Source organism: Pelodiscus sinensis, chromosome 2, assembly GCF_049634645.1.
Source record: "Pelodiscus sinensis isolate JC-2024 chromosome 2, ASM4963464v1, whole genome shotgun sequence".
Classification (NCBI taxonomy): Eukaryota; Metazoa; Chordata; order Testudines; family Trionychidae; genus Pelodiscus; species Pelodiscus sinensis.
In genome coordinates this window covers 253,730,989-253,803,077 of record NC_134712.1, presented here as the reverse complement: position 1 = coordinate 253,803,077, position 72,089 = coordinate 253,730,989, and the positions used below count along the sequence as shown (strand labels likewise).

At 46.9% G+C, this 72,089-nt stretch overlaps 1 long non-coding RNA gene across 1 annotated transcript; it reads left to right on the top strand.

Annotated features, from left to right (window-relative positions):
* The first annotated feature begins 25,218 nt into the window (after positions 1 to 25,218).
* On the top strand, positions 25,219 to 33,270 carry LOC142826868 (uncharacterized). Its single transcript, XR_012901138.1, has 2 exons — positions 25,219 to 25,489; positions 32,886 to 33,270. It is a non-coding gene; the product is annotated as an uncharacterized LOC142826868 (long non-coding RNA).
* Positions 33,271 to 72,089: the final 38,819 nt, after the last annotated feature.

Genomic DNA, 72,089 nt, shown 5'->3' with positions numbered 1-72,089 from the left:
GACATTAGGAAAAAGTTCCTAACTGTCAGGGTGGTCAAACACTGGAATAAATTGCATAGGGAGGTTGTGGAATCTCCATCTCTGGAGATATTTAAGAGCAGGTTAGATAAATGTCTATCAGGGATGCTCTAGTTAGTACTTGGTCCTGCCATGAGGGCAGGGGACTGGACTCGATGACCTCTCGAGGTCCCTTCCAGTCCTAGTATTCTATGATTCTATTATTCTATGATCTTCTGCATAGCACAGGGTGAGAATGTCACCTAGGGCTTATCTATACCACGGAGAAGATAGAAGTTGCCACTGTCGATCTTTGGGGGTTAGAATTAGTGAGTCTAGTCTAATTGGAACTGAGAGGGGCTTCCCTTTGGTGCCAGTACTCTTGCTCCTCACGAGGAGTAAGGGAAATCGACAGGAACACGTGCTCCCATTGACCTTCCATTAGGTGTACAACGCCGAAACACAATTTAAGATACTTGGACTCCAGCTACATAATGAATGTAGTTGGAGTTGTGTATCTTAAGTCGACTTTCTTCTCTAGTGTAGACCTGGCCCTAGAGAATGACAGCCCTGGAGACTGAAAATTCTCAGCCCATCCTTAGTCTACCTCCTACACCAACAGACCTGAGTGCGGCCTGCTGACCAGTATCACCAAGGTACGAAACACATAGAATGATAGAATCCTAGGGCTGGAATTGACCTCAGGAATCATCGAGTCCAGCCCTCTGCCCAAAGCAGGACCAATCCCAACTCAATCATCCCAGCCAGGGCTTGGTCAAGCGGGGACTTCAAAACCTCTAGGGATGGAGATTCCACCCCCTCCCTAGGGAACCCATCCCAGTGCTTCCCCACCCTCCTCGGGACATAGTTTGTCCTAATATCCAACCTAGACCTCCCCCACTGCAACTTGAGACCATTAAGAGTGAGGGGGGATTCGGTAGCAGCTTTCAACTCCCTGAATGGGGGGTTCCAAAGAGGATGGGGAGAGGCTGTTCTCAGAGCTGGCAGATAACAGAATGAGGAACAATGGTCTCTAATTGCAGTGGGGGAGGTCTAGTTGGATATTAGGAAAAACGATTTCCCTCAGAGGAGGGTGAAGCTCTGGAACGGGTTTCCTAGGGAGGGGGTGGAATCTCCATCCCTAGAGGTTTTGAAGTCCTGGCTTGACAAAGCCCTGGCTGGGATGATTGACTTGGGGTTGGTCCTGTTTTGGGCATGGTACTGGACTTGGTGACTCTTACAGCCCTAGGGTTCTGTGATTCTATGAGGAGGAGAAGAAAAGATGTCTTAAACATTATTTTAAAAAAGGATCGTTTGAGAGGTTGCGGGAGGGACAGAGTCAGAGATGGAAATGGTCTTTGAAGCAATGAGAAGTGCAAGAATGGAAAAAAAAAAAGTTTGTGCCGAGAAGGGAATTCACGGGAGAGCAATTCATCAAGGGGGAAAGAAAAAAATAATGCCAGATAGGTGGAGGAGAGAGAAAAACCAGAAGAAAACACATGAAATGAGAAAGACAAATAGCCAAAAAAATGCTACAAATGAAACAAGACCTCTTACCACTGGCTTCAGATCCTTCCTCCTCTGCTTGTGCATGATGTCCCTCCCAGACCGTCGCTCCAGAATTCAATTTCTTTTCTTTCCTAGCAATTTTGGGCTGCAAAGCTGAAAGCAGGGAGGGGACACCTTAGCCATCTGAGTCATACCCAAACATGAGAACAGAGGCAGAAAGGAATTTCGTCTCTCATCATTTGGGGTGTGGGGGAAATCTCCCCATTGTCTCGTTTAAATAACATTGGCTAAAGAAAATAGAAGCCAGCAGTTTGTTGAATGTTCTAATAAGGGCCCCTCCTTGAGCAATTAACTGCCTGCGTAATGTTCTTCATACAGACTTCTGCGGCCACGTCCTAACCTATGAAGTGGCTCTGCTAATTCATAGATTGGGTTCAGTCAAGGGAAAGAAATTGAGATAGGTTCATAAATTAAAGAGCTAGTAGAAATAGGTAGCGGGTTTTAAACAAACAAAAGGAAGATTTTCTCCTCTCAATGCACAGTCAACTTGTGGAACTCCTTGCCAGGGGATGTTGTGAAGATCAGGACTTTAACGGGATTCAGAAAAGAGCTAGATACATTCATGGAGGATAGGTCCAGCAATGCTTATTAATGCTATTATTATTAGGAATGGTGTCCCTAGTTTGTGTTTGTCAAGGGCTGGAAATGGATGACAGGAGATTCCCTGTTCGGTTCACTCCCTCTGGGGCACCTGGCACTGGCCACTGTGGGGAGACAGGACACTGGGCGAGATGGACCTTTGGTTTGAACCAGTGTGGCTGTTCTGATGTTCAATCTCCACAGCCTGTTTTTAGAAAGGTTGCCTTTAACATTACAGTCCAGTCTTTGCCTGCTAGAGCTGGCAGAGTATTTCCATTGTCTGATAGCAGTAGTAAATGGCTGGATTTTCAAAATAGTTCCCTAGCCCAGACATGCCCTAACGAAACCCCGCAACAACCAAGCCCCTCTTCTCTCCTTTCAACTCCTCTCAGGGGGCTCTAGAAGCCCTTTTTGTCCTACCTGTAAGGAACACAGAAGAGGATTCCAGGCCAACAGCCTCTCTGCTTGCAGCCTGCCTGCTCTCCACTCAGCCAGCACTGAGACCCTGCTGGGAGCCGAGGAAACATGCTGGCAAGAACCAGGAAGTTCTCCCAACATGCTGCAGATACTTGCTCCCAGTGTGTCACCCCCAGGGCTGTTCCACACTGCCAAGAGAAGGGGAGCGGGACCTTGCCAGGCTCCTAGCTGTCAGGCTGAGTCTCTGAGCCCATCTCGGGATCTGTCCCTTTGCCGGGTGACACCGGGCCCCGCTCGGATGGAGACGCCTTCGGGGCAGCCTGGCGCGACACCCTCGCCGCCTGGGATGGACTGTGACTCCAAGCTTCATTGCTCAGGGGCGGGGGCGGGTTCGACAGCTCAGAGAGTTGTTGATAATGGTGCGAAATCCTGCTGGAAAGGGATAACAAGTGGAGTTCCGCAAGGGTCTGTTTTGGGACCCGTACTGTTCAATATCTTCATCAATGATGTAGATATTGGGATAGAGAGTACGCTTATTAAGTTTGCAGATGATACCAAACTGGGTGGGGTTGCGACTTCTTTGGAGGATAGGGACATAATTCAAAATGACCTTAGCAAGTTAGAGAAATGGTCAGAGGTAAACAGGATGAAGTTTAATAAAGAGAAATGCAAAGTGCTCCACTTAGGAAGGAACAATCAGTTCCATACATACAAGATGGGAAGCGACTGTCTAGGAAGGAGCATGGCGGAAAGGGATCTAGGGGTCATAGTGGACCACAAGTTGAATATGAGTCAACAGTGTGATGCTGTTGCAAAAAAAGCAAATATGATTCTGGGTTGTATCAACAGGTGTGTTGTAAGCAAAACTCGTGAAGTCATTCTGCCGCTCTACTCTGCACTAGTTAGGCCTCAGCTGGAGTACTGTGTCCAGTTCTGGGCGCCACATTTCAAGAAAGATGTGGAGAAATTGGAAAGGGTACAGAGAAGAGCGACAAGAATGATTAAAGGTTTAGAGAACATGACATATGAATCCAGGCTTCATGAACTGGGCTTGTTTAGTTTGGAAAAAAGAAGATTAAGGGGGGACATGATAGCGGTTTTCAAATATCTAAAAGGGTGTCACAAGGAGGAAGGCGAAAATTTGTTCCTCTTGGTTTCTGAGGACAGGACAAGGAGTAATGGGCTTAAAGTGCAGCAGGGGAGGTTTAGCTTGGACATTAGGAAAAAATTCCTAACTGTCAGGGTGGTCAAATATTGGAATAAATTGCCAAGGGAGGTGGTGGAATCTCCCTCTCTGGAGATATTTAAGAACAGGTTAGATAGACATCTGTCAGGGATGGTGTAGACGGAGCTTGATCCTGCCTTGAGGGCGGGGGGCTGGACACGATGACCTCTCGAGGTCCCTTCCAGTCCTATGATTCTATGATTCTATGAGGGGGCATGAGGCAGAGGATGATGTCAAGGACTGTGTTTTAGATGGACTTTTGGGGGATAACGTACATACCAGAGTAGCCAATGAGGAGCCGGCTTCAGATGGGAAGGTCTCAGAGCTTGGATTAAAGCCTCCACCATGTCAACGGAAAGAAAAACACAAGGTTCGTAAGGCTTATGGAGAAAGCAGCAGTAGGTTTGGGGCATGTGGGGGAAGTGAGAACAAGGCACTCAAGAGAGGGTACATCTAGACTACATTGCTATTTCAGGATACCAGAAGTATCCCGAAATAGCAAGGCCGCGTCTTCAAAAACGCCCATGATTCTGGCATGCCTGTAACCCTCATTCCATGAGTGTTAAGGGATTTGTTGGAATAGTGCCTTATTTTGAAATCTGGCGCTGTGTCTTATGGGCCAAATTTCAAAATAAGCTCTTTCGACTTAGACTCAGGATAAACTACACAACTTGCGTAGCATGAATTGTGTAGGTTATTCCGACAGAAGGATGCTGTCTAGATGCACCCTCAGTCACAGATCCATAAGACCAGGAGGGTGGAGGCGGGTGCTGTTGGGGAGAGGAGCGAATATAGGAGAGAAGGTAGGATGTTCCATGAATCCGAGTGAAGATGGAGGAGAAGATCTCCAAAGTGGTGTTGCCTGGCTAGTGCCAAGAGAGGAATGGGGCATAGCTGGTGTAAAGTTGGATTTGGTCACCTCCGTTCAAAACAAAAGATATCTCGGCATTGGAAAAGGTTCAGAAAAGGGCAACAAAAATGATGAGGGGTTTGGAACGGCTGCCATATGAAGAGAGATTAAAAAGACTGGGACTTTTCAGCTTAGAAAAGAGATGGCCAATGAGGGATAGGATAGAGGTCTATACAATCATGACAGATCTGGAGAAAGTGAAAGGGAAAAGTTATTGTTCCTATAAGAACTAGGGGTCACCAAATGAAATGCATAGGCAGCAGGTTTAAAACAAACAAAAGGAAGTTTTTTTTTTCTTTACACAGCGCACAGTCAACCTGTGGAACTCCTCGCCAGAGGATGTAAGGAAGACCAGGACTTTAACAGGGTACAAAAAAGAGCTAGATAAATTCATGGCGGTTAGGTCCATCCATGGCTATTAGCCAGGATGGGTAGGAATGGTGTCCCTAGACTCTGTTTGTCAGAAGCTGTGAACGGGTGTCAGGGTAAGGATCACGTGAGGATTACCTGTTCTGTTCCCTCCCTCTGGGGCACCTGGCATCGGCCACGGTCAGCAGACAGGGCATTGAGCTAGATGGACCTTTGGTCTGACCCAGTCTGGCTGCTCTAATGTTCTCATGACAAATGGTGCCAAGAGAAAGGTTGTGACATCTCTCCCTGTGAACCCTGCAGAGCAGCAGGGCCGCTGCGTGTGTGTGTGTTTTGACTCTCTCCCTGCCAGGCATTCCCCAGGCCAGTGTGAGGGCCGAGAGGGTTCCTGCTGAGTGATTCACAGGCAGCGCTCACAAGGCACTAGACTGAGGAGGAGAGGAAAAGTAAATACAAACAAGGCTCACATGGTTTGGAGCTGAGCTGGAAAAAGTGACCACCTGCTGGGCTGACATCACCCTGATATCACAGGCTCTCTGTGCCAACTAACACAAGCCTTCTTTTTCCCTTTTCCTTGCTAATCCCCACTCTTCATTAGTTCCCTCTGCCCTGCCTCCTTCTGCCTCCTTCAGCAAAGCATGCTGGGAGCATAAATATAGGGCCCAGGCCTGCATGAGGTTGGAGGGCAGAGGCATGGGTCTCTGGCTAGTCTTCGTGGGAGAACCGCAATGCACTAAAAGGAGGCCCAAAATTCCTGGAAGCGTCTTCCAGCATTCTAAACCAACGATCCCGGCCTCTTTCATTAGGCCCCTGTGGTAGCTGAAATGGTGTCCTCAGAGAAACAACAACCAATTCATTGCTCCCGGGGCTTCTTCAGAGTCGGACGGAGCATTGGCAGACAGGGACTGTTGCTCTTCGGACACTGCCGAGCCGAGAAGTAGCAAGAGAGGAGCCAATCTGTATTTTATTCAGCCTTGTCGCCAGAATCGCCAGCCATGTCTGTGGGCCCGAGAGCGTATTCAGGCTTCCAGAAGAACGCGTTGGGAAAACGTGACGGTGGAATATTTACCCGTCGGTGGGTCCATGCAGTCGCACGTCACTCAAAATGAGCGACACAATTTGAGCTACGCAAATTGTGTTGCTTATGTTGAGGTAGCCTGTTTCGAAAGGTGGCGCTGTCTACGCAGGGCCACATTTCGAAATAGCGTGCGGTCCCAGCGTCTTCCTTATTCCTCGTGCAACGAGGCTCACAGGAAGCCGGAAGAAGACGCCCGTTATTTTGAATGTATTTCGAAATAACGGGCTTCTTGTGTGGGCAGCGCGGGACGCGATTTCAGGATAACGCATTATTCTGACAAATGGCACTGTATATCCCTGCTCCAGCTTGGAAAGTACCAGGAATGGATATAAAGTGGCCCGCTATTTCGGCATCCCTGTAACCCTCACTCCATTTTGTCTTCAATTCTGCTAGGTTATGTCTACACTACCCCGCTATTTCGAAATAGCGGGGTAATGTAGGCATACCGCAATTGCAAATGAAGCCCGGGATTTGAATTTCCCGGGCTTCATTTGCATAAGCCGGGCGCCGCCATTTTTAAATCTCCGCTGGTTCGAACCCCGTGCAGCACGGCTACATGCGGCACGAACTAGGTAGTTCGAACTAGGCTTCCTAGTTCAAACTACCGTTACTCCTCGTGGAACTACCGTTACTCCTCGTTCTTCGTGGAGGAGCAACGGTAGTTCAAACTAGGAAGCCTAGTTCGAACTACCTTGTTCATGCCGCGTGTAGCTGCGCGGCACGGGGTTCGAACCAGCGGGGATTTAAAAATGGCGGCGCCCGGCTTATGCAAATGAAATTCAAATCCCGGGCTTCATTTGCAATTGCGGTATGCCTACATTACCCCGCTATTTCGAAATAGCGGGGTAGTGTAGACATACCCCTACTGATCCCAGATGCAGCCTTGCGAGGGACAGTGAGCCGGGAAGGATTGGTGGCCCATCCTGACATAGAATGTACACCAGAGACTTTTAAGATAGCAGTTTGTAACAGCTCCTAGCATCCAGCTAAATCAGGAATTAACCCAGCAAAGTCTTATGCTCTGTGTTAGATGAGAGGTCAGACTCCACGATCCTTTCTGATCTTGGAATCTAAATCTATTGAGGAGCAATTGATTCCCATTCCAATGGAGTCCAGTAGTATCTTCAGACTCACAGAGAGTGCTCGTGTTAGGTATCCCCTTAGCTCTCTTGTAGGCCCACAGATTTCAGTGGGGCCATACGTGTACAGAGGTGTCACTGAAAGTGAGCTAAGGGTGTTGCCCAACATTAAACAAAATTGGTAGGGAAATGTTACTATGTGTATCCCACAGACTTACGGTACGGTGTACTGCCCCATGGAGTGGCACTTAGCTCCCTTCTAGAGAGGTAGAGAATGAGTTTGCTCTACAGCCTTAATTGAGAGCCAGTTGGCTTTTAGCTCAACTGGTGGAGACTCGTTCACTAAGCTCCAGCGATCACAGGTTCAGTTCTGTCTATCGGTGCGATATATGTACAGCACCGAGCACAATCTGTCCCTGATCTCTCTATGAGCCAATTTTTCTATGCTAGCACCAGCATCTGTATAGACACAACGTCTGTGTCTAGATTGTACCCCTTTTCCGTAAAAGGGATGCAAATTAGACACAGCGCAATTGCAAATGAAGCGGGGATTTAAATCCTCTTAAAATCAGGAATAAGGGATCTTTCGGAAAAGGCTTTATTTATCTAGATTGGCGCTTTTTGCCGACAAAGCCCCGAGCCGGAAAAAAGCGGCAGCCATGTTTATGCTAATGAAGCGGGGAAGATTTAAATCCCTGCTTCATTTGCAATTGCGCTGTGTCTAATTTGCATCCCTTTTACGGAAAAAGGGTGCAATCTAGACACAGCCAACCTGAGTGAAGCTAAGTACTGACTGAAATACGGTAGCAATAAACGGCTTGATAGGTTACTTTTATTTTTCCACAGCCATTTGGACTCAGCTCAATATGACGGCTTTCTTGCTTTATTTCCCTGTCATTTTATTAACTCTCTTGCAGAAAAGAAAATAAGCACCGTGGCTAAAAATAAGGTCTGGGAATAACCGGATAAAATTGCTTTTCTAGCTGCCTGTGACTTAAGTCCTTGGAGAAGGGGGATAAACCTTGCTGGTGATAAATAGGAAAGAGCCACCTGTTTTTAGAAGCACAGCGATCTATTTTTTGGTCATGTTTCTATGCAAACAGTCTCCGCTGAAGGAGAACACGCCGTTCCCTCAGCAAAGTGGTTGAGAGGCCAACAGGGACCCGTGAAGGGACTAAACCCCCACACCATCACATTTCCCAGGCTCCTGCTTTGCTACTTAAACTTCAGGGCCTCCTCTGTCAAGCTGATCCAGCAAAAACTCATGTAACGGGAATACCTCGCATGTGTGCGCCGCTTTCCGGCTCAGCCGCTCCCAGACTCCCCAGCTCTGAAATGTAGCCACCTGTTAGGTGGGACGTAGCAGCTGTTCTACCACATGCAGCCTGGGACACCACGTGAGGGTGAATTGACTCCTGCAGGCCGCATGCAGGCACAACTTACCCTGAAGTTAATGGTGAGGAGATCTCTGCAAGCGGGTTGGTGGATTTACAGTTGCAACTGCAAGAACATCTTCTGCTACTGTAATCAGGCTGGGCGGTGTAGAGAGAATGCCTGTTCTTGGGAGGAGAAGACCTTCAGTCAGGAATTTGGTTTGATTTCTTATCTAAACCATGGTACCTTCAGAAGCACCATTTCCCTCCAACCCTTCTCGTCATGATGGTGGGGCAAAGGCCCAAAGGGAAGACTGGCTGTAATTGAAACTACAGCGATGTATTCAGCAGAATTTAAGTTGTCCTTGGAGGTCTGCTGCTGCCCAAGTCCTAGGGTATGTCTAGAGGGCGTTGCTCTTTCAGGATGACTGGAACTATCCCAAAATAGCAACACTGTGGCTGTGTCTAGACTGCATCCCTTTTCCGTAAAAGGGATGCAAATTAGACATATTGTAATTGCAAATGAAGCGGAGATATAAATCTCCCCTGCTTCATTAGCATAAAAATGGCTGCTTCTTTTTTCCGGCTCGGAGCTTTGCAGGAAAAAAGCGCCAGTCTAGATGCGGATCTTTCGGAAAATAAAGCCTTTTCCGAAAGATCCCTTATTCCTCTTAAAATAAGGAATAAGGGATCTTTCAGAAAGGGCTTTATTTTCTGAAAGATCCGTGTCTAGACTGGTGCTTTTTGCTGGCAAAGCTCCGAGCCGGAAAAAAGCGGCAGTCGTTTTAATGCAAATGAAGTGGGGGGGATTTAAATCCCCGCTTCATTTGCAATTACTATATGTCTAATTTGCATCCCTTTTATGGAAAAGGGATGCAGTCTAGACACAGCCCGTATCTTTAAAAGTGCCCGCTATTTTTTGAAATAGCAGATGTGCTATTCCGTTCCACAAGGGTTAAGGGATTTGTTGGAATAGTACATTATTTTGCAATTTGGCACTATGTAGACAGTGCCTAATTTCAAAATAAGCTCTTTCAATTTAGATTCGGAATAAGCGACAATTAGTATTGCACAAATTGTGTAGCTTATTCCGACAGAAGAATGCTGTCTAGACACAGCCCTAGACAGCTTCTACCATTTATTATGCCATCAGATCCCAGTCATGTGTGGTCATAAGAATGGCCAGACTGAGTCAGACCAACGGTCCATCTAGCCCAGTATCCTATCTGCCAACAGAGGCCAATACCAGGTGCCCCAGAGGGAGCGAACACAACAGGTAATCCTCACGTGATCCCTCCCCTGGCATCCATTTCTTTTTTTCTTACATAGGTTAGAACTGAACCTGGTACCTCTGGAGCCTAGTGCAGGAGCAAAAAGCCAGCTGGCCTGCAGCTAACCAAATGAAATTAATGGACAGTTTAAAACAAATAAAAGGAAGTTCTTCTACACACAGCGCACAGCCAACCTGTGGAACTCCTTGCCTCAGGAAGTTGTGAAGGCTGGGACTATAACAGGGTTTATAAAAGAGCTAGATAAATTAATGGAGGTTAAGTCCATTAATGGCTATTAGCCAGGATGGGTAAGGAAAGGTTTCCCTAGCCTCTGTTTGTCAGAGGATGGAGATGGATGGCAGGAGAGAGATCGCTTGATCATTACTTGTTCGGTTCACTCCCTCTGGGGCACCTGGCATTGGCCACTATCGGCAGACAGGATACTGGGCTGGATGGACCTATGGTCTCACCCAGTCTGGCCATTGTTATGTTCTTAACCTGTATGCGGTCTCCGTGTCTCTACATGGGACAAAACACCACACTCAGAAGGTGTTTGGCTTGGAGGGACTAGCAGAACCCCCCCATCCGGCCACGTAGCTGCAAACCTCAGAGACCATTTTGCTCACAGTTCCCTGCATGGACACAAGATCTTTGCAAGTGGAGTTAGTCTCCCGTCAAAGGCGTTGGTGTTGTTATGCAAGATACACTCTTGTGTTTAGTGCAAGTGTAACCCACACACCTAGGCTACGTCTAGACTACATCCCTTTTTTGTAAAAGTGATGTAAATTAGATGTATCACAATTGCTAATGAAGCGGGGATTTAAATCTCCCATGCTTCATTAGCATAAAAATGACTGCCGCTTTTTTTCCGCACGGAGCTTTGTCGGAAAAAAGCTCCAGTCTAGACACTGATCTTGCGGAAAATAAAGCCTTTTCTGGAAGATCCCTTATCCTTTATTTCTATGAGGCTTTATTTTCCGCAAGATCAGCGTCTAGACTGGCACTTTTTTCCGACAAAGCTCCGTGCGGAAAAAAAGCGGCAGCCATTTTTATGCTAATGAAGTGGGGGAGATTTGAATCCCCGCTTCATTAGCAATTGCGATACGTCTAATTGACATCCCTTTTACGAAAAAGGGATGCAGTCTAGACACAGCCTTAGTGTGGTTCACTGTCCCATGCAGCGGCACCTAGATCACAGCAACAACTAAGATCAAGAGACCTTTACAGCACGGGCTGGGAGCCAGCTCACTTTTAGCTCTGAGGGCAGAGGCTCCAATACTAAGCTCCAGAGATCCCAGGTTCAAATCCACCTGGTGGCAGTTACACAAGCATGTTCCCACCTCTGATTTAGCGCAGGCCTGGGTCTGACTGAGCGGAACCGTCCCTATGGCCATGACCACGTCATGTAAAACCATTTCCACCCCCTGCCAAGCAGCATTTTCTGGTTTTTTTATATAGATTTATATACTGTGGTTTTAAAAAACTGCTGTAAGCCGCCTCGAATATTTTAAATAGAGGGGCGGGGTAAAAATGGGCTAAATTCATAAATAAATAACAAGTCTTGTGCTGAGTGCCCGTCGGAGAGGGAAGTACGGATTGCACAAGACCATCCAGAGAAGGATGTAAAAAGTCAAAACCGGCCCAGCGTGGCACGTTTCACATGTCAGCACTAGGGCGGGAAGCAAACGGTGGGGAAGGGTTCAGCAGCTCCACAAGGCACACTCGCATTTTCAGGGCGCTGTCTGTGGTCTCCACCACTTCCACTGCCCCCCTCCCATGCAAAGCTGGGGTTCCACAGAGAGACCGGCTTCTCTTGGCCTTCCAGAGTAGTGCTCTCTCCCGGGAACCCTGTACTTTTGCTGTCAGTTCACTTTTCAGCTGCCCGAAAAAGAACAGGGCCGTTTCTCTGCCAGACAGGAAAGTATTAAAGCCAGTATTTCCATGAAGACTAAACAGGTGGGGACTAACCAAACGAGCGAGCAAGCGAGAGAGAGCGCGCTGAGGCTTCATAACGAATTCTGCTCTGTTCCTGCTCGCCCACAACTGTCTCGGCAGAGGGGTCTATGACAGAGGTCAGGCTTGAGTGGACGTGTTCATTCCCCGTCTGACTGGAAATGTAACGAAGGCTTGTGCGCATGACGAATATCATAATCATAAAAATAAAATTTGCAACCTGACAGCACCGAAGATTGATTCTGTTAATCTGCCGGGCCTGAGAGAAACGAGGTAGGTGAGGTAATACCTTTTATTGGAGCAACTTCTACTGGTGAAAGAGACACGCTTTTGAGCTACACAGAGACCTTCTTCAAGTCTGCCTCTGGGCGGGCAGCTCTCTTCCTGTTTGTCTTCAAGTCCACCCAGAATGCGTCCCTGTCTGTGTCTGTGTAGTTGGTTGTTTTTTTGTTTTTTTTTTACCCAGGCCTTCCTCCTTTGCACGCCACTTGAAATCAGGCGGGCAAGAAGGTTGGTGTTTCAAGCATCGCTTTTCTAACTTGTCCTCAAGAATAAGGACCCTCTTGTCTACCCAGGTGGCCAACCAATGGGGATGTAGCACCTCACAGTCTGCATGGTTCTCAGAAAACGTAGCTCCGACTATGCTGGTGGGGGGAATCCGAATCGAGGGTTGTTGTCCAGTTTCCAACCAAACTGAAGGCCAAATCAGGATCCTCTCCATCCTGGTGACAATGCATGGTGGGGGAGAGTAAGTGACGGAGGGAGGGGAGAATGGAGTGAACAGGGCGGAGTGCCCCCAGCCTGTGTGCCCCTGTGTTTAAACAGGTCTTATGGCTGAGCCAAATCCCTGTCCTCCATTTCTGTATGTTCTGGGGCACATCCAGTCTGGGAGGAGGCCCGGGGGACACAAGAAAGCAAAGATGGGCCCCGCCGCCATTCCCCGAAAGAACAGAAGAAGCGGAGATGCAAGGGAGGACCAGGGAAGGGCAGGAGGGGATGGGGTCGCCCCAAAGCAGGGCAGTCAGTCAATGGAGTGGGGGCAATGGGTAAGGAGAGGCTCCGTAACCAAGCAACTGCAAACCTCAGAGAATCTGATTTCAGGACAGGGGCAAAGTCAGATGTTAATTGAGCTGCAGCACTGCGGAGGCCTGTGTTGCTAGTGGGTAGCCCATTGCATTGACACTAAAGAATCCGGCTTCTATCTCAGCTCTGTCACATCTCTTCCACGGGACTCTGGGTGAGTCACCCTCCCTGTGTTCCCCTTCTTATTCATTGTCCCTTTGGGGCAGGGGCTGTCTTTCGCTAAGGGTATGTGCAGCATCTGGCTCTTGGGAGAGTCTCTAGTTATTACTGTAAGGCAAAAGGTTATTACTATAAAAAGACGGGGACTTTTCAGCTTAGAAAAGAGGAGACGAAGGGCGGATAGGATAGAGGTCTATAAAATCATGACAGATCTGGAGAAAGTGAATAAGGAAAAGTTATTGACTTGTTCCCGTAACCTAAGAACTAGGGGCCACCAAATGAAATGAACAGGTAGCAGGTTGAAAACAAACAAAAGGAAGTATTTCCTCACACAGTGCACAGTCAACCTGTGGAACTCCTCGCCAGAGGATTTTGTGAAGACCAGGACTTTAACAGGGTTAAAAAAAGAGCTGGATACATTTATGGAGGTTAGGTCCACCAGTACTTAATCACCAGGATGGGTCAAAATGGTGACCCTAGCCTCTGTTTGTCAGAAACTTGAAATGGGTGACAGGGGATGGGTCACTTGATGGTTCCCTGTTCTGTTCACTCCCTCTGGGACATCTGGCATTGGCCACTGTTGGAAGACAGGGCACTGGGCAAGATGGGCCTTTGGTCTGACCAAGTCTGGCCGTTCTTATGTTCTTAAATAACAGTCAGCTTCTCAGAATCGTTCTGGGCTTTCTTTCCCCCGGCATGAATCCTTCCTCCTAATCTTCAAGGTTCTCACCCTCTTGCAGGCGAAATGGGCATCCCAGCCACCTCTGACAACAAACTCCACTCCCTCTGGCCTGTCAGCTGCCTTCAACATGCCTAGCCTGGCACGACGAGCCATAGCACGAGAATCCAGAGGCTCCTCTTCCGCTCCTCAGCAGCCTGATCTTACATTGAACATTTGACTGGAAAGGCTTTGCTAGAGAAGACTAGTCAATCATGCCAGGTCTGCTAAGTGCTTATTTCATGACCCCCAGGCCTTCTCCCCTCACAATAATTTCAGGTTCTTTATTGCTTCAGTGGCTTGCAGGGACTCTCCGTCTGAAGGAAATTTCACCCCAGGATCCCCAGGTCCAGATGATTCGGCGGATGAACGTGCATGTCACAACCGCTGTCAGTTCATTGTGGACTTGGCTCCAGCGTCAGCTCTGGGTCTGATCCTGGTGCAGTGAAATGTGTGTCCCTCACGGCACTTCCTGTCCCAGAGTGTGAAACACCGGATATGGCAAGCGGCAGAGATCAAAGCGGCATTTCCCTGTGGAAATGGATATGGGGCTGAACCGCAGAGGGGCTTCCCCTGTAATGCTGTGCTGGATCATGACTTGGATTAAATGCCTGTTTAAGGGACCCCGGGGGAGTAAATCTCCCTTTTGTACCCCAGACCTGAATAGAGAGGGGTGCGTGGGTGGTACGGGATTGCTTCCTTCCTTCGTGAGAAGGAGTTGGATGGGGAGAGGCAAGGAATGGACAGAGTCTTGACTTTGCCTCTTCTGAAGCACCTAGTGAGTGCCGTTAAATCACAGCAGTGTCTTACGTTGCTGCTGGAATAGGTCTGCAGGCAATTATTTGCTAACATCCCGCCCTCTTCTTCTTACTTGCCATCAGTCCCTCAATAATTCTCCCAGGACTTCAAAACAACTTTAGAAGGAATCGTGGACAGGAAAAGGACCTGCCAACAGCAGGGGTTAAGGGGGAAATTGCCCTGGGACTCTGTGATTCAAAGGAGCTACTGCAGCAAGAGTGGGGACCCTTTAAATCGCTGCTGGAGTGCCGTGCACATCGTGCAGCTCTGAGAACGGTGGGGAGGTGCTAGACTCCGGACGGAGCTCTGGACTGGCTGCCCCAGCCCCACCCCTTCTACCGGGGGCCTTCCCCCTTCCTGGAGCCAGTTCCCCTATCCCACCCAGTCCATGGGGCCCATGTAGGCTGTTGGCTCCCCTAATAGGTATGTGCATGGTGATGTAGGTGAAATTCTTTGCCCTGCATTATGGAAAAAGTCCGATGAAAAGAGCCTAATGGTGCCTTCTGGGCTTGAAACCAATTAGTGTGAAATATTATGATTCGTTTGTATTGTTTATATTATCGTCACATCTAGGTTCCTGGCAGGGCTTAATTCAGAGGAGGACACTCTGTGGCCCATGAGGGTTGTGTGTGTGGCTGGTGAGCCATTTTGGATTTGCTGTCTTTCAACAGTGAAGTAAAGAAAAATCCAAAAAAAGTGCAGTGGCACACTACGCAAAGGGGTCACGAGATAAAATGAGTGACACCCAAGTTAAGTGAATCTCAGGCTCTGTCCAGTCTGCACTGTTAAATCGGGAAAAAGAAATGCAATTTGTGGTATGCTTATGTTTTTTCGATTTATTTTCGAAAGAGGCTCTTTCGAAATGTGGCGCATCGACACGGTGCCAAATTGCAAAAGAAAGGGCTCTTTCGAGCCCTCCCTTATTCCTCATAGAATGAGGTTTCCAGGGATGAGAGGCTACGTCTAGACAGCAAGCCTCTTTCAAAAAAAAGCGTCTAGACTACAACCAGTACTTTCGAAAAAGCAAGCCACTTTTTCAAAACAGAGCACCCAGGCAGTCTGGACGCTCTCTTTCGAAAAAGCACAGTTTGTATTCCATAGCGCCTTTTTTCGAAAGAGCGCTTTTGAAAAAAGGCGTTCTTCCTCGTAACACAAGGTTTTCTGCGGTCGAAAAAACTGCTGCATTCTTTCAATTTACTTTTGAAAGAACGTAGCAGCAGTCTAGATGCAGGGGAATTTTTTTTCCAAAAAAGGCCACTTTAAAAAAAAAAACCTGTAGTCTAGACACACCCGCAAAGAGTGCATCGGTTCTTTCGAAAAAAAATTAGAAAAAGCGGATATGTTCCTTGGATGCGGCATTGCTTATTCGGGATACCTGAACTCATTATTGTTACCTCATCTTCTTACCTTGACCCTCCCCTATGTGTCTGGTTTGGCCGCACCCTGCTTCTCGTCTGACACCGAGATTGTGCCTGGCCTCTTCATTATTTGTCTGTACACAGGGAGGCCCGGATCTTTGGATCTTCTAGGGCAGCTGTGGCCAACCTGCAGCTCGTGAGCCACCTGCAGCTCTTGCTCCCCAAAAGTGCAGAGCAGGGAAGGGCTTACAAGTAACCCAAAAGGGGCTGGAACCTGAGCCTGGAAGACGAACTGAGGAGAAGCCCAAAAGAGGCAGGGGAACAGCTCATCTGGAGTCCGACTGAGCATTTGCTACCCCAGAATCAGACCTGGCCGGAGGATAAGCAGTGGACCACAAGGGCCACTGGAGTAGAAGAACCCATCCAATTCCCCAGCCTGCCTGCAGGGGGCGCTCTGGTGGGGTGTGTCCTCCTGTTGGAAGTGGGTGGAACGTTTTCCATCGAACACTGTATTTGGATGGAAAATTAAGATTTTGACCAAGTTGAAAGTTTCATAGAAAGTGTCCGGTTTCCTTTTTTGTTTTTTTGGTTTTTTTTGGTCAGAAAACCAAAACCTCTCAATTTTTCATTTTTTTAACAAAAAAATGTTACATCCTCCAAGGGAAAAAAACTCTCTGTCTTACCAGTTCTGATTGTAGCAATCAGTGGTTTCCCTCACAAAATGAATGGGCTGATTTTTGTAAGACACACCTTTGAAAGGATCAGCTGATGCCCCAAATCAGCTCCTGGTCTTTAGGTTTTTTGGGGTGCTGGGGGGGGGGCAGCTTTTATCTGCCATCTCCAGGTTTTTATGTGAAGCCACGTTCTGTGATTCCAAACCACTGCACTGTGGTGCCCGCTCAGAGGATGGTATATTGAGTGATCTAAAACGTGGCCTGTTTTGTGAAGCTGTTTGGTGGCTTCAAAGTAAAAGCAGCAAAAAGTGGGAATAGAAGATTTTTGGAGGAGAAATCTGTCAGCTCCGACTGGTGTGAAAAGCATTTGATGTACACTCATTCAGTGGGTGGGAGGGGGGAATATCGGCGTGATAATAAGCAGTGTTTCTGAGCTAATGGGAACCATATTTCAGAGCTATGGCAAAAGTTTACACTGTGGTTTTTCCCAAGGCAGGGGAAAGGAGACAGCTTTTCTCGACATCTCAGTCTGACGCTTTTTCAGACTGTGGCAAAACTGCACTCTATGTCTGGGGTCTGCTTTCCAGATTTCAGGGCAGGACCTCTTCTGATGTGAATTGGCTTTGCTTTATTGAAGTCAGTGGGAGCAAGGCCAACATACACTAACTCCGAACTCTAGGACTTGATTTTGCCCTGAAATAGGGATGTGTTCTAGAAGAGTGGGAAATACATAACCAATAGGCCCCCTATATTCTACCCGGAGAGCACGACATGAATAGAAAGCATCACCAGGCATCCCCAACCCTGGGACTTCTTCACGCAGCACACAGTCAACCCGTGGAACTCCTTGCCAGAGGATGTTGTGAAGGCCAGGACAATAACAGGGTTCAAAAAAGAGCTTGATGGATTCATGGAGGTTAGGTCCATCAATGGCTATTAACCAGGATGGGTAGGGATGGTGTCGCTCACCTCTCTTAATCAGAAGCTGGGAATGGGTGACAGGGAAGGATCACTTGGTGACTCCCTGTTCTGTTCATTCCCTCGGGGGCAGTGGTACCCAAACTTTTTTATACAGGGGACCGGCAAACCCATTCACAAACTTTTGGCGGACTGGTAACAGTTTATTTGCGTATTCATTATACAAATAATGAATATGCAAATATGCAAATAGAATGTTACTAGTCCACCAAAATCCCTGTCCCCAGAGCTCCATAGTGCCACCACTAACCCCTAGAGCCCCTCACCCCTCCACTACTCCCCAGTGCCAGCTACTGACCCCAGATTCCACTGCTCCCAACCCCCCAGTGCCAGCCTCCCACCCTTAGAGTGCCCAATGCCAGTCCCTGCCCCTTAAAGTCCCCACCACCAGACCCCCAAGTGCCAGTCCTACCCCCATAATTCCCCCACTACTAGCACTGCCCCCAGCTCCCTACTCCGGATGCCCAATGCCTCACAGTGTCAGCCCCCCACCTCTTAGAACCTCCGACCCCCAAATCCCCCAGCACTATCCCCACCCCTGGAGCCCCAGAGCCCCCAGGGCCTACCTTGCCCCCTTCACCTAGGCCTGAGCTGTCTCCCAGTCGCAGCTGAGCACTGCTGCCCAGGTTGTGGCTGCTCTAAGGTTGCCATGCCGGGCTCCTCACAGCCCTCCCGCAGTGCAGCAAAGTGCTATTCTGGGTCTGGGAAGACACGCCGCCCCTGCTCGGTGCTGGTTGGCTGAGAGATGTGGCAGGACATGCCTCTCCCAACAGTTGTGGTGGGAGGGGAGGCACTGGGCAGTGTACTCCAGACACCACGGCCCAGCAGCCTGAGATCCGTGGCCCAGCAGCCTGAGATCCGTGGCCCAGCAGCTCGAGGTCCGTGGCCCGGCAGTTGGGAACCGTTGCTCTGGGGCATCCGGCATTGGCCACAGTGGAAAGACAGGATGCTGGGCTAGATGGACCTTTGGTCTGACCCACTATGGCTGTTCTAATGTTCTTATTGTGGGGGCAGCTGGCTGCTACAGACATGAAAGTATGCAGGGCCCGTTACGGGGAGAGTGTGGTTATGGAACACATTCAGAGCCCATCCCAAAGGACAACGGAGCCCAGGCAGGAGTCTAAAGTTATTTCCCTCTGTCTGATTTCAGTGGCAGTGACAGCAGTAAACCTTCCCTTTGAAGTTGAATCGCCATCAGGTCCAAAATCTGGACAGAGGGGTTTTAGTCTGGTAACCTGGCTGAGTTCTGAAGTGGAACCGCATGCCCAAACTCCAGCTGTCACTCCCCTTGCTTGAAGTGTTTATCCTTTCCTGTTCTTAACTGTTGTGCTAGTGTTGCCGTGCACGGTCAAGCTACTGCTGTGCTTCTCCCCAGCACTGGCTGCATTTCAGTGATGGATACAAGTGTTCCTGGGCTTGTAGTTTGTATACCAGTATACATTTTCAGAATGCTTTGTATAGAAAGGTGTTTCATGCCTGTGTTATTAAATGTGTTATTATTAAATCCAATCCTTCACAAAGGGCATGCATATCCTCTATTAGGAGCGAGAAGATCTTATTCAATTTTCCCTTTGCTTGACAGCTAGCTGCTTTGTTTCAATTCTTCCCCCTTTCCCCGCTTCCCACACCTTAGGTGATGTTATATGCAGAAAACTGCTTCTTTTTAAAGTAAGGGGAAACAGCATTCCCTAAGGTTGAGAGCAGTGCAATGGGAGCCATGTGATCCTGAATTCTAGTTTTGGCTCTGCCACAGATGTGAGCCCATTCCTTAATTGTGCGCTGCCTCAGTTTCCTCATCTGAAAAAAGTAAAATACAATTACATGGTATTTCAGGCTTAACTAGTTCACCAGATCACCTCCTCTGATTAAAAATGCAAAATCTTGGTTATTACACTTTTTAATTTTCTATGTAATCGGATGTAGTACTTTTACCTTTCACAATCCACCTGTGTGAAATCAAAGCTTCATGGCAACTCTGTAAAGAAGATAAGTTTTGTTTGTTTGTTTACCTGGTCAGAAACTGTTCATCTAACCTTTGCTTTCAAGGAATAGTGGATTTTTGACAAAATTTAAAAAAACATGAGAAAGTTACTGTTTTTCAAAAGCAGCGAGGAGTCCTGTGGCGCCTTATAGACTAACCGAAGTGTTGGAACATAAGCTTTCGTGGGTAAAGACCCACTTTGTCAGCTGCTTATGCTCTAATGCTTTGGTTAGTCTATAAGGTGCCACAGGACTCCTCGCCACTTTTGCAGATTTAGACTAACATGGCTACCCCTCTGTTTTTCAAAAAAAATTGTTCGGGTTTTCATTGAAAATGCACACTCTCAGGTTTTTGACCCCTACCCCTGCCCCACCTGTAAAATATACCACTGAATAGAAAAAGTAATTGTTGAAATATTGGCTAGAAACTAAAATACTTTTCTCAAACCTCTGTTATCCCTATAGCACAGATGGAAAAACTGAGGCTTAAAAGTGCTAAGTGATGTGACCACAAGAAGTCATAGAAGAGTAAGGACCTTCCCTCCCTCCTTCCCTCCTGTGGTATAATTAGGACTCCTGCATCCCAGGCAATCACCTTGTATCTAGTCACCTGCTCTGCAACCGTGTTCCTGTGTGACCTTGGGCAACTCTTTTAATTCATCTATGTAAAATTCTTCATCTGTAGAATGGGGATTAAAATTTTTCATGACCTCTCACTGATTTAGTTCATAAGCACATTGGGACAGGGACGGTCTGCTACTTTGTGTGTATGCAGCGGGGTCTTGATCTTAGTTGAAACCTCTTGATGCCAACTGTGACGGCGCGTTGGGGGTCCCCCGCGTCCTGCACCTCCGAAATGGCACGAACAGACTCCACCAGCCAGTAGAATAGAGGTGGTTTATTGCTTCTCCAGGATACAGCACAGCACAGATGTCATCAGGTTACAGGGCAGGCCTAGGATGGCTCAGCTCCCCTTGATATGGGGAAGGGAGTCTCGTCTTCTAAACACCCCAGCCTGTTGCTGAGGCTGCTTCCTCCATGCTCCCAGACAGAAACTAAACTAACTCTCCTCCAGCCCTGCCCCCCAGCCAGGGGCGTCATTCCACCTTCCTTTGTTTCTCCCCATGGGGGGTAGCTGGTCAGACAGGTTTGGAGCCGCCTTTGCATAATGACCAGACAGCAGAGTTTGCCACAGCCCTAGCAAGGCACCCCCACTACGTCACACCAACATAATTGAAATAACACCACAGAGCCTAGCATGTGGGTCTAATAATTTAGTCCAGTATCTTTATCACTAGAGAATCCTCACCTCCATGTTTCTTATCACAGTTTCCCAGTGGACCCACATAATAAACCAAGCGATCTTTGCAGACAAGCCGGACTGGGGACAGTTCTCCAGCCGATGGTAAAAGTTGTCACAGGAAAACACCATAGTTAAACCTTTTTAGGGGGTTAGAAAAAGCAAAAGGCATCCCCCATCCGAGTACCTATCATGTTTGAATTGCTTCTTGTGATTGCTCTTAAACCTGGAGGACATTTTGTCTTTTCCAGCAGCCATTTACGCAGTTAGCCTGAGCTCTCTCAAAGTTTTATCTAAGTTGCTATTTATTAGCCTTGCGGTCTTGCCTCCTCAATTTAAAAGAGGAAGGTGGGGGGAGGGGATGACAGTCTGTTTAAAGCTATAAAACAGTCAAGACTGCTTTTGAAACTTGATTTAAAGCAAGCCCAAGCTAAACCACATTGGGAGTTTGGCTCGGGACTGCTCATCTTTTCTTTTTTTTTCCTACTTCCTCATCCTTGTCCTTGAAATACCAACACTTTCCACTGAACTGAAAGCTGGAGTTGCTGATAGGCTGGCCTTTCAAAAGGAAATGCAATCAGAAAATTGCTCTTCTCTGTGCTATTTTGTTTCAAGAGGTCTTGGCATTGGAACAAGTTCAGAAAAGGGCAACAAAATGATGAGGGGTTTGGAACGGCTGCCATATGAAGAGAGATTAATAAGACTGGGATTTTTCAGCTTGGAAAAGAGACGACTAAGTGGAGGGACATCATAGGGGTCTATAAAATCATGACAGGTGTGGAAAAAAAGCAATGAAGATGTTAGTTACTCCTTCCCATCACACGGGAACTAGAGGTCAGCAAATGAAATTAATAGGTAGAAGATTTAAAACAAACACACACAATTAAAATAAAAAACAAACTAACAAAATGACAAAAATCTTCACACAATGCACAGTCAACTGGTGGAACTCCTTGCCAGAGGATATTGCCAGAGCCAGGACTATCACAGGGTTCAATAAAAGAGCTAGATAAATTCATGGAGAATAGGTTCATCAATGGATGTAAGCCAAGGTGGTCAGGAATGGTGTCCTTTGCCTCAGTTTGGTAGAAGCTGGAAGTGATGGAATGCATCACTTGATGATTCCCTGTTTTTTTCATTCCTTCTGGGGCACCTGGCATTGGCCACTGTTGGAAAAGAGGACACTGGGGCCGTGTCCAGACTCAGGGGTTTTTTCGGGAAAAGTAGCCTTTTCCCGAAAAAACTTCCCCTGCGTCCAAACTCAAGCCGCATTCTTTCGAAATTATTTCGAAAGAACGCGGCTTTTCTTTCGATGGCGGTAAACCTCATTTCACGAGGAAGAACGCCTTCTTTCGAAAGTTCCTCTTTTGAAAGAAGGCGTTCTTCAATGTAAAGAGGCCGTCTTCGAAAGAGAGCATCCAGACTCGCTGGGTGCTCTCTTTCGAAAAAGCGGATTTCTCTTTCGAAAGATCCGCCTGCAGTCTAGACGCGATCTTTCGAAAGAGGCTCTTTCGAAAGAAGCCTGCAGTCTAGACATAGCCTGGGTTAGATGGACCTTTGGGCTGACCTAGTATGGCCATCCTTATGTTCATAAGCAGGGAAGGCTCTGATGGTTGAGTGTGACTTGGTGTGTATGGTTAGAAGGTATAATATGGATATTCAAGAATGTGGGTCTTTTAAGAAATTATGAGGCAAGGGCAGGAAAACTACTGCTATGGGATCCCTGTGTAAGGATCTACAGTTCTAGAATTTGTTAAAGACTAACAAAAAGTGGAGAGGGCATCATGAGCTTTCGTGGGCACCACCCACTTCTTCAGACAAATAAATACCAGAAAAAGAGAGGAGATAGGGAGGGAAAGGGAAGGAAAAAAACCAGGAAAACATCTGCCAATTAGAGTATCCAGTGCGTGGCTTTTGATGTCCTTAGGGTGGAATCTAGCAGCCCATTCAGACAGGTCTTTGTTCAGACCTGTAAATGAAACCAAGTTCTGCAGCTTCTCTCTCTGGATGGTTTTTGAAATTGCTTTGTAAAAGTACAGTCACTTTTAGATCCATTAGTGAGTGCCCGGGTAGGTTGACATGTGCCTCCATGGGTTTCTGTGTGTTACCATTTTGAATAAATGATTTGTGTCCATTAATCCTGTGCCATAGAGACTGTCCAGTCTGGTCAATCTCTATAGCCGAGGGGCATTGCCGGCATAAATCACATTGGTGGATGTGCAGTTATATGAACTTCTGAGGTGGTGGTTAATGTGGTTAGGTCCTGTGATGACATCGCTGGTATAGATGTGTGGAGAGAGGTGGCACCGGGATTTATTGCAGGGGTAGGTTCCTGTGTGAGTGTTTCTGAGCTGTGATGTGTGGCTGGTGGAAAGAATTTGTTTGAGATTCAGCGGTTGTCTGTAGGCGAGATTGGCCTGTCCCCCTAGGCCTGTGAGAGTGAGGGGTTGTTTTCCAGGATAGATTGTAGATTGTTAATGATGCACTGGAGGGGTTTAAGTTGGGGGCTGTAGGTGATGACCTAGGGTGTCCTGTTGTTTTCGTTGTTGGGCCTGTCTTGAAGAAGCTGATGCCTGAGTACATGTCCAGCTCTGTCGATCTGATTTTTGTTTTGTTTTTTTCACTTCCCAGGTGGGCATTTCAGTTTTAAGAATGCCCGATAGAGATCCTGTAGGAGTTTGTCTCTGTCTGTGAGATTGGAGCAAATCCGGTTGTATCTTAGGGCCTGGCTAAACAATGGATTGAGAAATGTGTCTTGGATGGAAGCTGGAGGCATGTAGGTAAGTGTAACAGTCGGTAGGTTTTCAGTATAAGGTGGTGGAAATGTGGCTGCCATTTAATTCTATTGTAGTGTCAAGAAAGTGTCGATTGTACTGTAGTGACAAGGAAGTGGATCTTTTGTGTTGACTGGTCCAGGCTAAGGTTGATGGTGGGGTGGAAGTTGTTGAACAGAGATTTCAACAACTTCCATCCCATCATCAACCTTACTATCCTCTTAGAACGGACACGTTAAGGGTGTGTCTGCACAGGGCACTAGCTCAAAAGAAGCGATGCAATTTGAGCAATGCAAGTTGCATAGCTTATTTCGAGATTGTTTATTTTGAAATGTGGCACTGTCTACTCCACGCCATATTTTGAAATAGACCACTATTCCAACCAGTCCCTTTATCCGCATGGAATGAGGTCCTGGGACATCAGAATAGCAAGCCCGTTATTTCGATTGCATTTTCAAATAACGGGCATGCTGTAAGACACGGAAAACGCTATTTCAAGATACTGGACACATCCAGAAATAGCACCGCTGTCTAGACGTACCCTAATGGGCAATATTTTTTTCCTTTCTTTTCCTTCTCTTTCCCTCCCTATCCTCTCTGTTTCTCTGCTATTTATTTGTACCTTGGGCCCCTTACTCCATTTGTCTGAAGAAGTGCTCATGAAAGCTCATGATACCAGCTACACTTTTTATTAGTCTCTAAGGTGCTACAGAACTAGTTGTTGTTTTTTTAAATTCATAAAGATAGTTAATTCCAGGAATAGGTTACTAAGAGAGGTTGTGATTGGAGGTTACTAAGAACAGGCTGGACAATGTCCCATCACGGTGGATGTAGGTTTACTAGGCCCTGTCTTAGCACAGGGGGCTGGATTTGATAGCATCTCACGTTACCATCCAGGTCTGTATTTCTATGAGTATATATCAATCCATAGTGTGTGAAGAATTCAGCAGAGACATGATGCAGGTGTGTAAAATACTGATGGGTATTTTGCCTAGTGACTGCTGTAGGTGAGGGGAACATGAGGAAAACAATTTTTGTCCTGCAAAATCTTGTGTTCTCCCATAAAAACATCACCTTTTTTCTCTCTCTCCATGTTCCACCACCTCCCCCCCTCAAAAAAAAGACGGAAAAAGGAAATGGGAAAATTGTACCACACAACAATATTTTACATTTGAAATGTTCTGTCTTCTCAATGAAAAACAATCAGTTTTTGGCTTTTTTTAGAAAGATGACAAGTTTGGTTTTCTGGAAAGAATTGTTTTCTGAGTGCAATCCCTCCCATTTTGTCATTTTCATAAAAGACCGCATATTTCTGTGTACAATTTTTAATGCTTTCCCTCTCCACAGAAAATATTTTCCATTTTCTGACCGGCTTCACCTGAAGTAGAAGCACTTCAAATGAAGCCAAGAAATTAACAGCCGTATGAATACTCCCTGGGGGAAGTCCATGTGGAGTTGGTTTTCTTTGGGGGAACAGTAAAGTAGCTCTTGGTGTCTCATCATTCATAGTTGTGTGTGGCTCTCTGGGACAGGAGTGGCCTGAGGCCGGCTGCAGCAGCTGGCACCCCAGGCGGAAGGTGTGATCGGCACCCCTGCCTGAACAGCCGTCAATGGCCATGATGTCATCATCGGGCACCTGAGCACCCTGTGATGTCATCATCGGGTGCCCCAGGCCGGCGGCGCCCTAGGCGACTGCTGAGTCAGGCTATGCTCATGGGCCGCCCCTGCTCTGGGATAAAGAGGGGCTCCCTCTGCCCCACCACAACTTTGTGGTTTAAGGGAAAGGAAACACCACAATGAAGGTTTCCTCTCAGGAGAAGCCTCAGAGTCCTATGGAAAAATACTCGGTGAGCATGTAATTAAATCTACATTTCATCATACATATGACAAGAGAGCCAAATGAAGGGTTCATAGGCAACAGAGAGTCCTGATCTTGGTTGTTCCTTAATCATATTCCGACTAATTTTGATGTTTCCCCGTAGTGAGGACACGTGAGTTCGAATTTAGAACATAAGAACATAAGAACGGCCGTACTGGGTCAGACCAAAGGTCCATCTAGCCCAGTATCCTGTCTACCGACAGTGGCCAGCACCAGGTGCCCCAGAGAGGGTGGACCGAAGACAATGATCAAGCGATTTGTCTCCTGCCATCCCTCTCCAGCCTCTGACAAACAGAGGCCAAGGACACCATTTTATCCCCTGGCTAATAGCCTTTTATGGACCTAACCTCCATGAAATTATCTAGCTTCTCTTTAAACTCTATTATAGTCCTAGCCTTCACAGCCTCCTGTGGCAAGGAGTTCCACAGGTTGACTACACGCTGTGTGAAGAAGAACTTTCGTTTATTAGTTTTAAACCTGCTACCCATTAATTTCATTAATTGAATTTGTTAAATCCAGGGGCATAGCAGCCAGGGGGAGGCAGTTGCCCCTGGGCGCCACACTAGGGTGGTGCAGGGAGACGGGGGGCTCTGATGTGGCCACTGCTGCTGCGGCGTGGCCGAGCGGTCCCAGACCCACCTGCCCCTTTCTCCCTGCGCTTGCCCTAGCATGGCCCCCTTCGGCAACTGTCTCTCCTGCCCCCCTCGCTATCTTCCTGGTTAAATTGCAAGTTCTTAAGTCAAATTTAGTAATTTTGAAATAGTTTCCTAGTGTAGACATGGCCTAAAAGCCCAGTAAGCCGTGGAAGTGCTGGTAATGCTGGTAGACAATATTGACCTTCCATGGTCTGGCAAATGCTTTGGTGTGGCACCGGTCAGGAGCTGAGGGAGCCGGGCTAAAGAGTGTCAACCTGTAGTTTTGTGCTGTGACACCTTTGTGGTTTTAGGTCTGATTTGGTAAGCAAGTCATTATCCAGTGAAGTGAAATTTGGGGCCTGGCCACACACCGTGGGGCTGACAGACTGACAAGTCAGACTCCACAAAGGTTGAGAACCAGGGAGGTAGAGGGACCCCCTCCCCCACCCCCAATTCAGACCGGGAAAAGGGGAGGCTGCCTGTTTTTACGAACGGGTAATGTGAGTACGGCAGATGAGCATATCAGAGCAGCTGAAAAATTGTGGTCAACTATTTGGACAGAGAAGTGGGGGTTTTTTCAAAACCAATTCAGCATTCAGTGGGACATTTCAATCTTTCAGTGAAAAAAGCCCCCAAACCTAAAACTGCTTCATCCTTACTCCACCCTTCTCCTAAGACCCCTACTCCTCCTCTCCTAGCCCCCTCTCTGCCCCCACCTCACCCCTACCCTTCTTCCCTCCCCATTCCGCCTCTCCCCAGAGCATGCCCTTTCATCCCTTTCCCCTTGCCCTCTCCCCCAGCACCTCCTGTATGCCATGGAATAAATGCTCAGCACCCACCATTTTTTCCCAACCCCAAAACTGCCACAGGGTCAGCACCCATGTTTCCCATGGCCTGGGCTCCCACGATGCAGTGCTATATGTGAGGTGCAATAACCGTGAGATGTCATGTAATCTGTCCAAGGCTCTAGCCCATAAATACCTTTGACAGAATTTTTCACACAAGGAAAACCAACTGTCCTGCGTCTTAACCCTGCGCTGGCCACAGATTGGCTAGGTGAGGCACATCAAGTCACTGAGCACCTCAGTTTCCCTGCTTCTGACAGGGAAGAGCCTGTTTGTTTTGCTCCCACGTACACTGGAATCAGTTAGCCACTGGACAGAGCCAGCTAACTATTATATTTGGCAGGACCAGAGACCGTGGGCCAGGCACTTAATCTCGTTGGGCTGAATGTGCAAAAGGACTTTGCAACCTAAGCCCTTGTTTTAGGGTCATACCTCCCTGGTTTGGGAGTCCCTGGGATGCACCAAACTCCCGCTTAAACAATGAAGGTGCCGAAACTCCTCGGTACCTGCCTGTTCATAGTCAACTTTGCTCAGGTGCTTGTGTGGCTACTTCTCAAAAAGCATTCGGGGGAGAGGTGAGCAAGCAAGCAAGCAAAGGAGGGTCCGCTGCTGTCAGCCCTCGCGCAATCGGAGGCAGACTCAAGATCCAGTCTCCCTGCTCCTGTGAACCTGAAACCGGTTACCCAGAGTGCAACAGGAGCAATGCAGGGAGCCCTACCTAGGGGCAGGCACCCTACTTCTGGTGCAGCTCCCATTCAAAGTCTCCTCCTTCTTCCCCATTCAGCAAGGGTCTAATTCAGGCATTGAATCACAGTGAATTTTTTTTTAAAGAGGCCTAAAACTGTTGTGCATCCGGTCCTGCATGGCTTGCCATGAAGCACGGAGATGCTGTCAAGGCAGAATTGTCTGTAAACCACACACTGGCCCACACTGAAATCACTGTGACAAGAGCAGTCCAGAGGGCTGCTGCAGAGCAGTGCAGGTAGAGGTGGGGGGGGGGGGGAGAAGACAGCCCAAAAGGGGTAAAAAGCCTGCTGATTAGGGGTGGAGGGCAGCAGGGAATTAGGAGCAGCTGGCAGGGAGTTGGCCCAGGCAGATTGGGGCCAGCTGATTCCACTCCAGGCCTGCTGGAAGCCTTTAAAAGCTTCCCCAGTTAGAAAGAGAGGGAGAGGCTGAGAAAAGAGCAGGAGTTTGAGACAAATCAATATCAGGCATAGAATTAGAAACAGAAGGACAGGGAGTCCTAGAAGGAGTGGTAGGGCTTCCTACCCCGGAAACCAGCTACAAGCCCCAGTCTCTGGGAAGGGGAGAAGGCTACCTGCCCACCCAAAAGCTCAGGGAAGAGGAATCCTTGCCATGCTATTTACAGGGGGAATAATGAATCTGCTCTATGTCCTTAGCTGAGAGCCAGCTGGTTTTCAGCTCAAGTGGTAGAGTCCTGCACTATGAGGACTGCCCTTGGGCATTACATAGCTATGGTGCCCAGTCAGTAGCAAAGCTAGCAGTAGATATCCTGCTTCCCCCACTAAATCCTGACCAATGCCCAGAAAACTACTCCGTGCTGTTCTCTGCTGCACCATGTGTGGTTCAAGTGCTATTCAGAAACATTATCAGGGGAAGGGTGGTGTGGACTCCCATTGTCGCTTTTTAAAATCCCACCTTTTCAGAGAGGCCACTTAAAGCAAAATCCCCTTGTGCTGATCACCTATAATAAGAACAGCCCCTGTGAGAGCCTGAATACAGAACCTGCAGGGCAGATGGCCTTGGGCAAGTCACTTAATCTCTTTGGGCTGAATGCTCCAAAGGACTTAGGAAACTAATAATTTGTTGGGGGAAAGTCAGCATGGTTTCTGTAAAGGGAAATTATGCCTTACCCATCCGGTAGAGTTCTTCAAAGGTGCCAACAAGTATGTGGATAAGTGGGACCCGGTGGATATAGTGTACTTAGATTTCAGGAAGCGTTTGACAAGCTGCCTCACTAAAAGCTTCTAAGTAAAGTTAGCTGTCATGGGACAAGAGGGAAGATCCTCTCATGGACTGATAACTCCTTATAAGACAGGGAACAAAGGGTAGGAATAAATGGTCAGTTTTCAGAATGGAGAGCGGTAACTACTGGTGTCCCCCAAGGGTCCGTCCTGGGACCAATCCTATTCAACCTATCATATATATAGTAGCCCAATGTCTGTGAGTCTGTAATGCTGTAGCGTTACAGTCTTGCCTCTGGGGGGTGGTCTTGCCTCCCGCTGTGGCGCTCGGCTGAGTTCTGCGCCGCTCAGCCGGGCCGCTGTGGGGGAGCAAGTGGCGGCAAGAGCGCCCCCCTGCTGCATGGGGAGCGTGGACCCCAAACGGCCGCTTGCTGCCGCTTGCTCCCCCGCCGCGGCCTGGCCAAGCGGTGCAGAACTCAGCTGAGCACCATGATGGGAGGGGAAGGGGGGGGAACAGGGTGGTGACATACACAGCCCTGCTCCCTGGGCATGTATGTCACCGCCCCGCCCACTTCCCCTTCCGCTATGGGGCTCGGCTGAGTGCTCCGCGCTCAGCCGTGACGCCACGGGGGAGCCCAAACGGCCGCTTGCTCCACCTGCTCCCCCACGGTGGCCTAGCTGAGTGGCACAGACCTCAGCCGAGCGCCACGGCAGGAGGGGAAGGGGGGCGGGGCGGTGATGTAAATGGCCCTGCCCCCTGGCCGTGTACGTCACTAAGGTAGGGTAAAAAAAAAAACGGACACACTTGATCGGGGGCGGGAGAGGGAGGGACAGTCCAGGAGAGGAGCGGGGCTGGCTGGGAGGAAGGGCGGAGGATCAGAGGCAGCGTAGCTGGCCAGGGGAGAACGGGGGGAGGGGGTGGCCGGTGGGAAGCAAAGCTGGTCGGGGGTGGGAGTTGGGGGCAGCGAGGCTGGCTGTGGGAAATCGGGAGGAGGAACTGGCTGGCGGAGGGCAGGGAGAGGGAATCGGCCGTTGGGGAGCTGGAGTCACCCGGGTGCGTGCATCCCCGATGGAGACAAAGGAGAGCGGAGAGAGAGTGAGATGCAGGAGGGAGAGGAGAAGAAAAAGGGAGAGGGAGAGGCAGGAGGGGGAGAAGAGAAAGAAAGAGACGGAGAGAGAGGCAGAAGGCGGAGGAGAGCTGAGAGAGAGGGGGAGGCAGTAGGAGGAGGAGAGAGAGAGATGGATCGAGAGAACGGAGGCTCAGGAGAGAAGACCGATGTGGAGGAGAGACCTGAAAATCCCGTTTTATGGCGGGCTAATTGGCTAGTTTATAAATAATCTGGAGAAAGAGGTAAACAGTGAGGTGGCAACGTTTACAGATGATACTAAACTGCTCAGGATAGTTTAGTTCAAAGCAGACTGTGCCGAGTTTCCAAAGGATCTGAGGGTGCATCTACGCCGCAACGTCATTTTGAGATAACCAGTGTTATTTTGAAATAACGATGCGAGCATCTATACAGCCATTCCGTTATTTCGAAACAATGGTCGGCTTATTCCGAAAACTGTAAACATCATTCTACAAGGAATAATACCTATTCCAAAATAGCTATTTCAAAATGAGGCGTATGTAGATGCTCCACTGCTGGTATTTCAAAATAGCCCCTCCACAGAGCCATTCTAAGTTATTCCTCCCCAGTGCCTCTTGGGGCTCTAAATCAAGATAGCACGTCTACATTAGGGAAGCCAACCTCGGACTCATTTGGAGGCTTTCCTGCAGCATAGATGTGTTATTTTGGAATAACTATTCCGGAAAAGCTTATTTTGAAATAAGCATGCAGTGCAGATATACCCTCACAGAATTAGGTGTTTAGGCAACCAAGTGGCAAATGAAATTTAAGGTTGATAAATGTAAAGAGATGCACATTGTAAAAAATAATCCCAACTCTTCATACAAAATGATGGGGACTAATTTGACTATAACCACTCCAAAGAGAGGTCTTGGAGTCATTGTGGACAGTTCTCTGAAAACATCCACTCAATGTGCAATGGCAGTCAAAAGCAAACAGAATGCGAGGAATCATTTAAGAAAGGATAGAGAATAAGACAGAGAATATTGTATTACCTCTATATAAATCCATGGTACGCCCACATTTTGAATACTGCGTACAGATGTGATTGCCTCATCTCATAAAAGATATATTGGCATTGGAAAAGGTTTAGAAAAGGGCAACAAAAATGATTAGGGGTTTGGAATGGGGGCCATATAAAGAGAGATTAAAGAGACTGGGACTTTTCAGCCTAGAAAAGAGGAGACTCATTGGGGATATGCCAGAGGTCTATACAATCATGACTGGTGTGGGAAAAATGAATAAGAAAAAGTTATGTACTTGCTCCCATACCATAAGAATTAAGGGGGGGTCAATAAACCCATTACCTAATTAATAGGTAGCTGGTTTAAAACAAACAGAAGGAAGATTTTCTTCATGCAGCACACAGTCAATCTGTGGAACTCCTCGACAGAGGATGTTGTGAAGACCAGGACTTTAACAGGGTTCAAAAAAGAACTAGATAAATTCATAGAGGTTAGGTCCATCAATACTTAGTAGCTAGAATAGGTTGGAATGGTATCCCTAGCCTCTGTTTGTCAGGGACTAGAAATGGGTGACAGGAGAGGGATCACTTGATGATTCCCTGTTTCTGTTCAGTCTCTCTAGGGCATCTGGCATTGGCCTCTATTGGAAGACCAGATACTGGGCTAGATGGACTTTTGGACTGACCCAGTATGGCCATTCTTATGTTTTAAGCTCTTAGCTCTAGTCTACACTAGGGCAAGGAGCTCAAATTATTATTTCAAAATAACGCCGCTTAGGTCGAATTAATAAGCAGAGCGTCCACACTACTAAGCCCATTATTTTGAAATAACAGGCCACTTATTTTGATATCTGTACTCCTGCTTTCCTTGGGGAATAACGCTAATTTTGAAATAGCTACTTCAAAATAGCAGTAGTGCGGACCCTCCGGTGTCGTCATTTTGAAATAACGACTCCCCAGAGTCATTTGAACTAATTACTCCCCAGTGCTTCCTGGGGCTCTTAAGTTGACGTTCCGTGTCCACATTAACAGCGACTGCCTCAGACTCATTTTGAGGCTTCCCTGTAGTGAGGACACGCTTGTTCGAATTTGTTATTTTGGGAATTATTAAATCGGTTTTAGTTATTTTGAAATAGTTTCCTAATATAGACATGCCCCTATATCCCAGTTTTGAGATCCCTATGACATACAGAACACCTGCTGAGGCCCTCTGGATACCTAAACTTGCACATCTCTAACAACTCTGGCAGGAAAATGACAGGCAGGGTTTCAAATAACCAGTATATGGTGGCTGGGCAGCTGGGGATTTAGCCCCTGCTCTGACCTGCTGTGTGTGTGATTTTTGGGAAAACTCTTTTCCCATCTGTGCCTCTGCTTCCTTCCCCACCTGTCCTCTCTCTTGTCTATTTAGACTGTAAGATGTTTTGGAGTGGGGCAGCCACTGGCTATGTATTTAAACAGCGGAATTCCTTTTCTTGGTTGGGCCTCTACACACATGGAAAGAATTTTTTGGACATAAGATGAGTTAAGAGAGATTGACCATCTCCCACCAGCAGGAGGAGGGAGTGGGATACTGACTCGGGTCTTGTCTCCACTTACCGGAGGATCGACACTCTGACGCTCGATCCTCTGGAGATTGATTTAACAGGTCTAGCAAAGACCCGCTAAATCAAATGCTGAGGGCACCCCCATCTGTGCTGGTACTCCTCTCTGTTGTGAGGAGTAAGGGAAGTCGATGGGAGCATTTCTCCTGTCAATCTCCCGCCGCGGGCCCGCATCAGAAAATTGATGCAAGGTACATCGATGCCAGCTACATAATGCCATATACTGATCTGCCCACAACAATTCGCTCTGCCTTTTTTTCCCAGACATAGACACGCATCCTCGTACCCCTCCCTGGCTTCAGAAGAGATGACTTAAGGAAGTCTATGTGCACATGCGTGTGCCTATATGCATACGCGTCCTTCCAGGGAGTGGACAAGCAGCCGGCTCGGGGAATTTGTTGCCACTGCGAAAGAAGGCCTTAAACAACTGTAGTGAACTCTGTGCTCCGGCACACAGCTGTGTAAACTAAAACTGCAGGCTTGCTCTCATGTGGCCTGTTACTTATGGAAAACGAGAGATATAGCTTAGCAGCGGGGGACTTGTCTGTCAAACGGTTTCACACTGTTGGTCAAACAGGGCTCTTTGACTGGAGAGGAAAAAAGATCCTCCCTGAAACCGAGGCCTAATAAATCGACCCCTTGAGCCTCATGCAGTCTTGGAATGATTACATTAATTTTTTTTGCTACATAATCATCAATAAATCAAGCATAGCCCATTAAACAATAGATGCCTCGGAGGCCGTCTAGTCAAATGTGCTTTCGATAAGCGTCAGGGTTTTTTTTTTTCCCTGGGATTGTAACATTTTTCTTTCCTCTGTTTGTTTTTTCTAAGGGTCAAATAATGCTGTTAAAAGAGCAGTTAATAGATAGAGCTCTTTTTCCATATTCCCGTCACGGTGTTTGACGCTGGGAGATTTATGGAATATCTTTTCCCAGTTCAACAATAGCCTGTTTTGTTGGACTAAAGAAGTATTTGAACGTGAGTGGAGATTCTTAATAACTTTCCTGCTGTCTCCTTTCCAGCAAAAGGCCTAGCCAAGGCCAAGAGCAGTATAAATAATATAGAAATGTATATATGGTGAGGGTATAGACGTATAATACATACGTCAGGGTATTGGCTGTTTATTTTAACATGATGAGATCTTCAGGAAACTCAGATTGATTTTAATAGGATTCAGCCCTCCAACATCCACTAGCTTTTATGGGCGCGGCAGGGCAAAGATGTGGGGAGTTCTGGGGAAGTGTAGAGGTTTTATCTGCACAATTTCTAGAAATATCTCCCAGCCGCCACTCAGTACAAAACACATCCAGACTCCTGGGTCTCCACCCTCAGATCACTGTACCATCATACGGCCCATGGGACTGCTGCCTTTGGAGCTAATCAAAGTTGCTCCTAAATCAGCCAGCAGGGGTTGTTCCACCCTTCCCAGGCCTATGTAGCTCTCCCAGCTCTTGCTAGTCTTGCAAGACTGGGAAACCACCCTGAGTCTCTGTCATGCAAGGTTCTCCATCCACACGCCTGTCACACAAGCCCAGAAAGGAGGGGTGCGGTGGGGGCGGGCTTGAAGCCCCCACCAGGTTTTGCACCCAGCTTGCCTCCACCTAGAGGCTGGCCTGGCTACTGACCCACCACCAGCTTCACCAGTCCTGGGTTTCAGCCTCCAGGCAGCCCCCGTGGAGTCCCACCAGCCCCACTGGCTTTGCTGCTGTCCACCGGCATTGCAGGCTCCAGTGGCCCTTGCTGTCCCATCACCTGCTGGCCATGCCCCTGCAGGATCCACAGCCCACTGGCCCTGTAGGCCCCAGGGTCCAACTACCAGCTCTGTAGTCCCAAGGGTCCAATCCACTGTCCCTGAAAGCCCCAGGGTCCAAGCCACCAGCCCTATAGGCCCCAGGGTCCAAGTGAAGCTCTGCAGTCTCTGTTGCCACCCAGAGTCCCACCACCAGCTGGGTGCTCTACTCCTGGTCTTGGCCCCGGGCTCAGCAGTTGCCCCTGGCTCTTCTAGGGCCAGCGAGGGGTGAGGATTGCCAACTCGTCCAGACCGTATGGACTGGATTCCATTGCCATGAATGGTGTCCGCTCGGACCAGGCCAGGCGAGTTGGCAACTGTCAGAGGGGCATGACAACAGGAGTGTGTGTGTGTGTGTGTGTGTGTGTGTGTGTGTGTGTGTGTGTGTGTGTGTGTGTGTGTGTGTGTGTTGGGGGGAAGGAGACAACTCAGCACCCTCACCCCCTAACAGTTGTCCCAACGCCACTACCTGGGGTTGGTTTTGTCCTGCTGAAGTGCTCAGGTTTGGCTGTGACTCCGGAGCATCACGACCTGGGGTGGGCAGAGTCTGGCTCTTTTGGTTCACAAGTCGCAGGAAGAGCTGCGGGGGCCGCAGGCGCCAAATCTGCAGGGTGTAGAAAGCTAGCCGGGCCTTGCGCTGTGGGGAGAATGCAAGCCGTAATAAGCATGGGACCAGGAAAAAAAAGAGGGTCAGGTTTCAGGGAGGACTTAGCGTGATACGGCACCAAGGGTTTGGACAAGGAAGTCAGGGCATGGGCTGCATGGAGCACAGGCCTCTCAACGTACCTCAGGAAGGTTTCTTTCCTCCAACTCTGCCTGCCTCCCAGGATGATTATGAATGAAACAGGAGCCAGTGCAGATGACTGAGGGCAGGTGCCATGTTTCCTGCCTGAAGCATCTCCCAGTAAATGGGTAACCATCCAAAGGGATGCTGTGAGAACTTGAGGCGTTTGAAGCCAATCTGATTTTGATGGAGTTTCAAAACATAAGAACAACCAGACTGGGTCAGACCCAAGGTCCATCTAGCCCTGTGTCCTGTCTTCCAACAGTGACCGAAGCCAGACACCTCATAGGGAATGAAGAGAAAAGGGAATTATCAAGTGATCCCTTTCCTGTCACCCATTCCCAGCCTCTGACAAAGAGAGGCTAGGGACATCTTTCCTACCCATCCTGGCTAATAGCCGTTGATGGACCTATCCTCCATGAATCTATATAATTCTTTTTTCAACCCTGTTAAAGTCCTGGTCTTCACAACATCCTTTGGCAAGGAGTTCCACAGGTTGACTGTGCTCTGTGTGAAGAAAAACTTCCTTTTAGTAGGCACCCAAAATAATAACTATTGTATGGGTCCAATTCTCCTTACACAGGAGCACAAACTGCAGGATCCTTTATGGACTTCTTGGGCCTGTGAAGCTGGGATAGAAAAGTCTCACATTTTCCAGTGCTTTTGTGCATTCATTTAAGCCTGATGTCAAACTTGCTTCTTGGCCTAGGAAATCTTGTGGCCAACCTGCCGGTTTCTGACTCAAAATGTGGGGGTTGAATTCCTCCTCCGAGGGTACGTCTAGACTACATGCCTCCGTCGACGGAGGCATGTAGATTAGCCAGATCGGCAGAGGGAAATGAAGCCGCGATTAAAATAATCGCGGCTTCATTTAAATTTAAGTGGCTGCCCCGCTCTGCCGATCAGCTGTTTGTCGGCAGATCGGGGCAGTCTGGACACGACGCACCGACAAAGAAGCCTTTCTTGATCGGCACAGGTAAACCTGGTTTCACGAGGCATACCTGTGCCGATCAAGAAAGGCTTCTTTGTCGGCGCGTCGCGTCCAGGCTGCCCCGATCTGCCGACAAACAGCTGATCGGCAGAGCGGGGCAGCCATTTAAATTTAAATGAAGCCGCGATTATTTTAATCGCGGCTTCATTTCCCTCTGCCGATCTGGCTAATCTACATGCCTCCGTCGACGGAGGCATGTAGTCTAGACACACCTCTACAGTCTGCCTGTTTGATCTTGAGTCAGTTTTTACCTGCTTGGTGCCTCAATTTCCCATCCCTGAAAAAAAAACGCTTCTTTTCTCTTGTCTGTTCAGATTGTTGGATCAGGGAAGGTGTCTTACTTCCTTCATGGACAGCACCTAGCACATCAAGCCTGTCAGTTTAGTAGAGCTCTCCAGGTTTACAGTGATACAAATCAGCATCATGAAGTTTTTCTGTTTCCAGTCCTACCCGGGCCCTCAGAAATGCAGAGCGGCTGGTATACGCTCAGTACTTAACATGGCCTTTTGGTTATCATGCTTATTTTAGAAAGTTATCCAAAGTTTCTCCAACTTGAAGCAAAGGTTCAATTTGGGTTCAGGTTTAGTTCAAAAGCAGACAGGGAGGAGGTCTTATTTGTTCTGAGATAGTTTTCCCGTCCCCACTCCAAACTCTTCTGAATTTGTCAGCGGGGTGCTCGGAGGAGGGTGGAAGGAAGGACTGACTGTATTGAACCACAGCTGCAGCCTTACTGTCTGCCAAGCAGGCAAAATAACCTTTAATTTTAACATCTGCCCATCTTCATCTGACCAAACTTCTCCCCTTGCAAAGAGAAGCGTCTGGATCTCCCGATCTCAGCAGCACTGAATTTGCTGTGAGCAGGAGTGTTTCCAATTAGCGGGTGTCGTCAGTCAGGGTTCGTTCTCTGTCAGTATTCGGGGTTCATCCTGAGAGGTTCCTGACAGGTCCTCTACTTTGTCAATGATGATAGACTTTCGGCTGCGTGCATGCATGCGTGTGCTCCCCTGTCTAAAGATTTAATCCTGTGCACTTGAGTTAACACAACAGACTCCTGAGAGAGCCCTCAGAGACCACAAATCAGATAAGGATCGAAATCACCAGAGCAGGTTTATTGCCAAATGACACACGTTAACAATTGTTAGCAGACAGACTCAACGCAAAGCCACTGCGCGTTCTGTAAGCCGTGGCAATGTACCAACACATAAAAGCGCACAGAATGCCCTTCCCCCCCCCCAAAGTTTGTCGGCGCTCACCTTTTGGGGTGCCCTTTTATAGACAGGTACAAACAAGGTACATCACTTCTTACGTATCAGGTTGCCACTCTCTGTTACCTAGTTACCACCCCTCACTTTGGAGAAGTGGGGCTTACTTACTATTCTTTATGCTGTCAACTTGGACCCAGTCCTGAACCTAGGTCGGTATATACATTCGTTTTTGGGGAGTCGGTTGGTACCAAGGTGTTTCTTCTTGAGATGTTCTGCTACACTCATAGCCTGTCCTTGAACCTTGTACCTGGTGCATCCCTAGATTCTTCCATGCTCAACCTAACTTACACAATCGTACAATTACCAATAGGGGCTCTTTCCTGACTGCCGTGTTACAGAACCAAAGTCATAACAACGGCCATATTGGGTCAGACCAATGGTCCATCAAGCCCAGTAGCCTGTCTGCCAACAGTGGCCAATGCCAGATGCCACAGAGGGAGGGGACACAACAAGTAATCCTCATGTGATCCCTCCCCTGTCACCCACCGCTAGAGAAAATGAGGTTAGGGACACCATTCCTACCCATGGCTAATAGCCATTGATGGACCTAGCCTCCATGAATCTATTTAGCTCTTTTTTGAACTGTAAGTCTTGCGTCTTAGATTCCAGGCCTTTCGCTGTTTTTATGTTACAGGCCTTTATTCAGGTCTGCTGACGCCATATTACCGACCCTCAATGTACTACAGTTGGAACTCACGTTATGAAACATCTGACATCGGTATTTCCATTGTGGCTGCTGCTTTGTGTCCTGATGTTCTAGTGTTCACATAAGGGAAGTCGGGGGCCGGCATCTTGTGGAACAGCTCTTTTTTGGAAGAAAGGGGCTCTCTACAGAGAAGGGTGAGCTGGAATTAAACCACGAAATGTGCATTCTGACGCCATCCAGAGCATGAATTAAATCCACTGCCTGTGAGAACAGCCCATGAAAGCCTGGGGATTCCAAGTGCTTTTGGCTGGGGGCTGGGAAGAGGGAGAACAAAATGGTTAAAAGCAGAAAAAGGAAAGGGGGGAGCGTTCCTGGGTGGCTTAGAAGAATATTGCTGGGAGAAGAAGTCTTTAATTTCTAAGCCCAAGGCCAGAAGCAAAACAGCCTGGTCTAATGGATGAGGCACTAGCTCAGGACTCTTGAGGGTTGGATTCTACTCTTAGCTTTCCTGATAACCTGCTGTGTGGCCTTGTGTAATTCACTTCACTGCCTGACTTTTGTCTGGCTTGTGGAGCTGGACTGTAAACAGTAAGACAAGAAAAATTACTTGAAAATTATAAAAGAATCCTACAAAAAGTAGAAACATGGACAATTTTCTAAGGAGGAGTGCAAAAAAATAGCACCAGCACATAGGTACAAAGTCAAAAAGGCAAAGGCACAAAAAGGCAAAGGCACCTATAAGCAATAAGATGCTCTGCAAGGGTTTGTCTGCACTATGGGATGGACTGACGCTGCAACAATTGATTAATTGGCAGTCGATTTAGAAGGTCTAGGAAAGACACATTAATCAACTACTGATCACTCTGCTGTCACCTCCAGTCGTCTAGCAGAATGAGGTGAATAACAGGAGTCGGCAGGAGAGTGTTTTCTGTTGACCCCCTGCAATGTGGACCGGGGGGGGGAGGGGTAAGTAGTTGTACATGCTGTCAATTTGAGTTACCCTACTAATGTAATTCAAGTTGCGCAGCTTAGATCTACCTGTCTTTGTACTGTAGGCCTGCCCTCAGTTAGTAAAGAGCAAAAAACAAAGGAAAGTGAAGGCTTTCAACTTGGCTGGGAAGGAAAACCAATTGCTGCTGACATCAAGGTGGCTGAGTTGTTGAAAGCCTGTTTTGTGTCAATCTTCTCTACAGGGTTAATGGTGACCAGACACTCAACACAATTAATATGCATGACCAAGGGGAAGGAAGACAACCCAAAATAGGGAAAGAACAGGATAAAGAATATTTAGATATATTAGATGTATTCATGTCAGCAAAGCCCGATGGAACTCATCTTTGGGTATTTTGCCAACCTCGGAATCATGAGCAACTATCTTTAAGAACTCATGGAGGAATCATCAGACCCCAGAGGACTATAGAAAGGTGAACATAACCCCTATCTTTACAAAAGGGAACAAAGACCCAGACTGGTCAGCCTAACTTTGATACCCAGAAAGAAACTCTAAGAAATTGCTAGACAACCAATGGATAAGCATCTAAAGGAGAATAGGATTAAAAGAAATAGCCTGAATGTGTTAAAAACAAACCAAGTCAAACCTAATTTTCTTCTTGGACAGGGTTACTGGACTAGTGGAGGTAGGGGAAAGGGGAGACGCAGTAGATGTGAGATATCTTGGGTTTAATAAGGCTTTTGTCATGGTACCATACGACGTTCTCATAGGCAAATGAGGCACATGATGTCTAGATGGAATTACTGTAAGGTGGATGCCCAAAGAGTTGGAAGACCATACTGAAAGAGTAGCTATCCATGGTTCACTATCAGACTTGGAGAGTGTATGTAGGAATTAGTTCAGGGTCCAGTATAATTAAATAGCTTCATTAAGGACTGGTATAATGGAGTGGAAGGTATGCTTATAACACTTGGGACATGTCTACACTGGGAAATGATTTCAAAATTATTACGTTTGACTTAACTTCTGATGTCATGTCCTCACTATGAGGGAGCCTTGAAATGAGTCCGAGGCAGACTCCATTCAATGTGGATGCGTTACCTCAGACTTAGAACCCCAGAAGCCCTAGGGAGTGATTACTTCGAATGACTCTGGACAGTCGTTATTCAAAATAGCAGCACCAGAGCATCCACACAACGACTATTTCAAAATAGCTATTTTGGAGTTTGCGTTGCTCCTGATGAAAAGCAGGTGGATAGATTTTGAATTAAGCGGTCCATTATTTTGAAATAACGGGCTTGGTCGTGTGGACATTCTGCTTATAAATTCGACCTAAAGGGGGTTATTTCAAAATAAAGTTCTAGTTTAGTCCAGGGCCTGCAGATGACACCAGACTGGGAGTGTTATGAGTATTTTGGAGGACAAACACTTTATAGGCTAGCCTCCCTGAACTAGTTTGACTCCCAGGTCATGTGGATAACAACAGCTGTGAAGACAGTACAGGTCAACTTACGTTAACTTGTGTATGTGCATCAATTCACAGCTTTGGCTGCATAGACATATCCTAAAAGACATCACTACTGAACAGGGCTGTTGCTGCAGAAATGTTCTCTTCCAGTTCCTAATAGCAAGGTGTGTATATCTTGGTTCTGGTACTAACTGGTCCCGTTGTGGGTAGAGAGGCAAAGAACTCAAGGCTGAAATTTTCAGAATCCCTGTACTTGACCATTCTCAGTTTTGAAAACCAACCCCAATACTCACCGTTTGTCCCCATTATCCCCACGGAAAATCCCCGTGCAATTGTCTGGGTAAAGATCACTGTAGTAAGCAGTTCTTGGCAGAGTCCTAGGGTTTAAAGAAGTTACAGCTAAACCTCAAAAGGTCCAGAGTTTAGATAAACACCTAAAAGTTCAGATGTTCAGCCAAAGCTAATCCCAACTAGCTGAATATCTTGGAACGCTCACAAGAGCAGGTTTTTCTTACATGGTTCCCAGCACTCCTGCTTCTGTTTGCATCCAGACAGGCTGAAAAGTAGGGTCCTTCTTTTAATAATTTGACAGTGATCGATTTGCCCTGCATGGAGATCGGAACTTGTTGAGATGTTTCAAGAAAGGTCTGATCGGAATCTGGATTAAGAGACAAGGGAGGCTTCGAAGCATTCTTATATTTTCAGTCTGGCTCATCAGCCCTATTCAAGGAAACATTTGAGATGTGCAAACCAGATAGCCATTGTATTTCCTCACATACTGAGGCAATAAAAAGCATTCGGAAGAACTTATTGTGTATGGGAACTTCTACCCAGCCGCATTAATAATATAGTGCATGGCTACACTACAAGCCTTTGTTTTGAAATAATGGCGCACTGGAGGACTTCTTACTCCAACTCCTGATAACCCTCATTTCATGAAGAGAAAGGGAAGTCAGAGGAAGAGAAAGGAAAGCTATTTCAATTTTGTTAAATTGAGAGTTAAGTGGATTTTAGTAATTTTGAAGAAATTTCCTGGTGTAGACATGTCGTGTGTGTGTGTGTGTGTGTGTATGTGCGTGTGTGTACCAATGGTCATATCAATTATTAGCTATGAATTATTCTGCGGTCAAATGAGAAATTCTGCATAACCGTTGCTTTGTTACAATATGGGTTATAACTTCTTTATTAATTTCAGCTTTTAACAGTCACTGATTTATCCAAGATGATGCTTTGGAGGCTGTAATAACTCTCATCTTCTGTAGATACATTCCTCAAGGTCTTTAAGTCGTATATGTATACAAGTGTGTTCTGACTTACAGAAACAATTTAGTTAAACTGTGGCTAAGGTCATGGGGATTCTCATCTCGTGGTTTAAGCAGCACACCTTTCAGTGTATTATTAATTACTAGCAGAAGTACCCGGTGTCACCCAAGGAAAATATAGTAAAAGGTGTGATGAATGAACTATGTCAATGACATTAACATAGCATATTTTATTGGAAAAACTTTTCTCTTACATATTACTTTAAGAAATTAACATAGCTAGTACTTTTTCTGTCATCATAGGGAAAGGATCTCGTAGTTGCAGTGTATGTGACATGCGTAGCAGAAGAGTCCAGCAAATGCCTATGATCCGGTGCTACTAAAAGCTAATTAGTGGCCCAATTGAGGCTCTGGGGGAACTGATTTCGAGATATAATCAGTCCAGTCATTTAAGTTAGGAAATCAGTAGTATCCGTGCAAAATGTTGTGTTTCTATGATCAGGTGCTACTAAAAGCGAATTATCAGTGGGCCCAATTGGGGCTCTGGGGGAACTGGAGGATCAAATTTTGAGATATAACCAATCCAGTTATTTAAGTTAGGAAATCGGTAGTATCCGTGCAAAATTTGGTGTTTCTAGCTCTTACTGTTTCAGAGATCTTTCAGAATTATCAGTGGACCCAATTGGGGCTCTGGGGGAACCAGGGGAACCGATTTCAAGATATAACCAATCCAGTTATTTAAGTTAGGAAATCAGTAGTATCCATGCAAAATTTGGTGTTTCTAGCTCTTACCATTTCAGAGATCTTTCGGGACAAACAAACAAACAAACTTTCGGAAATATAAGAAGATTTGTATTCACATAGCACCTGGAAGTCTCAGAAAAGGGGTAGAACCCCCCAATGAGCTAAATCAATGCTTCTCAAACTTCAATGTACCAGGGCCCCCTCCCTGACAAGAAAATATACTGCACCACCCTAGGAGGGGGGGAGCCAATGCCTGAGCCCACCCAAGACCGACCACCTCAGGTGGGAGGAGCAAAGCCAGATAGGGGGCCTGTACCCTGGGCCCCGCTGCCCAAAAGTGAAGTCCTTTGGGTTTGGGCTTTGGCCCCAGGAGATAGGGCTCAGTTCTGTTCTTGCACCTCAGCAAGTCTGAGCCAGCCTTAGTGACCCCATTAAAACAGAACCATGTCCCATTTGGGGGTCCCAAACCGCAGTTTGAGAACCAGTGTATCAGGTGCTTTCCAAACAAGGAACATACAGATGGAACCCTGTGCCAAAGCTTTTCCAACCTACATAAAAGACCAGACAACTGATACAGGCAGACGGAAGAGAACAAGGAAACAATGAGACAATATTGACCCGCATTAAAAATATGATTTTGCCCACTGTTGTCGGCATTCTACATTTTGCCACCCTCACCTGCACATCCTTCTTAGTGCTTCATGGCGCCTTGTTACTTTTCTCGAAGCCTCAATTCTGGCACATTCTGTAAAAAAAAAAAAATCAGCCGCTCTGAGAGGAGGTTTTCACATTCATCTTCAGAGGCACTGTCTTCTTCTGGCTTGTCAGCTTGTTGGGTGCTAATGTCTTCACACGTCGGGCAAGAGGAAGCCCACTTGCAGTCTCCAAATGACTGTCAAACTCAGCAAGGGCTGCAGTGAGGTTTTCAGAAACAGCAGTCGGCACGGCGGTGTCCACCGGCTCGCCGTTGCTGTCGTTGATGAAAACCCTCCTTTTCTCAAGCCGTTTACAGCAGCCGGTGGGAGAACCGTGGCCTGTGATGCTTTAGCAATCAATAGGGTTGCCAGGTGTCCGGTATCGAAATGGACAGTTCTGTATTTTTACCTTCTGTCTGGTAAAAAAAAACCCTCAGAAAATACTGGACACCTAAAATGTCCGTTACTTTCTGATTTTTTCCCAGCCAAAAATCCCGGGTGCTTACTGGGTTCTTCAGGGGCAGGGGAGCTGTCCAGCCCACGCAGGGAGGCAAGATGGCAAGCAGCTGCCGGCAGCCTGTTAGAGCCAAAAAGCCTCACCTCGCATTTTTAAAGGGGTCACGCTGTTTGTGTTTGTTTTTTTGCTTAACAAGTCTCGGGGTCCTTTTGGGGTTTTTGGGGGTTTTTGCGGTATTTTTTCTGAAACCATCAGGCAACCCTAGCAATCAAAGTGGGGTTTTTGGCAACTCCTACCGCGCCAGGGTGTGGGTCAGTATCCAGAGAGGCCCCAATGCGTGGTAGTCACCCCAAAGGGTTTTTACGACCGTAATGCACATGACTGAGAGTGCTTTCAGAGGCCATAGTTTTAATGTGATGAGTGACAGCTCTATGGTAGCTGAATACGCTGTCCCGTTGTCAATTCAGAGGCGTGCTGGTAGCTGCAGCTCCCGGGTCTGAAGCCATGCTTCCATCAGCCAACTTGTCACCTACGCCATCAACAATGGGTGACAGGGAGAGATCACCTGTTGATTCCCTATTCTGTTTCCTCCCTCTGGGACACCTAGGGCTGCAGCTAGACTGCAGGCTTCTTTTGGAAGAAGCTTTTTAGGAAGAGAGCTTCCGGAAAACTTCTTTCAAAAAAGAGCATCTACACAGCAAAAGTGCATAGAAAAAGTGATCTGCTTTTTCAAAAGATACCGTCCACACTGAATGGATGCTCTCTCACATGTCAGCTGTGATTACTATGGGCAGAGTAGCCACCAGGGCACCTGTGCTTTTTTCTCTTTCCTCTTCTTTGGAACGAACTCGCTCTTTCCCGTCCCCACACACCTTTTTCCGAAAGAGCTATTTTAGAAAAAGTCTTCTTCCTCATAGAAAGAGGTTTACCAATGCTGGAAAAACCCCTCTGTTCTTTTGATTTTTTTTTTCAAAAGAACACGATTGCAGTGTGGATGTAAATGAAGTATTTTTGGGAAAACAGGTGTTTTCCCGAAAAAGCTCTGCAGTGTAGACATATACTGGCATTGGCAACTGTTGGAAGACAGGATACTGGGCTAGATGGACCTTGGGTCTGACTTAGTATGGCCATTCTGATAATTTTATGCTTTGGTTGAATTTCTCTATATCACAGGCAGCTTCGAGTGGTCTTTCTTTCCAGTCCAGTTTTCTGTCCCGTCCATGTGTGCACAACCCAGCAAGGGACAGAGTCTATAGATTTTTTTTCTTCTCCTACAAAGCCTCTTTTCAGCATGCCAAGGACTCCGTAGGGAAAGGCCTTGTGGAAGAGACTGGTCTACCCAGTCCTGAAGGTACGACCTGGCTGGTACTGCTGTAGAATACTGGGTACAGTGTCGGAACCTCAATGCCTTGTTTCTCATCATGCTCCGTACCATGAACTACATGGAGCTGGACTTTCCAACGACTGAGCCAGCCCTCTGAAAGCTAAAGTCCTTCTCTGCTCTACCACCAGCTAACCCATTTTCTGTTTCAGCACTGGCCTGGCGTCAAGCACCTTGGCCACACGTGTGCTGAACCCAGAGCCTACCTGCTTTCCCTCACCCGGGTGGGGCCTGCTCTGGTGAAATGTGATATTTGGTCTTCTAAATGCACCACATCACAGACATTAGACCTCTTCTCTGCTCTTGCTGGCTTGGCAGCGGGTCTCACATTGGACCACTGGGGAGCTGACCTTTCTCAGCCAGAATTAGGACCATGTGTTTGGAACCCATGGCATGTGTGTTCCGAGGCAGGGATCGATCGCAGGGAGCCCCTCCCCTCCCAACGAGCTGCTACGGAGCAGCACATACTGCTAGTATCCGAGTCCCCGTAATGTTGATGTTAATGGGACAGGATTGGTTCCTAGCAGTTCGCTGCCTGTCCCCGGAAGCTGCTATTCACAGGATTGCTATGAAGAGGAATCTACTGCTCCCGTGTTCATCCCCTCCCAAACCATCAATCCATTCCAGCCAATAGAATGACAGCATGAAGATTAACTGAAGACAAATGGTGATAAATGAGTTTGCTGCCTCTGAGGCCACCCTGGCATTGCTTAAGCGTGACATCAGCTTTGCTGGGATGAGAAACAGCAATCGTGTCTCGCTGGATCCAGAAGGTGTGACTTGTGAGTCAGACTAAGACGGGATGAATTGCAAAGATTCTGAGAAATCATCAGGGATATTAACAATACTGGGAGAAATATGGGGTGTGTGTTCCCTAAACAACCAAGGTATTGGGGAAAATATGGTGTGTGTGCGTGTGTGCGTGTGCATTCCCTAAATGACCAAGATAAACATATAATACAATAATTTGCATACAATTTCCATGGCAACTTCAAGATGTGAGCTTGGCTAAGCTTTCAGGTTAAACTCAATCCTTCCGGAGTAAAACCAGCCTTCCAGGTTAAGCCGTCCAAAGTTGTAGGAGGCCTCTGTCTAAAGAGAGCTCCAAAGTTAGACACAGTCTTCCAGGGCTCAAACGTAAGAATGGCCACACTGGGTCAGAACAATGGTCCAATCTTCTGACAGTGGTCAATAGCAGGTGCTCAGAGACCGTACTTGGTTCTGCCTGTATTTGTTTCCTGATCTGACTTCAGTCCCAGGCTATGTCTACACTGGTGGGTTCTTGTGCAAGAACCCGCAGAGCGTCCGCACTGCCCGCCCGCTCTTGCACAAGAAGATTTACAGTACGGCGTTGGAAGACAGGGCTTCTTGTGCAAGAGCTACGCTCTTTTCTAACAAGTCTAAGCCCTCTTGTGCAGGAGTTCTTGCACAAGAGGGCAGTGTGGACGCTCGGCAGGGGTTTCTTGTGCAAGAAAGCCCTATGGCTAAAATGGCCATCAGAGCTTTCTTGCGCAAGAGAGCGTCCACACGGCCATGGATGCCCTTGTACAAAAGCACATGGCAGTGTGAACGTGTTCTTGCACGAGAACCCGCCAGTGTAGACATAGCCCCAGGCTAACTAAATCTCTATTTCACCCAAGCTCCCAGGCCAGACTGGTTTTTTGAAAACCAGGGGAAACTTTATAGCTCTTCACACCACCACTACAATGGAGCCATTTGGCCATCGCTACCTGTGACAGACCACTCCATCAGGACTTTGCTCAATTAAAAGCTAGTGTCTTCAAATGGGACTCTTCCTAAAATTCTCAGTGAGTTTTATTATATGGAAAATGTGATGGTGTTAGTTCAATGCCATTTGTTTGCTAAAGAGGCCTAGTGAAACATGCCTCAAAATACTCAGAAGGGTGGTAGCCGTGTTGGTCTGTAACTTTAAAAAAAATGAATAGTCCGGTAGCACCTTAGCCTTGGTCTACACTAGGGCTTTATTTACAAATAACTCCCCTTTGGACAAATTTATAAGTGAAGCATCCACACGACCAAGCCCGTTATTTTGAAATAACAGGCCCCTTAATTAGAAATCTGTACTCCTGCTTTTCATCAGGAGTAACGTTAACTCTGAAATAGCTATTTCGAAATAATGGTAGTGTGGATGCTCTGGTGCCACTATTTCAAAATAACTACAGAAGAAGTGACAAGGAGCCCCATGGCACTGTAGGGTATGTTTACACTAGTTCATTAATTCGAGCTAGGTAAGCAAATGAGGTGAACTGAGTTGCAAATGAAGCCCGGGATTTAAATATCCTGGACTTTATTTGCATGTTCCCGTCTGATCACCATTTTGAAATTTTACTAGCCCGAACTCACTGCCGCGCGGCTACATGCGGCAGTGAAATGTTAATTCGAACTAAGTCCTGGCTCCCCCATTTGGAAGGAATGTGTGTGTGTGTGTGTGTGTGTGTGTGTGTGTGTGTGTGTGTGTGTGTGTGTGTGTGTGTGTGTAAATAGACTCCAAGGCTGTATCTACACTGCACGCTTATTTTGAAATAACTCACATCTACAAGCAAGCCTGTTATTTTGAAATTATTTCAAAATAACAGGCATCTTATTTCTACTTCTGTAGCCCTCATTTCACGAGGAGTAAGGGAAGTTGAAGGAAGAGTGTTCTTCCTTCAGCTTCCTGCTGTGTAGGCAGCACCAAAAGCCAAATTAAGCTACTTCAACTTCAGCTCCACAATTAACCTATCTGAAGTTGTGTGTCTTAACTCGACTTTAGCTCACAGTGTAGACAGACCTTAAAGTACTAAAGGACTACTCATTTTTTTAATGTCTCTAACTAGTGTTTTTTTTTAAATGGTTTTTAAATGGTTCATTTTCAATTCATTTTTAATTACAGTAACAGATGTACTTAAAAATTCTAAAAAGGAAGTAAATAGAATGCAAGAGAATAATTCACTATTTGCAAATTGTGCACTATCATTGTAGATGTATTTCATGTAAGATCGTCAGTCTTTCTCTATTGAAGATTGCCCTCCCGGGTTTTGTCTGCCTCTTTGCAAGATCACTTCTGGAAACTTCTGTTCTTCCTACAAAACAAAGATGTTCTCTTCCCGACTGATATAAAAGCAGAATCCAACCTGAACTCTGCCTTTGTCACCCACACCTCCCTAATACCAATCCATCACCATTTTGCAGGGTAAAATGTTACTCGTTAACACAGAAGCTGTACATTTGGCTTCATTTTGCTAATTTCACCACCGCTCCTGGGTGTGTAGGAAGAGAAAATCCCATTCCCAAAGCAAAAAGCCCTTTTCACTGACATAGCTACAAGGAATTCATAGGAAACCCTTACACATTACTGTGATGACAAAGAAAGAGGTTTTGGCTGCCTCTTGGGTGAACCCAGTAAATATTGAAGGGGGATAATAAGGGGGGAGGAAACTAAGCACGGGAAAATGTAAGTTGTGCATTCGGGGGGAAAAATCTTTGTCAACAGCGAGATCTGTTAGATTATGGAAAAGTTTCCCTGGGGAAGGGGTGGAATCCCCATTGCTTGAGTCATCTGAAGCTGGTCTAGACACAGCACTAGCACCGACATGGCTGGGAAGAATGCTGCCCTGGCAAGGAGGAATAGATGATGGACCTGATACAACTGCTATCGGAGGCAAGAACCAAACACCTGAGTGGCAAAACGGGCTTCAGCAGGCCTCAAGCGGGCACTCGATTCCCAATGGGACTCTGGAGGAGCAGTAGGCAGCCGGAGAGAAGTGGCGCTGTGAAGGGGAAGCCGCCACTTTGTTCCAGTCGTCGGCTTGTCAGCCACCCCCTTCTCCTTTGAAGTCCTCCGGCCCATGCTCACTCCATCAGCTGCCTCCTAGTGAGTGGGGACTGGGCGCAGTCCATTGGGAAGGGGGAGAATGAGGTTGGGGGCTGCTGGAGCTGGCACAGAGACTGCAGGAAGGGGTGAGGGATGGGGACTGCATATCCCCAGGCACGCACCACATTGGGTACCATTCAATTGTAAGGGAAAGTGCCCTACGCAACAGCATTAGCCGCAGATGGCTAAAGACAGCCCTGTTCACTCGAGAGTGTCTACTCATGCTGCAATTCCTGGTTCCAGTTGCCATGTAGATGCACAGCACAGAATCTCCTTCCTTGGGCTTTGGCATTTCCTGCTCTGGCCCCAGCTGGGAAATGCCACTGTTGGGGGGAGCATTGCCTGGAGATTTCTCAACCTTAAAAATCAAAGTTGAGTTCTTCAATGAGGTGAACATCTGGAGCTTAACTACCCCCTTCTCTGGTTCAGCCCTGTATTCCATAACTGTCCAGGCGGTGAAACACTGGAATAAATTGCCTTGGGAGGTTGTAGAATCTCCCTCACTGGAAATATTTAAGAGCAGGTTGGATAGACATCTCTCAGGGATGGTTTAGCGCAGGAGTGGCCACCCCATTACAGATGAAGAGCCAAAATAGGGATACAGTGCGAAGAGCCAAGGAAAAAAAGTTGTTGAGGGAAAAAAAATATCTGCCTGCCACATTTACTCAAGCACCCTTTTAAGGGTGGCCATTTTGAAGTCTGAACTAAAACGGAAAGATGCTGCTCTTTTCAGAGCTCCGAGCCGCGGGTGCGGGAGCCACAATTTTTTCTTTGAAGAGCTGCGAGTTGGCCACCCCTGGGCTAGTTGGTGCTTATGTAACCCACATACCTAGGGTATAGCTAGACTGCAAGCTTCTTTCAAAAGAGAGCGTCCACACCTCAAAACAGGATCGAAAAAGCAATGTGCTTTTTCGAAAGAGAGCATCCAGACTGCATGGATGCTCTCTCCAAAGAAAGCCCTGATTGCTATTCATAGAATGGCCATCAGGGCACCTGTGCTTTTTTTGATTGCCTGTTCTTTCGAAAAATGTCTCTGTTCTGCATCCACACATGGCTTTTTTTGAAAGAGCTCTTTCGAAAACAGCTTCGTCCTTGTAATTTGTAGTTTACGAATGTCAAAAAAACCTACCTTCTTGCGATTTAATTTTGAAAGAACATGATTGCAGTGTGGACTCAGGTGTCGATTTTTCAAAAAAAGGGCAGTTTTTTTGAAAAAACCAATGTAGTCTAGACATACCCCTAGTGTGGGTCACTATCCCATATAGTGGCATTTTTGCCACTTACAGTGAGAGCTAAGAACAAGGGAGCTCTACAGCCTAAGCTGAAAGCCAGCTGGCTTTATAGCTCAAGCTATAGAGGCTCTCATAGTAGACTACAGAGATCCAAGGTTCAACACAGCCCTGTGGTGGTTACACTTGGTCCTGCCAGCGAGGGCATGGGATTGGACGTGATGACCTCTAGAAGTCCCTCCCAGTTCTAGGGTTCCATGATTCTATTAACCAAGAAAAAACATACTTTTAAACAAATCTGTGAAAATGTGTGTGGCCATTAGCACGTGCCTTGGCTGTTTCACGGGAGACGACAGTGAACTTCAGGAGTGGGAAGAACACAGAGGAGGACAAATGGGACAATGGCAAAATCAAAGTAATGACTGTTTACAAACACCCAGCAATGGAAATGGGTGAAAAAGCTTTTCATCTGCTTGTTTTTCCCCCTCTCGCTTTGAGATGAAACCCATCTTTCACTTTTATGAGTCCATCAGAATGGGAACTGTCAGGCCAACCTGACCTGACGGCAGTGTGTTTTCTTTGTTTTAGGATATGCGAATGCTCTGGTTTGGGAGAGATCGTGCTTCTCTATTGACAACGTATCGGGGTAGTCCGTCTGTGATTCAGCAGGACGGAGTCTGAGTTGTAGCGTGTGCACTGGTATGAGTGAGCAAACAATAAAATTCAGAGCAGGGAAACGTATACCAGGTGTAAGTGAACACAAGACTGGCCAGACTGGGTCAGATCAACAGTCTGTCTAGCCCAGTGTCCTGTCTGCTGACAGTGGCCAATGCCAGGTGTGTTGGACAGGAAGAATAGAACAGGGAAACATCAAATCACCCATTCCCAATTCTGGAAAACAGAAGCTAGGGACACGTCTGAGCATGGTTTTGAATCCCTGCCTATCCAGGCCAATAGACATTGACAAACCTTCCTCCATCAACTTATCTAATGCTTTTTTTAAACCTCTTATAGTCACCACATCCTCTGGAAAAGAGTTCCGCTGTGTGTTGTTACGGGAAGAAATATTTCCTTTTATTTGTTTTAAGCCTATTAATTTCATGTGGTGACCCCTAATTCTTGTGTTAAGAGAAGGGGTAAATAGTAGTGTATTTACTTTCTTCACTCCAGTCTTGATTTGATAGACCGTGACCATATGCCCCCCCCATTCATCATTTATTTTCCAAGCTGAAACGTCCCGGTCTTATTAATCATTCCTCATATCCCCAAGCATTTTTTGCCCTTTTCTGTACCTTTTCCAATTCCAGTACATCTTTTTTTGAGATGGGGTAGCTGGAACAGTACCCAAAATTCATGCTGTGGGTGTGATGTGGATTTATATGGAGGCGATATGATATTTTCTGTCTTCCTTTCCTAACGATTCCCACCATTCTGTTTGCTTTTTTGACTGCTGCTGCGCACTGAGTGGATGTGGTCAGAGAACTCTCCACGCTGACTCCAAGATCTCTCTCTGGAGTAGCAACAGCTAAATTAGTCCCCATCATTTTGTATGCAGAGTTCAGATTATTTTTCCAATGTACATTATTTTGCATTTCTCACCATTAAAATTCATTTGCCATTATACTGTACCACCACTCAGTTTTGTGAAATCCCTTTGTAACTCTTTGCCGTTTGCTTTGGACTCCACTATCTTGAGAGGTTTTGTATCCTCTGCAAATGTTGTCACCTCACCGTGTTTACCAGATTATTCATGAATATGTTGAACAGTTCTGGCTCTGTGCATAACTTTTTGTGAACCCTGTGTATATTTTAATGAATTATTATTAGCGTAATTAGAAGTTCTGGAACAGCCTTCCAAGGGAAGTAGTGGGGGCAAAAGATCTATCTGGTTTCAAGATTAAACTAGATGGGTTTATGAAGGGGATGGTTTGATGAGATAACATGATCTTGGTAACTAATTGACCATTCATTATCAGTGGGAAATAGGTCAATGGAGGGATGATAGGAGTTATTCTAGAGAACTTTCTGGGTGTCTGGCTGGTGAGTCTTGCCCACATGCTCAGGGTTTAGCTGATCTCAATATTTGGGGTCGGGAAGGAATTTTCCTCCAGGGTAGATTGGCAGAGGCCCTGGAGGTTTTTCGCCTTCCTCTGTAGCATGGGGCACAGATCACAGCTGGAGGATTCTCTGCATCTTGGGGTCTTCAAAGTATTTGAAGGCTTCAATATCTGAGATATAGGTGAGAGGATTATTCTAGGAGGGGTGGGTGAGATTCTGTGGCCTGTACTGTGCAGGGGTCAGACTAGATGATCATAATGGTCCCTTCTGACCTTCAAGTCTATGAGTCTATGAGTCTATAAGTATGTAGAGGCCCTGCCCCCACTGTTCTAAGTACGCTTGATACCTGTCAAAAAGTTAGCTCTTGATATTCACATATTTACACCGAATGCCCCTTCCACTCTGACTTTATTATCCTCGTTATCGCAATATATACACCCCACCTCTGTAACTTCCACGTCAATTCATCTGATAAAGTTGGTTCTACCTATGAAAGCTTATGCCCTAATAAATCTCTTAGTCTCTAAGGCCATGTCTACCCTAGGAAACTATTTAGAAATTCATAAATTCGACTGAATAACTCCCTATTTAACAAATTCGAACTAGCGTGTCCACACTATGGGGAAGCCTCAAAATTAGTCTGAAGCAGGCTCCTTTAATGTGGACACACTACCTCGAACTTAGAGCCGCAGGAAGCACTGGGGAGTAATTAGTTTGAATGACTCTGTGGAGTCGTTATTTCGAGAAAGCAGCACCGGTGCGTCCACGCTACCGTTATTTTGAAATAACTATTTCAGAATTAGCGTAACTCCTGATGAAAAGCAGGAGTACAGATTTCAAATTCTGCGATCCATTATTTTGAAATAATGGGCTTGGCAGTGTATAAATTCAAGCTGGGGCGGGGGGGGGGGGTATTTTGAAATAAAGTCCTAGTATAGGCCAGGGCTAAGGTACCACAGGATTCCTGATTTAACAAAAAGGAGAGGTTGTGCCTCATAGCTATGTGTAAGAATGTAGGCCCAAGGAAATATTTAGTTCATTCTGACCAGTGTAGTAAGAAGAGCTGGTCACAACTTGATTGTTTTCCCGTTAAATGAAACTTTATTTTTCATTTAAAAAAATCCTTTTTCCAGAACACATTTGGAAAAAAAAAAGCCAATTATTTTTCACAGCAGAAAAGTCTGTTTTGACAAAAGACGTTTTCATCGGAAAGCACATTACCACAGAAAATGTGTCGTGCCAATGAGAAGCAGCTGTCACAGCACAAGGACTGCTAAAGCCGTTGTCGAGGGGTCTGGAGGCCCGGCAGCAGAGATGAACTGCAAGGAGTGCTCTGAAGCAGACGATTCTAGCGCTGGTAGTTAGATGCACAAGGATCGGAAGTCTTTTTCTGCATGCGGAGAAGACTGAAAGCATTACTGCATGGTTTCCTCACAATGCCGGCCCGCAAAAGTATCTCTACTATACATCAGGAGTTTTCAAAGTTTGGGTTGCGACATGCAGTGACCACGGTTCCCAGCCAATGGGCTGGACCACTACTTCCTGCAGCTCCCATTGGCCAGGAATGGCGAACCACAGCCAATGGGAGCTACCAGTGGCCATAACTGCGGACACTCTGGTAACCAAAGTGTCTCATGGCCAGCCAGTGGCTTATCATTACAAGCCATAACCCAAAGTTTGAAACCCCTACTTGATAAGTTGAGGATAGTGGGAAGAAATAGCCTTAAAGATAGACCCAAATCTAGATCCTCCCTGATCAATTACTATTGCTCATTTTATCAGGAAATAAGCAAAGTGGAATGATTTAACAAGCACAAAACACAGCACCTTTTGGATTTGCAACACACCACCCTAATGCATTACTCCCCGCCCGTGGTTTCTCACTGATTATAGAGAGAGTGACTGTGCCATGCCCTTCATGGGACCTTTCTGCCCAACACACTGGCTTTTGAAACCATGGCCTCCCCTGACTACTACCTTCCACCAGCAGTGTGAAACTGTGGAACTCTGGGGGGAAAGTGGGTGATAGCATTTCCATAGCAACTGGGCCTAACCAGTGGAACTCATTGCCGCAAGACACAAGAAGGACCAAATGCTTCACCACTCTCTGAACTTAAGGCAACAGTTCATTGCTTTGATTTAGCTCTCCCAGACTAGCCACCCTCACAGAACATGGGGGTTGGAGGTTGAAAAATGCTGTCATTCAAGGTCATGCTACACGAAGAGCAGAAAGAAAGAGAGAGGATTTGTTTCTCATTGTTTGGGTCATACATTTTGTGAGGAGCTCTGATTTGATCAATAAAAGTGTGCACAGGGCTCGATAGAGAGGAAAGCTCGCTAACTATCTAGATGAGTTATCTCTAGCCTTACTCTTGATTGGTAATCTTTTCTTATGCCTGTATATTTATACCTTCCTCTGGAATTTCCACTATATGCATCTGATGAAGTGGGTCTTTGCCCACAAAAGCTTATGCTCCAATAAATCTGTTAGTCTATAAGTGCCACAGGACTCCTCGTCGCTTTATCTAGATGAGTGTGTGTTTGTGAGTGGATGTCTATTGGGGGTAGGTAGGAAGACAGAGATTTGAACATCTCCCAGTTTTGAGAATTTTGAAATCCCCACTCTAAATTTCTTTTATGGCCTGACCCAAACACTCAGATCTGACCCCAGAACTAGGGGTCTTCAAATGAAAGGAATAGTACCAGGTTTAAAACAAACAAAAGGAAGTTTTCTTCACACAGCACACAGTAAACCTGTGGAACTCCTTGCCAGAGGAAGTTGTGAAGGCCAAGACTTTTAACAGGGTTCAAAAAAGAACTAGATAAATTCATGGAGGCTAGGTTCCTCAATGGCTATTAGCCATGGGTAGGAATGGTGTCCCTAGCCTCTGTTTGTCAGAGGAAATGGATGACAAGAGAGGGATCACTTGATGATTCCCTGTTCAGTTCACTCCCTCTGGGGCACCTGGCATTGGCCAAAGTCAGAAGACAGGATATTGGGTTAGATGAACCTTTGGTCAGACCCAATCTGGCCCTTCTTATGTTCTCATATGATTGTGACTACAGTGCCTCTTGCAGAAGAGAAAAGACAGGACTATGCGGTAATGAATATAACACACAAGGCTGCTGGCGTGGACAGATCTTGTGGTTGTCTCAGGATGTGTCGTTCACACACATCACATGCCATTAGCATGCAGAGTCTCCCTAGACCCTGTCCTGGACTAAGCCACTATGAAAAGGACAGCAGGCTACCCAACATGTGTGCCGTGGGCCAATTGCCAATGAAAATTGGGCCATTTCTGTCTAGCGTGGCTTGTCCCACGTGTGGAGTACGGAATTCTGGGTCCACACGAGTCACAACTAACTTCCCCATTGAAACAAAACTCTGTGATGTTTCTGGACTTGATGTTTCGATCATGTGGCGGCTTGGGTTCCCGTGCAGCTGGCGAGGTGACGGCCAAGAGCAATAACTACCCAGGGTAACTTAACGAAGCTCTCATGCAGCAGCGCCTTGTGTTGCATGCGGCAAGGCAGTCCTGACTTGTGATGGGCTGAAGGTTTCTGAGGAAGTCAACGGTCTCGAGGCCTGGCGCGACACGGACCCACCGAGATCAGCTGATCTGCAGCTGGGGCTTCACAGCATCAGGCCTATCTTTGCTCCCTGGTGAGTTTAGAAGATGTGACGAGCGTATTTTCTAGCTACCTGAGTTCATCTATCTTCCTTTCAGAATGTTCATTTAAAAAGAGGAATATTCAAAAGGATTCACATTAAGGGTGGGAGGGAGTCTTTGCTAATGAGTAGACTCAGAGAATGAATAGGAAGCAGGACTCTGATGTTGATGTTGACTTTGGCTATGTCTACACTCGCAGCTTCTTGAGTCAGAAGTATGCAAATGAGGCGAAGCGTGGAATATCGCCAAGCCTCATTTGCATTCCTAATGAACCACCGTTTTTGCAGAAGAGGCTCTTGCGCCAGAAGGAGCTGTCTACACTGCGCCTTCTTGCGCAAGAAAAACCCTCTTGCGCAACGTCGTTCTGCCAATTATTTTCAGGAATAAACAAGAAGCCACAAGAAGCCGAGAGAGTAGACATAGCTGTAGTGTTTAAGGTTGGACAAAAAACACCCAGTATGTCCCCTGGATGTAGGGACATTTTTCCCCCAAGGAAAAATGGCCTTTCCTCTATTTGTTACATGTGGGTTTGTCTTCAAGCGATTTACAACTTCACTCCTGCTTTTCAGCACATCTGGGACCTTTGAAAGTGGTTGGATAAGAGGGGAGCTTTTTTAAAACAAATGAGGTAGGAGACACAATACTGAGCACGTCAGTGTTGCAGACAAGACTCAGATCAAATCCAGAAAGTGGCCCGTGTGACTAATTGAAAGACTCCTGTTTTGTTATTGATTTATATTGAGGGGCACCGAGGAGCCCTGGGCCTGGCATAGATCCAGAGCTGGATTACCCAATAGGCAGACTAAGCATGTGCTTAGAGCACCAGCAAAGCAGGGGCACCAAAAAAAAAAAAGAGATTTTACTGGATAGTATTATTTTTATTTTGAATTACATATGGGGGGGGGGGGACCATGAGAACATAAGAACGGCCATACTGGGTCAGACCATAGGTCCATCTAGCCCAGTATCGTGTCTGCCGACAGTAGCCAGCACCATATGCCCCAGAGGGGGTGGACCGAAGACAATGATCAAGCGATTTGTCTCCTGCCATCCTTCTCCAGCCTCTGACAAACAGAGGCCAGGGACACCATTTCTATCCCCTGGCTAATAGCCTTTTATGGACCTAACCTCCATGAAATTATCTAGCTTCTCTTTAAACTCTATTATAGTCCTAGCCTTCCCAGCCTCCTCTGGCAAGGAGTTCCACAGGTTGTCTACACACCATAATCTTTTCAATGCTCTAAAGATCTTAATCCAGCCCTGCATAGTTCCTCTACTGTGCTAGGGGCTGTTCCCACTACCAAAGTACTACACAATCATTTAGGCTACATTTACACTGCAATGTTATTTTGGGATATCGGAGTATCCCGAAATAGCTATTCCACGTCTTCACAGCAAGCCAGTTCTTTCGGGCTCACGATTCCGACACCCCTGTACACCTCATTCTACGAGGAGTAAGGGGCGTTTCGGAAGAGCAATTTATTTTGAAATTTGGCACGGTGTAGACGGCGCCAAATGATGAAATAAATAAGCGATTTCGAAATAGCATTGAAATGAGAGACGCCATTTGCACCCCTCAAATTGCGCCTCACATTTCAAGCTGTGGTGCTGTGTAGACGCACCCTCAGAGTATGCCCTGGTCTTGAAATAACAAGCAGCAGGTCCATACTAGTAGCAGGCTGCTTATTTCGAAATCTTCACTCCTGCTTTCCATGGGGAAAAACACCAATTTCAAAATAGTGGTAGGGCGGACACTCTAGTGCCGCTATTTCAAAAAATAAGTCAAACTTATTATTCCCCAGTGCTTCCTAGGGCTCTAAATCGAGGTAGCATGTCCACATGAATGGAGCCTGCCTCGGACTCATTTCAAAATAGTTTCCTAGTGTAGACATGCCCTTAGTGACCTATGGGTAGGCAGGGTTTACACATGCTCAGAAGTCCCTCCGCTTTTCTAAACCAGTCCAGCCCGTTCTCCGTTTTAACGATATTCCAAGAAGATATTGTTTGAGAAGGAAGCCTGCTATTCTGCCCTCATTCCTGTACATGGGACCATTTAGCTACCATCTGCTGACATGTTCTCCACTCCCTTTGCCAAGGCATTCTTTCCCAAGAATGGAATTAGCGACTATTATTATTAGACCAAGCAGTCATGAGAGGGGGGAAGAAAACGGTTCTTCTTTCAGTGAAGCTGGCTGGCTCCCTAATTCAGAGCCTGGAAATGGGACGAGGAGACAGGCACGTGCTGCGTTTGAACAAGCGGCCTTCGAGAGCCTCTTGTAGAAAAGTGACTCTGCTTTCCATAAACATACTGCCCTAAGCACACACCTCCCATGTCAGAACAGCCAAACTGGGTCAGACCAAAGGTCCATCTAGCTCAGTATCCTTTCTGCTGACAGTGGCCAATACCAGATGCCCCAAAGGGAGGGAACACAATAGGTAATCACCATGTGATCCCTCTCTTGTCACCCATTTCCAGAGAAACAGAGGCTAGGGACACCATTCCTACCCATCCCGGCTAATAGGCATCGATGGACCTAACCTCCATTAATCTATCTAGCTCTTTTTTGAACCCTGTGAAAGTCCTAGTTTTCACAACATCCTCCGGCAGGGAGTTCCACAGATCGACTATGCACTGAGTGAAGAAAAATTCCCTTTTGTTTGTTTTAAACCTGATGCCAACTCAATTCATTTGGTGAACCCTGGTTCTTATATTGTGGGAATAAGTAAATAACTTTTTCCAGTCATGATTTGATAGACCTTTGTCTGCCTACCACTTAATAAAGATTTCCTTTCCGTCTGCCGCGGCTCCTTAATTTATAATGAAAGGTCTGACTTTCTCTCTTTTGCTTATCTCCAGTCTCTTACCTGCCCCCTGGCTTCCTGGGGGACTTACACCTTGAAAGCAGGATTGCTCAAGACCTGGCTAGATTCCAAAAAGAAGTGACCAACATCAGTCTTTAAATCAAAGGTTGAGATGGCCCACCATTTTTTCTGTCTTCTCCCTCACACATGCCACTGTCCCCGTCGGTCGTGGGATGCCTCGCTAGTTGCTGAAATACAGTAGTACACAAGCAGCTACTGTTCTTGGGATGAGTAGGGGCGGCACATTTAGCTTGGCAAGTTCCAAGACAATATTTGGAGGCTGTTGTTGATTCAGTACTGGGAACGCGGCATTAATCATGTCACAAACACGCCCGCGCCTGGCCAGGCCTCATAAATCTTTTCTAGCCTGCAACCTCGCGTCATAAACACATTCAGACACACTTAAGCAATGCCCCAGCCCGAAGGTGAGCAGAAATTTCCCCTCACGTGACTCGCTCAGCAGCAGGGAACGAAGGATAAGAACGGGTTTACCTGGCCTGCTTCCGTAATCCTGAACTGGAGACGTACCGCAGGTTACTGCTTCTCGGGGGAGCCTCCTCAGCAGTGGGGGCAAGATCCTGGGAGGTGGGGGATGTTATTACTGCAGCCTTACCCCAGACCCCAACCCAAAGTCAGAGGTCTGTTGCGCTACGTACTGTGCCACAACGCAATGTCAGGCCTTGAAGATTTCACCGTCGATGAGGCAGTGTGTCCTCATGGAGAGAGCACTGGTCGGGGAGGCAAGACCTGAGTTTTATTCCTAGTTCTATTGCTGAGTAGTCTTGGGCAAGTTGGGGGCCCCTCCTTGTGCCTCAGTTTCCCCATCTGTCAACTGAGGCCAATAATACTGATCTCTTTTATAGCTCTTTGAAGCCTACTGCTGAAAAGGGCTACATATGAATGCTAGATAGACAAGACAAAGTGTGGGAGAATGGGACACAACACACATAGATCACAATGCAGGCTAAGTGATGTGGCTAACGTCACACAGGAAATTTGTGGCAGAGCCAAGAACTGCACCGAGTTTTCCTGAGACCCAGTCCTAGGCTTTCATAAGCCACTAGGGGCATGTCCACACACAGAAGTTATTTCAAAATAACTAAACCTGAAATAATAACTTCCGAAATAACAAAATCAAAATAGGGAGCCTTCACTGCGAGGAAGCCTTGAAATTAGCCAAGGCAGGCTCCATTAATGTGGACACACTGCCTCATACGTAGGGCCCCAGAAGCACTGGGAAGTAATTAGTTTGAATGACTCTGGGGAGTTGTGATTTTGAAATAATAGCAGGAGAGTGTCCCTGCTAATCTATTTTAAAATAACTATTTTGAATTAAGCGTTATTCCCTGAGGAAAGCAGGGGTACAGATTTCGAAATAACCAGCCCGTCATTTCAAAATAATGGACTTAGTTGTGTGGATGCTCCGCTTCTTATTTTGAAAGAACTCCCTCGTGAAGACCAGGGCTAGGTGATCTGCATATTCAAACATCCCGAGGAGGAAAGGGACACACAATTGTAAGGAAGCATTTTTCTGATACATGGCTTAAGAGGTTGCTAAGTGGCGCAGTCAACCTGTGGAACTCCTTGCCCCAGGATGTGGTGAAGGATAGAATTTGAACAGGGTGCAAAAAAGAGATAGATAGATCCCTGGAGGTTAGGTCTATCAATGGCTCTTAGCCAGGATGGGTAGGAATGGTGTCCCTAGCCTCTGTTTCTCTGGAGGTGATGACAGGGGAGGGATCATGTGAGGATTACCTGTTGTGTTCCCTTTCTCTGGGGTATCTGGTATTGGCCACTGTCAGCAGACAGGATACTGGGCTAGATGGACTGTTGGTCTGACCCGGTATGGCTGTTCTTATGTTCTTATGATACATGGTTAGGCAGAAATAGATCAAACTTAGCAATGAGTTCAGTCAAGCCAAGAAAATTCCTGTTATTTGCTGGGAGAAGCTTCTCATTACCTCCCTTAAAAGCAAGGCCACATTTGCCTGATGGGCACACACTGCAACACGATGCCGCCCGTGTTCTTGCTCCTTTTTAATCTGCTACTCCAGGTGAAAAGCTTAACCCACATTGCCTCAAAAACTATGTAAACATCACACCAACAGGCCCAGTGGTCTGCTGGTGGAGCTGAACTGGGACCTCTGGAGCTTAGTGTACGTGCTTCTATCACCTGAGCAAAAAGCCAGGTGGCTCTCAGCTGAGGCTGGGGAGCAAACTTGTGAGGGTACATCTAGAGTGTGTTGCTCTTTCAGGATACCGGAAGTCTCCCGAAATTGCAATGCCGTGTCTTTAAAAGCTCCCGCTATTTCTCCAAATAGCGGGTGCACTATTCCGGCGTCCCTGTAACCCTTGTTCTACGAGGGATAAGGGATTTGTTAGAATAGTGCCTTATTTTGAAATTTAGCTCTGTGTAGACAGCGCCAAATTTCAAAAAAAGTTCTTTCGACTTAGGGTATGTCTACACTGCAAGCTTATTTCGGAAAAAAATATTCTGGAAGAGAACTTCCGGAATAGCTTATTTCAAAATAGCGTGTCCACACTACAAGGGAAAATTCAAAATTAGTCCGAGGCAGGCTCCCCTAATGTAGACACGCTACCTCGATTTAGAGCCCCAGGAGGCAGTGGGGAAGACTAATGTAGAATGACCCTGGTGAGGAGATATTTCGACATAGCAGCAGTATTTCGGAAGAGCTTTTTCGGAAGAGGCATTATTCCTCGTGGAATGAGATTTACCAACATCGAAAAAAGCCCTCTGTTATTTCGATTTTCTTTTGAAATAATGAAATTCCTCTGTGAACGCAAGTATTGTTTTTCCGGAATAACATCCATTATAGCGTCCATTATAACGTCCAGTGTAGACGCACCTGTAGACTTGGAATATACTACACGATTTGAGTAGCACAGTGTGAATTACCTAAGCAAAGCTTTTCTGTGCTCCTCACAGTTCTCACGAGTCTGAATTACAACCAGGCTTTGCCCGTCATTAAACCCACCATTAGCCAGGGCTGAGAGGATGTTGAGAAGAGTTTGCAGATGAAACAGTAAACACAAACTCTTTCCCAGATCTCCTTTATGTGTCAATGGCTTTTGATAAAATCTGAAATGGAGTCCATTTTTTTTCTTGTTTAGAAGTGCCTCATATTGCAAGACCCTAAGCTGCAGTTTAGTGAGATTAGTGAGACTAACAGTGCTTGGTCCTACCATAAGGACTGAGGACTGGACTTGATGACCTTTTGAGGTCCCTTCCGGTTCTAGGGCTCTATATTTCTATGGGTATGTCTAGGCTGCATCCCTCTGTCGCCAGAGGGAAGTAAATTAGACATACCAACATTGCAAATGAAGTGGGGATTTAAATCTCCCATGCTGCATTTGAATAAAAATGGCTGCCACGTTTTGCCAAGTCAGCAGTTTGTCGGCAAAAAGAGGCTGTCGAGAAAGGGATCGGGCGACAAAGAAATCCTTTGTCGGCTGATCCTGTAAACCTCATTTTATGAGGCTTAAGGGATCGGCCGACAAAGGCTTTCTTTGTTGCCTGATCCCCATCTTGACAGCTGTTTTTTGCCGACAAAATGCTGACTCTGAAAAACGCGGTGGCCATTTTTATTCAAATGAAGCACAGGAGATTTAAATCCCCGCTTCATTTGCAATGTCGGTATGTCTAATTTTCATCCCTCTGGCAACAGAGGGATGTAGTCTAGACATACCCTATGATTTTATGCCTTAACCTGGCACTGACTTGGAGGAGGAAAAGGTAACAGCTTCCAATATTCATGTGGCAGACTGATAATATAGTGAAAAACCATATGGAATTCAAGTCAACATCCTTCAATTAAGTTAACCTTTACTGAGTTAGGGTGAACAGCTTTTAGGTCCATTGTATTAAAACAGTCATTCTGTGGGAGCTAGAGTGGCACTGTCGGTATCTTTGTAGCCTTGTATGTACTGTCTGTATCTTTTCTGGTAGGGAGGATATGCCCATGTACTTGCTGTGTTATCAACCGCGTGAAGCCACCCCCCTGGAACAGTGTGAATCCATTGGTTCAAACTGGATTCTCCAGGGGCCAACAGACAAAGGACTTTTCTTGGTTCCTAAGAACATAGGAATGGCCATACTGGATTAGACCAACGGTCCACCTAGCCCAGTGTCCTGTCTGCCAACAATGGTCAATGCCAAGTGCCCCAGAGGGAGTGAACATGACAAGGAATCATCAAGTGATTCTCTCCTGTGACACATTCCCAGCTCTGACAAACAGAGGCTAGGGACACCATTCCTACCCATCCTAGTTAACAAGTATCGATGGACCTATCCTCCATGAATTTATCTAGTTCTTTCTCGAACCCTGTTAAAGTCCTGGTCTTCACAACATCCTCTGGCAAGGAGTTCCACAGGTTGACTGTGCGCTGCGTGAAGAAAAACTTCCTTCTGTTTGTTTTAAACCTGCCACCCATTGATTTCATTTGGTGAGCCCTAGTTCTTATGTTATGGGAACAAATACATAACTTTTCCTTATTCACTTTCTCCATACTGGTCATGATTTTATAGCCCTCGATCATATCCCCCCTTTTCTAAGCTGGAAATGCTCAGTCTTTTTAACAGCCACAGCCTGGTTTTAAGCTGATCACCCAAGAAGTTAAGGCTTTCTTCCCAATGCAACAAATAAACAGGGCCTCTGATTTGTGGAGGGCCCTGCTGTTTGGGATCGGCTTGGTGGGCTGCAGCCTCGTAAAGACTGGTCCCTTGTTCTGAGCTGAAGTGGTCAGGAACTTGTAACCACATGGAATCGCCCTGGGGCGGGGGATGGATGGGCTGCTGTGGCCAGAATTCATGTGAGCACTGAGCAGGCCTGCTGACAAGGCATAAACGTATCAGACTGGCTGTCCCTGACTCCGCCCCTTCTGCCTGAGGCCCCGCCCCATCTAGGCCCCCCCATACCTTGCCCAAGGAAGCTGTTGGCTCCCCGAGAGGTGAACTTTGAGAAGTTTATCAACATGCTTGTGGGTCCTTTTATTGTTGTTCACAGGTTTTCCCTGTACTGCGTTTTACCTGAAGTCTGAAGCAGGCGCTGCCTAGGAACTGCTGTGCGGTGCCTTATCACTGGAGCAATTACAGCTGGTTCCCGAGTTATGAACGCCTCAACTTATGGCCGTTCGCATTTACGACCCAACCTCGTATAAAGCCGGAACCCAGTTACGAACGAAATCCGCACTTATGAATAGCGCGGCTGTATGTAAGTGAATGTAATCCGACTTACGAACAGATCGAGTTATGATCTAGTGTTTGGTAAGTAACACGTTCATAAGTCAGGGACCGGCTGTACACCGGTTATCCATCTATAACAAGAAATGAAACAGGATCTGCTTGTCTCTTGTAGTGCTCCAGCTAATACATCCCAGAACAATGTTCCATGTGACGGTCCAGCAAGAGGGACTGATTCCTGTGGTAGGGTGATTTGGAGGCAAATTTGGCACTGGAAGATACTAAGATAAGCCTGCAAGGAGTAGCTAAGTTGGGCAAAATGTGTCCAAGGCTCAGGCGTGTGGTCTTCTAGCAGGTCGTTGTGATCAGTGATTGAACCAAAGTCACAGAACCCCAAGACATCCAGGGTTATCCGGTAGATGTTGACTGTCCCCCTTACTGGTCTGGGTGAGCCCCCCCAAATGTCATAGAGGACAGGGATATTGGAACAATGACATAGGGGCACTGTGATGTTCCAGCATAGGACACTACATTACGGGAAAGATTAATGCTTCCGCAGTGGATCTTTCAGGGATTGATTTAGTGAGTCTAGTGAAGACTCACTACATCGAATTCAGAGAGTACCCCCTTTGGCACCAGTATTCCTGCTCCTTCATGAAGAGTAAAGGAAGCCGCTGAGAGCTTTTGCTGCCATCAACCTCCGTTGTGTGGACGGTGCCAAAATGCAATTTAAGATACTTTGACTCCAGTGATGCAATTAATGTAGTTGGAGTTGAGTATCTTGGGTCGACCTTCTGCTCTAGTGTTGACCAGGCCATAAGGATCACTCCATGTCTGATTTCTCTTTGCCATCAGTCTCTTGGCTCTCTTCCCTGTTGACTTTGCCTTCCCATTATTTCACGAGGACCCAGCAGAAGGTAACTTGTGCTTGAATTCCCTTTTAGCACTGAATCGTTTGGCTTGCGTGCTGTATCTCAGTGTTGGATCATACCATGCTGGGTATACCACACCCAGCAAAATGCACCTTCCGTTTCTCATTCACAGCCCCAGGGCCCATGCCAGTTGCCCTGAGGGGGAAATACCTGTGTAGCAAACAGCCACCACAATAGCTTTGTGTCACACACCGGGGCTGTTGTGTCATTTGTTTTTACCCAAAATCAAGAGTGGGGAGACTTCATGGACAGAGTTGGGCTCCAAAAAGGTTGTTTCCTAAAGGTGTGCAAACATTCAAGTCAAGCCCTGCATAGATACGAAATATTGTATCCGCTTCCGTGTCTATTTCCGCAACAATGAGCTACGGGTACCTGCGGATACAAAACAGACACCCGCAAATGTGCAGTGTTCTAGATACAACACATGTATCTGTAGCCACATCCACATCCGTATCTGCAAAAGAGAGCCGCAGATATCCAGAGGGTTGCCAGATGATTTAACAAAAAATACCAAACCCCCCTGTACCCCCAAGAAAAATGGGGAAAAAATCTGTTGAGCAAAAAAAGAAAAACCAAAAAAAATCAACCCTAAAGTTGTGGCCCCTTTAATTCCCGGCTCGCTTCATCCTCCCCCCGCCCCAACCAGCCCAACCTGCACCACATGTGCCAACCGCTCTTCCGTCGGACATTTTACATGTCCGGTATTTTCAGAATTTTTTACCAGATGAAAGGTGCAAATCCTGGGCTGTTACGTTCTGTGGCATCTGCTCCTAAATGAATGAAAGGGATACTATGCATCTCCTAAACACTACATCAGCAGGCGCTCCTTCTGGGACGTGTCAGGGCATGGCCAAGAGAGAAAGGAGCTTGACTTGGCGTGTCGCTGCACTCAGCTGATCTAGGCTTCCAAAATGGCCCCTGGGGACTGCTGCAGCCGAATGTAAATTAGAACCAGCCGGTCCCTGAATTCAAGGCAGCCAAACAGCAGTAGAAACCTGCTTTCCCACCCGTATAAATACACCTTCCCTCTCCAGTTCCCACACGCAGTATATGTTGGCTGGGACTGCAAATTGGCTAAATTTACACCCTAATACTTTGACATATAATACTGGAAATCACAGTGGAAGTCAGACCCTGAATCTGTCCTCACTAATTTCCTGAGGTATCTTTTCCTCTTAGGGCCTGTTATGAACAGCATTTTGCTATGGGGAGCTTCCAAGGGCTTGCTTTGCCTGTGGAATATGTTTGCTGTGGGCTAGCTTCTCCATGCATCATTCGGTCCCATGGGTCTTGGGGGAGTTGTGTCCAGCCGATTGCAGACATGCAGGGCTAAGTAACTTCTAAGAGCTCTATCAGAAGTGAACTTCCAGCAAGTAATTGCAGTATGGACGTGCTGTTGTACCCAGATCTCACCAAGCCAAGTAGTGAAAATTGAGCTGCTGTGAAACCTGTCACTAAGGAGGATTCAGGGAACGTCCACACCAGCCCTCGTTTGTGGACCACAAGCTAAATATGAATCAACTGTGTGACACTGTTGCAAAAAAAGCAAACATGACTCTGAGAGGCATTAACAGGAGTGTTGTGAGCAAGACCCGAGAAGTCATTCTTCCGCTCTACTCTGTGCTGATTAGGCCTCGATTGGAGTCTTGTGTCCAGTTCTGGGCACCGCATTTCCAGAAAGATGTGGAGAAATTGGAGAAGGTCCAGAGAAGAGCAACAAGAATGATGAAAGGTCTAGAAAACATGAGCTATGAGGGAAGACTGAAGGAACTGGGTTTGTTTAGTTTGGAAAACAGAAGCCTGAGAAGGGATGTGATAGCAGTTTTCAAGTACCTAAAAGGGTGTACAAAGTAGGAGGGAGACAAATTGTTATCCTTGACCTCTGAGGATAGAGCAAGAAGCAATGGGCTTAAACTGCAGTAAAGGAGATTTAGATTGGACATTAGGAAAAACTTCCTAACTGTCAGGGTGGTGAAACACTGGAATAAATTGCCTAGGGAGGTTGTGGAATCTCTATTCCTAGAGCTATTTAAGAGCAGGTTGGATAGACATCTATCAGGGATGTGTTTTGTCCTGCTCTCAAGGTCCCTTCCACTTCTAGTATTCTATGATTCTAGAAGTAAAGAATATACACCATAATTATGACCTGGGTAGCAGTGACTCTGAAAATATGTGGGACATGATAATCAGTTACACATGAGCTCACCATGCTGTGCTTTGGCCACAAGGGCGAATGCGATCTTTGGATGCGTAAACAGGGAAATGAGGAGTAGAACTAGACAGGTTATTTTACCTGTGAATTTGGCACTGGTGCAATGGCTGCTCCAATACTTTGTCCATTTCTGGATGATTACAGAATTAGAAAATCCGCCTTACATTAACAGATTCCAGGAACTCAGATTAATAAGATTAAGACTTTTCATTTTAGAAACGAGACAACTAAGGAGGGAAATGATAGAGGTCTATAAAATGATGACTGGTATGGAGAAAGCGAAGAAAGAAGTGTTATTTACTCCTTCCCAGACCACAAGAAGCAGGGGTTACCAAATGAAATGAATAATGGCAGGTTTGAAGCAAACAAAAGGATGTACTTCTTCACACAATACACAGTCAGCCTGTGGAACTCCTTGCCAGAGGATGTTGCAAAGTCCAACACTTTAACAGGGTTCAAAATGAGTTAGGTAAATTCATGGAGGTTAGGTCCATCGATGGCTATTAGCCAGGATGGGTAGGAATGGCATCCCTCGCCTCAGTTTGTCAGCGGCTGGGAATGGGCGGCAGGGGAGGGATCACTTGATGATTGATGGGGGGAGGGTATTTCAGATTAAGGTCCTAATGCAGACCAGGGCTTATTGGATCAACTTCTGTTATGAAAGAAATACATTTTTGAGCTCTTCTGCAGGTCTGTGTAACCTCCAAAGTGTGTCTCTCTCACCACCAGAAGGTGGTCCAGTAAAAGATGTCATATCATCTATTTCGTCTTCCCATATCCTGGAACCAACAACACTGCACACAATCATAAACCCAACAAGGAGGCAAAAATAAAGCTTGTGGGTTACAGAGAATCTTAGACTATACGGCCAGAAGGGACCATTGCGATCGGGGTCCTGGAACAATTTGCATAGTGGGGAGGCTGAGAGTCGTCGAACCAAACTGTAAACCCTGGAGCAGGGGTCTCCAACCTTTTGAGGTTGTCGGGCGCCAGGGGGCGTGGCCGTTCGCCCGCCGGGTGCCAGGGGGCGGGGACACTTGCGCGCCCGGGGGCGGGGCCCCCCCATAGCCACACGCCCGGGGCCGGCGCCCCCACCCTCAAGCGCTGCGTGCCCGGGGCCGGTGCTCCGCTCCCTCCCCCCCGCAAGTGTCACGCGCCTGGGGCCGGCGCTCCCCCCGCCAAGCGTGCCCCTCCCCACAAGCACCCGTGCGCCATGTGCCCGGGGCCTGGCCAGCCCCGAGCACCTGGCGGGCGCATGCAAATTCCCCCGCGGGCGCCATGGCGCCCGCGGGCACCGTGTTGGGGACCACGGCCCTAGAGAGAATGGATACTACTTCAAGCCAGGGCGTGCATTACCACCCCCTCAATGAGCATTGCAGGCCACAAAACCACACCCATGCACTCTGGAATAGAGCCTGCATCTCTGGCTGAGTTACTGGAGTCCTCAAGCCATGGTTAAAAGACTTCAAGGGAATCCACCATTGGCAGGAGCTTAAACTTCACAGTGACCCATGTCTCATGTTGTTGCCAGGGGGAAAATTCCTTCCCAACCCCAAATCTGGTGATCAGTTCGATCCTGAGCATGAAGGCCGCTAGCCAGCCACCTGGGAAAGAATTCTCTGTAGTCTCCTCCCCATCTAGTGTTCCATCACCAGCCATGGGAAGATACTTGCTACAGGTTGGACCTCCCTGGTCCAGCACCTTGGGGACTGGTCCCCGATGAGGGATTTTACTGGACCAAAGGAGGTCATTTCTAGCCCCCCTGCTGCCTGTCCCACCCCTTCCCTGCTGCCCCATTGGGCTTCTCAGCTCATCAACATCGCCACATCTCTCCTCCCCCGGTCCCGTGGCCCAGATGAACTATGTGTTGACTCCTGGCCTAAACCTCAGCCCAGCTAAGCTGCACGCCTGGCCACATCTGCCTCTCCTTCTCCCACAGTCCCCCTCCCCACATTATGCCGGGCTCCCAGGCTCTCCCAACCCACCCCTTCACAGTTCTTGATCTTGAAACATCCATGGTCGGGAAGGACCACACATGTTACTGGACCAGGGAGTCCCAGTTTATAGAGGTGCAACATATAGTAGCAATAGCAGATTGACTACATGCCATTGTGGGCAGGCCCACCCTGCCCTCTCTTCCATAAACTTTTCAAATTCCGTCTTGAAGCCAGTTAAGTTGGTAGGTCGGTTGGATGGTTGGTACGTTGGATGGTTGGTAGGTAGGTTGGTTGGATGGATGGTTGGTAGGTTGGTTGCTTTCCTACTGTTGCCTTGGTCTGTTCCAAAACTTCTTGAACAATATGCTTGACATGAGTAAGATAGAAGTTGTTTATAAGATAATGGCAGGTATTTCATTTGTGATCCTGGGGGATCTTAACTCATATGTTAGGGCCCATTTATTCCATAAGATAAAAGTAATCTGACATCCTGCTTTTCCCAACATACATGGGACACGCCTTGTGTAGAACTCCGCTTTGATATCACTCACTCCAACTGACATTTCAAAAGTGGCTGGCCACAACTCAGGGTTTTTTTGGGGTTTTGTTTTGTTTTTTTGCCAAGAGACTATGATCACCCAAGAAGTTAGAGGACAACTAGAACCATTGTTTACCTGATACAATCAAAACAATTCATCTGAACCGCTCAGAACTGCATGTGCCCACTAAGCATACACAAACCTGTGTTCTTTTATTGTTTGCACTACTGTCGCACTTAAAGGTCACTACTGAATGTCAGGCTGGATCCAAAGCCTGTGGAAGTGAATGGAAAGATTCACGGGGATTTCATAGATTCATAGCTTCTATGGCCAGAAGACAATATTGTGGTGATCTAGTCAGACTTCCTGTAGAACACAGGCAGTCAAATTCCCCCCGAATAATTCCTGGAACAGATCAATTCAAAACCATCCACTCTGGATTTAAAAATTGACAGTGAGGAAGCATCCCCCCGTGACCTTGGTAAACAGTTCCTATGATTACTTACCCTCCCTATTAAAAGTGCACCCTTATTTCCTGTCTAAATGAGTTTTTATGGGGCTTTGGATTACAGTCCAGAATTGTAAGCTCTTTTATAGAGCTTATATCTATAGATAAGTACAGCACCTGGCACAATGGGGCCATGGTCTCAGGTGAGGCTTCTCAGTATGACAGTAGGGGCATGTCTACACTAGGAAATTATTCTGAAATAACTAAAATCGACATCATAACTCCAGAAATAACAAAATCGAACTAGCATGTCTCCACAACGGGGAGGCCTCAAAATTAGTTCAAGGCAGGTTCCATTAACATGGATGCATGACCTTGACTTAGAGACCGAGGGAGTCATTAGTTCGAATTAATCTGGGGAGTTCTTATGTTGAAATAGTGGCACCGGCGCATCCACATGACTGCTATTTCGAAATAACGATTTTGATATAAGCATGATTCCCTGAGGGAAGCAGGATTGCAGATTTTGAAATAACCAGCCCGTAATTTTGAAATAACAGGCTTGGTCATGTGGATGCTCCACTCATAGGCTATGTCTAGACTGCAGGCTTCTTTCGAAAGAGGCTCTTTCGAAAGCATCTTTCGAAAGAGCCTCTTTCGAAAGATCGCGTCTAGACTGCAGGCGGATCTTTCGAAAGAAAAATCCGCTTTTTCGAAAGAGAGCACCCAGCGAGTCTGGATGCTCTCTTTCGAAGACGGCCTCTTTACATTGAAGAACGCCTTCTTTCGAAAGAGGAACTTTCAAAAGAAGGCGTTCTTCCTCGTGAAATGAAGTTTCCCGCCATCGAAAGAAAAGCCGCGTTCTTTCGAAATAATTTCGAAAGAACGCAGCTTGAGTCTGGACGCAGGGGAAGTTTTTTTGGGAAAAGGCTACTTTTCCCGAAAAAACCCCTGAGTCTGGACACGGCCATAAAGTCAAAATAAAGGACGTTATTTTGAAATAACTCCCTAGAGTAGGCCAGGGCTATATTTTAAAGTATAGGGAAAACAGGTTTTTTAGTGTTGCTTTGTTTGCTTGTTGGTTTGGTTGTTTGGTTGTTTGGTTGTGTGTTTGTTGCTTTGTGCAGTAACTGAGAACTCACCTCAGGAAGAAACAAAGGTTTTCTAACTACCCAATTACAAAAAATTTAAACAATTAAAATTAAGCTGCATTTAAAAAAATCACATCAGTAAGCAGCCCTTGACAGCCCTTGTAAATACAGGGTGCATTTCCCCTCCCCCCACCCCCCGCAAGCAGCTGGTTTTCATTTTTATTAAGCCATAAAATTAGAAAAGTCTTTGTTGGCCAAGTAGGGGGACTTGTCCTCAGCACGATGCCCAAGCATCTCCTGTAAGCCTTTAATCAGCCTCCCATCTGGAGCGGATTGTGAGCCCCAAGGAGAAGCAAAAGTGATGGCATGATGGCCATTCCGCATTAGCAACAGTGTAGTGAATCTATTTATTAGTGTTTTCTTTAATTAGTGGGGAGAAGAGAGACAGCTTAAAAGCTTCTTGGCAAGTGCTGTGTTTCTCTGACCAGCATTTGTTAGCCATTAACATTCCCTTTACAAAGCATTTGCACAGCGTTAAAACTGGAGGAGGCTGCTTGGGGGCGGGGGGAGATTTCTCCATCTAGATATTGCTTTGGAAATAAAATGGGGTGTGAGTTTATTTCCTCTTTCCCTCAAGGCAAGGGGAATGAAATAAATAGGTTGATTTACTACTTTGGCATCCAAGCACGCGGGTGGGTTGGTACAGATTTAATACACGGGCCAGACTCGGAGCATGCCAAACTGGATTCACCGACTAGCCACAAGGGCTTGCTCGGAAAGCGGGCCAAAGGGCCCCTCGCTGTTATCCAAGAGGCAGTGTTGTCCAATGGTTAGAGCAGGCAGCTGCACGCTAGGACTCCTGGCTTCTATTCCACCGGGAGCAAGCACCCGAGAGTGTCTGTCCTCTTCGTTCTCACATGTGTATGCTATGTTCCTACTTCAAGAAGGTGCTGTGGGGCTGGGGACTGATGTTGTTTCCC